This window comes from Littorina saxatilis, linkage group LG16, assembly GCF_037325665.1.
Source record: "Littorina saxatilis isolate snail1 linkage group LG16, US_GU_Lsax_2.0, whole genome shotgun sequence".
Taxonomy (NCBI): Eukaryota; Metazoa; Mollusca; class Gastropoda; order Littorinimorpha; family Littorinidae; genus Littorina; species Littorina saxatilis.
In genome coordinates, this window is record NC_090260.1 from 9,356,411 (window position 1) to 9,428,117 (window position 71,707).

The window sequence follows — 71,707 nt, forward strand, 5'->3', positions numbered from 1 at the left end:
CTCTGGTGTTCTATCGTCTGCTACAAAGTTGCATTCACTGTCTGGAACTGAGAACTCAGTGTGGCATGGAGGAGATGGACGTAAACGGCCAAGGTAAGAACCACTGGTTTTTCGTTGTCTGTAACACACTCACCTGCAGTTTGAAACACTCTTATTTTCACTAAATAACAACTTACTTCCTTTTTTTTTCATCTGAAAGTTAGAAGTGTTATTATGATTTGCTTTGATGAAATTGCATTTTTTAGGACAAAGATTTTTCTTTATTTTGATTTTCAAAGACATCTGTTTGAGACGATTCAACCAATTTCCCAAGTTATTCAGCTTTCATGTCATTGCATGTGTTTTTCCTGGTCTTTTCTATTGTCTTTCCTTGCAGTTCACCTTGTGCTTTGTTTTCATGCCATTTTAATGAAATGAATGACAGGAAAAAGAAAGATATAGTTTTATACGTTGTGTGTGTTACTCACAGTCACACCACTCGCACATCGTGAGAGGTAACACACTCAAATAGTTTGTACAGTTATCTTGAAAATTATTCAAATCTTGCTGGAACAAAGTTAGGAATAAGTCAAGTAAACAGAAAATGATATCTGCGTTTATTGTTTTGAATTGGAGGTGGGTTTTTTTAGGAACAGTGTTGAGTGCGTTACACACACTAAAACATCACAGGCACAATTGTGTTAAGTAACCTACTCCCAATACCTTGTCTCAGGATAAACAATATGGTTTTTTTTTATTACCCCTTCAATTTACTAGAGAAATATAAACGTTGAAGTGAAAACTTTTGAATATTCTCATTAGCATTTTTGTAATTAATGGCTGTTAGTGTATAAGTGTGTTACTTACACCAATATGTTAGCTGCAAAGTTAGTGTTAGTAACTCACTCAGTTCTGAAAGTAGGAAAAACGTGTACTAGAGTACCATATCAATTAATCATCACTGAAGTGTGTGTTGTTAAATGCATATTAACCTGACTGACATTTTTTCATGATGTGTTCAAGTTTTACTTTTGTTACGGTGAGTTTTTGTTGGTGCTTGTAACACACTCAGATAATATTATATTGAATTCTTTTCAAAACAGAATATAATTGCAACAAAAATCAAACTTACTATGACAAGAAAGTCTTCATTTACCCAGGACAGAACTGAAACAGTGCCCCAACAATTTTTCTTTTTTTGTGTGAGTGTGTTACATTAACCATACCAGCTACCTAGATATGGTAATAATATTGTTAAAGTTTTGTGTGTGAGTGTGTTACATTAACCATACCAGCTACCTAGATATGGTCATAATATTGTTAAAGTTTTGTGTGTGAGTGTGTTACATTAACCATACCAGCTACCTAGATATGGTCATAATATTGTTAAAGTTTTGTGTGTGAGTGTGTTACATTAACCATACCAGCTACCTAGATATGGTCATAATATTGTTAAAGTTTTGTGTGTGAGTGTGTTACATTAACCATACCAGCTACCTAGATATGGTCATAATATTGTTAAAGTTTTGTGTGTGAGTGTGTTACATTAACCATACCAGCTACCTAGATATGGTCATAATATTGTTAAAGTTTTGTGTGTGAGTGTGTTACATTAACCATACCAGCTACCTAGATATGGTCATAATATTGTTAAAGTTTTGTGTGTGAGTGTGTTACATTAACCATACCAGCTACCTAGATATGGTCATAATATTGTTAAAGTTTTGTGTGTGAGTGTGTTACATTAACCATACCAGCTACCTAGATATGGTCATAATATTGTTAAAGTTTTGTGTGTGAGTGTGTTACATTAACCATACCAGCTACCTAGATATGGTCATAATATTGTTAAAGTTTTGTGTGTGAGTGTGTTACATTAACCATACCAGCTACCTAGATATGGTCATAATATTGTTAAAGTTTTGTGTGTGAGTGTGTTACATTAACCATACCAGCTACCTAGATATGGTCATAATATTGTTAAAGTTTTGTGTGTGAGTGTGTTACATTAACCATACCAGCTACCTAGATATGGTCATAATATTGTTAAAGTTTTGTGTGTGAGTGTGTTACATTAACCATACCAGCTACCTAGATATGGTCATAATATTGTTAAAGTTTTGTGTGTGAGTGTGTTACATTAACCATACCAGCTACCTAGATATGGTCATAATATTGTTAAAGTTTTGTGTGTGAGTGTGTTACATTAACCATACCAGCTACCTAGATATGGTCATAATATTGTTAAAGTTTTGTGTGTGAGTGTGTTACATTAACCATACCAGCTACCTAGATATGGTCATAATATTGTTAAAGTTTTGTGTGTGAGTGTGTTACATTAACCATACCAGCTACCTAGATGTGGTCAAAATATTGTTAAAGTTTTGTGCTCCTATATTGAAGGTTCCCCAGCAGCATGATGGGCAGACTTTTGTCCGATACCTCAAACCATGGGAATCTGCCTGGAAGTTCTGTGATACTCTGACATGTGTGGAGGAGTACCAGATCCCTCCCCAGGACATCCTCATGAAAATGCAGGATGTCTTCCTCCATGATGATGGGAGGAACGTTTTGTACACATGTTAGTTGTAGCAGAATGTAAATGTAATACAGTAAGCTCCACTCTTAAAAATATTTACAAACAGGTCTATCACCATAAGATTTTGTCGCAGAAATGCACACATTAAATGACGATGGGTTGTTTTACGGGGGTATACAACACCCCATCCAAATCGCAAATGATGTTTGCGATACCCCTGCGCGTGCGTTTGTTAAACCTATAAAGGCACATTCAGGCTACTGTGGATGCGACAGATGCACACAACAAGGGGTTTATGTCGAAAAATAGGATGACATTCCCTGAAATATCGGCAAACGATCGTACAGATATTTCTTTCGACGAAATGTCGGATTATGATCATCATCACGGTCTCTGGCCGAAATTAAAATAGGAATGATCACGAGATTCCCTCTTGACTTCATGCACTTGGTTTGTCTTGGCGTTTTGAAGAAACTTCTCCTTTTGTGGTTAAAACGGCCCTTACCAATTCGCCTTGGGAGAAATGCGAAGACTGCGATTAGCAAAACTTCCGTTGATTTGCAAAGTTTGCAAAGCTACATTCCAAAACAATGTCCCCGTTTGCCTCGATCACAAGATGACATTGATATGTGGAAAGCCACTGAATATCGTTTGTTTCTGCTGTACACTGGGCATGTTGTTCTGTTTGGACGTTTGAACATCTGGCCGATGAAGCATACGACAACTTCATGCTCCTCGACACTGGCATTCACATCCTCATTACCCCAGGCATAAAAAGTTATCAAAAGGACGAAAAAGCAAAGCAGTACCTTATTTTGTTGACTCACATGCGAAGCAAAAGTGAGTCTATGTACTCACCCGAGTCGTCCGTCCGTCCGTCCGGAAAACTTTAACGTTGGATATTTCTTGGACACTATTCAGTCTATCAGTACCAAATTTGGCAAGATGGTGTATGATGACAAGGCCCCAAAAAACATACATAGCATCTTGACCTTGCTTCAAGGTCAAGGTCGCAGGGGCCATAAATGTTGTCTAAAAAACAGCTATTTTTCACATTTTCCCCATTTTCTCTGAAGTTTTTGAGATTTAATACCTCACCTATATATGATATATAGGGCAAAGTAAGCCCCATCTTTTGATACCAATTTGGTTTACCTTGCTTCAAGGTCAAGGTCACAGGAGCTCTTCAAAGTTGGATTGTATACATATTTTGAAGTGACCTTGACCCTGAACTATGGAAGATAACTGTTTCAAACTGAAAAATTATGTGGGGCACATGTTATGCTTTCATCATGAGACACATTTGGTCACATATGATCAAGGTCAAGGTCACTTTGACCCTTATGAAATGTGACCAAAGTAAGGTAGTGAACCACTAAAAGTGACCATATCTCATGGTAGAAAGAGCCAATAAGCACCATTGTACTTCCTATGTCTTGAATTAACAGCTTTGTGTTGCATGACCTTGGATGACCTTGACCTTGGGTCAAGGTCACATGTATTTTGGTAGGAAAAATGTGTAAAGCAGTTCTTAGTGTATGATGTCATTGCTAGGTTTAGCTGAAGGTCAAGGTCATGTAAAGGTCAAGGTCAAGCATGTGAGTCGTATGGGCTTTGCCCTTCTTGTTTGTCTAGCATTTTGCTAAGTTGTTTAGAGCAAAGAATTTGGTTTACACTGTTTGATTCACCTGGCAGATGACGTGAAAAGATTTTGTTGTCTTGACAATTGTTCCTCATGAGTCATTCCCTTTCGAATTTGTTTTCGGAAAAATTAAGACTGATCAGAAAGAAAAGCTTTCCACTGCCTGCCTCAAATTATAAGCAGAATTCGAGAACAGACAGCTGGTTTTACAGACCGTCCCAACGGAAATGGTGCCCGTACAAACACACACGAAGACCCCTCGTTCGAGGTCCAATGTACAATCCGAGTGAACATTTTAATGAATTAATTATGAAAGACTTCCGCAATTGCAGAGACGCTGCAAACAACTGTGTGAACATAGCTGAACATATTGGCTTGGTTCCAAATAGTATTGCTTCTGAATCAGACACATATTTTATCTACAAGGTATTTTCCACTCTTGAAAGTTAACTTTCTTCACATACCCGTTTCATTCTAGGAGATTAGGGGTACACAGGGTATCAGGCCTGAAAGAGTAGTTGGAAATTGCAAGGGCAGATGAAATGCGTTCTGTTGCCAATCGATCAGCGGTCACCATGTGGCAATTCCTCCAAGACACACCAACATGATTCAATAATATTGTATTGTGAAGTTGCTTCTGTGTCACCAGCGGGCAACATTTTGTAATCTTTCCTCTGTTGGGAGTTTTACCTCTAAGGCTCATGTTTTACACGTTCTCAGAGGTACAGTGCAGTGCCAAATACACACACATATTTGGACATCTGGCCAATGAAGCATAATTATAAAAACTTCACGCTCCTCTACACCGTCACTGGCACATACTGGGTGAATTGTGGTAATTTGCCCTGGTCTCCGGTACTTGTTTTCTTTCGAACATTTTGTTACGCTAAACCAATGACGGTTTCTTTATGAATCTATTGATGATATCAGACCGGTCATAATTTAAATACACCAAGTTTTATGTTTTGCTTTGATAAAAGTGATATGGTTGTGGCACTATTTCTTGTACAGAGGCGCGTGCCTTTGACAATTGTCTAAATAAGGCGTGGGGCTATGTCAGGGTTATAGCAGTTTCAATATTATTAATGCAGAAAAACAAAAACAGAAAATGTTAAGCAGTGCAGTAGTTAGTCGAGGGCTGATCAACAATAACAAGTGAAGCAGTGACAAGTTCATAACGTAATTTTGTATCCTTTTTTTTTTAATTCAACGAATTTTGATAAGGCCAACCCGACCGACCCTATTTTTTTCGTGCGACCCAAGACTTTTTTTTGGCATTTGGTGAAAAAAATGAAAAAAAAAAACCGTAAAAATATGGTTTTTGGGAGAAAAAAAAAATCGACCTACCGACCCTATTTTTTGGGCCTATGTTACCGTAAACAGACCTATTTTTTTGTGTGGCCTAAATCATTAAATGACATTGATTTTGACTGATGAGGGAATAGCCATTCTACACCCTGAGACAATCATCAATGATTGGCTGGTTATCATTCTTTGTATCGTCTCTTCAGCTGATATTGCTATTCGAGACCATCGCACGTTTGTTTCACAAAAAAAAACTAACTGTAAAATTGAAGTAATCTGGCTTCACTAATTTGCCTATCGCATGCTGCCACTGTAATTGGAAGAGAGACCTCAGCACATGATGGTGATGTTGCCCGTCAATATAACCTGACACCACAGGTCCATGAAGACGATGAGCTGACAGACATGTCAAACAGCATTCTCTAGCTTTAAGACACGCTATCCAGCATCTCAACGTGTTCCCTGCATGCTGTATCTGAGTACAAGGAAGCAGCTGTAGCATACATTGCGGGATACTGCAAAATGACGAAGAAGAGAATGTCCTGCGATTAATGTAAACGGAAGAACTGTGCAGAAGAAATGGAATTGCGCATTGCTTCGTCCTACAGAAAACCTTCGCCTGATGTCACTGCAATCTGCTCTGACACAGAAAAACATTTTACAAGATACAAGATACAAGATACAAGATATTTATTCACCAATTTTGCAAAAGGATTTCATCTTGGCACGGCACGGTAAAAATAAAATAAAAACCAACCAGACACATATGCAGACACACATCACCATGCATGCATACATACATTTTGAGAGAATGTTGAAAACTTCCCATGGAAAAACTCTCACAGAAATCTGTTCTGACACAGAAAAGTATTGGCAGAGAATGTTAAAAACTTCCAATGGAAACACTCTCACAATATGTACTATGTAGTCTGCTCTGACACAGAAACGTATTTTCAGTGAATGTTAAAAACTCCCAATGGAAAAACTCTCACAATATGTACTATGTAGTCTGCTCTGACACAGAAACGTATTTTCAGTGAATGTTAAAAAGTCCCAATGGAAACACTCTCACAATATGTACTATGTAGTCTGCTCTGACACAGAAACGTATTTTCAGTGAATGTTAAAAAGTCCCAATGGAAACACTCTCACAATATGTACTATGTAGTCTGCTCTGACACAGAAACGTATTTTCAGTGAATGTTAACAACTCTCAATGGAAACACTCTCACAATATGTACTATGTAGTCTGCTCTGACACAGAAACGTATTTTCAGTGAATGTTAAAAACTCCCAATGGAAAAACTCTCACGGCATGTAGTCTGCCCTGACACAGAAAAGTATTTAGATCTTCCAGCATTTGCATCCAGTCATGGATCTGACTTAGTGAGGGAGTTGAAAAGCCGTATCATTTCATCTCATGAACACAGAAAAATATTTTCAGAGATAGTTAAAAACTCCCCATGGAAACACAAGGTTGATTGCTTATTATCTTGTATCGTCTTTACAGCTGATTTGCTACTCGAGACCGATGCAAGTGTGTACCCTAGCCTTTCCCAGTTCACATGGCAAGCTCCATGCTTACTCAAACATAAGAATTAGAATAAATATTTCAGAATCCAGCAAAAAGGTCAGCATTCTAGCGAATGGCAGCAGCAACATTGTTATTCAAATCATGTGCTCAGTTAACGTGGATTTAATTAAGTTAGTTTTTTTGTTTTAATATTCACTTGTTAAAGCATACTGATTGAAATGGATTTTGCTCACGTGTTACTGTATTTACAGCTGCGTGCATTTGTTTTTCTCTTTTATGTGCAAGAGTTGGACAGACATTGAATTTGTTTTTAACTGGTACGTACATTTGAAAATTCAGTATTGCATAACGACAGACTCAGTAAGGACTTTATTAATGTTTGAGTGATGTTTACTTGATCTCACCATGTCATAGATCGTTGGTGGGTTATTTTCCGATATTGTCTCTCCAGCAGATATTGCTATCCCAAACTGTTAATCTTAATCACCTTTAAAAAGTCAATGTCCGGGAGGGGGTGAGCGGCGGCGCCATCCCGGAATAAACCTTCAGAGTTTCTGCATTGAAGTGTGTGTCACGAATCTCTTGAACGTCCACACACTTGGTGAGGCTATGTTCAATGGCTTTACATATTAATTTCTGCCGTGTGAGATGGATTTTTTTACACAATATATCACGCATTCACATCGGCCAGCAAACCTCAAGCCTATTAGGGCGAGCATTCACCTTTAACGGCCTTTATTCCAAGTCACACGGGTATTTGGTGGACATTTTTATCTATGCCTATACAATTTTGCCAGGAAAGACCCTTTTGTCAATCGTGGGATCTTTAACGTGCACACCCCAATGTAGTGTAACCATTAACACGTACAATATTTTCAAGTTCTTACAATCAAGATAATGTGTATTTTGAATACCATCCAGTCTCGGCCATCAAGTGACATTTATGTATGGTACAACATAGTGTCCGTTATTCATTTTAATCAAAGAAATCTGTGATCGAGATGAACCCAGGGAGATCACTCAACTCCGCTTTCCCACTGTCTTGACCGAACTGCCCAGATCTATTTTGGCATGCACTCACCAGAGAAATACGTCCCACACTAGTGCCGAACGCACCTGAGTTTTTTTGTCAGGTTTGTTTTGTGCTGTTTCTCGTCAGATTACACCGATCTCGAGAAATAAGCGTCGTGCAAGATCAGCGCCCTTTCATTAACACTTCGTCTCTGCCTCCGAGGAAGAAGATTTCACGTTGTTCGGTTTCCAGGCGGCAGAAAAAGAAAAAGATTATAGCAGAGGGAGAATCCATGGAGTAAGTTTGATCTGAACAGCGTTTTTACAATGTCAGCGCGAGGAAGCACTATCGAAAGTGCAGTGTCAATTTGGCAGTTGTGTCTGATGAGAACTCTTGCGCTCTGATTTCGTTGTTAACAGATTAACGATAAATATGAACCAGAAGACGATATGCTCCCCCCCCCCCCCCCTCCCCAACCAAAACGCTGGACTGCCAACAAGCCACCAAACATCTTTTATTGTCGCCGACCGTCACTGGCTGCCGGTGGAGGGTTAAAGCGACGCCCTTCCCCTGCAAAACCTGTGTCAGGGCAAGTCGTAACTCGCACATCCCGAGGGTCGGCGACGCAACCATTGCTCGTGGTCTACACCTCCCGAGAGCCGTTACTGGTGGGCTGCATATCCTGGAGGTCGTCACATAATGACCGGCCAGCAGGTTCAATGAGACTGTTGGTAGCCCTCGGTGTCAATCAAATCCGCTCCTGCAGTTTTATTTCTTGTGATTGGTTGGTTGGTTGTTGGTTTTACACATCCCTTAAGCCTATTAGGCAATGCGGGAGCGATTCAAATTTGTTTCCTTTCTTCATCTCTTTGAGCTGTCTTTTGCCATAAAACAGAACGACGATATCTATAACTATAGTCTTTGCCGATGCTCTCAACAGCGTTCGAGAGGGAACGCACAGTTGCAGATAGATCAGCACAACAAACGTTCTCTTGCTTAGCTGCAGTCTCCAGAAATCTGCATTGAAGGCAGTAGCTGAGTTACATGGAAGGCAAAAAAGCTCTCTGAAAACGTATTTGTTTCCAAGGCAAAGTTTTTTGATTTTTTTAATTTTAGTTTTATAGGTTACGTTCTCTCTCTCTCTCTCTCTCTCTCTCTCTCTCTCTCTCTCTCTCTCTCTCTCTCTCTCTCTCTCTCTCCATACTTTTCATTTGACTTTATTGTTTATTGCTGACGAAGACGCATTGTCGAAACCGGTTCTTTTAATTTATTTTATTTTATTGTTCTTGTTGCTGTTTACTTTCTGTGAGTACATTTTCCCAATGCAAAAACCACGAAACCAGCTCAATAATATTCAGCACTACGTTTCCCTCCAACTGACATGACTCAACAAGCCAGATCGTAAGGAGATTCAATTTTTTAAATTGCAAATTCCCTAAGACTTAGGCCTACTTGATGTTGGACTCACAGGGATGGCTAGATCACCCGCTAGATCGCCAGGCACGGGTAGAAATTGTCTGGCAGCTCGCCCTGGCTGGCTAGTTAGCATTCTGGTCAAATGCACATCAGTTTTGAATAGTAAGCTTAGCCTACTATCATTAATCAAGTTTCAAAGCCATGTACACACTGTAAAATGCATTTGTACTTGGAACGACATTTCTCAGGTTAAAAAATATCAAGTCGCACAAAAACAGTTGGTTCAAATTTTGCAACTTGTGTCAGTGAAAAATGGTGCACACACAAAAAATCCAGAGGAGATGAAAGCTGGCACAGCCTTTTTATTGCTGACCGCGGCCTAGTTTTCGATCGTATTACCACTCTTTTTTTGTGAGAAAATAAATCTGAAATTATCGATTAAATATGGGATTTCCCTTCTTTGACTCATGTGATGTCAGAAATAGACTAGACTACCACTATTTAGGCGGTTGGCCTGGTAAACCAGATCAAAACTCAAGTCTATTTATCTGAAGAGGAAATCGAAGCAAAAAGACGAGTTTTAACTCCTATCACAACTGAAAAAGCAACAACTTTAGCTTTCCACGCCTATCGTGAAGAAAAAGAAAAAACGGTCAACTTTGAACTGCATGAAAAGAACGAAGAATCCCGCTCTGGCGTCTTTCTACCTTTCAGCAAAACAGGCGAGTTGTACAAGAAAACGAGTCTGGGAGCAGTTCGGTATCAACCGTCATTTGAAAAGTCCCACATAACATTTGAACTCAAACTGAACACAAACACACGAAGTCAGTAGATCTACATGTACACTTACCCAGAAATATCAAGATGACAGCATATCAGGACGGCTACTGGAACGCGAGACTCCAGTACCACTTTTCTCAACTAAGCTCTTAAAGCTTACATCGATAAAGATAAAAATGTTGTGGTGTTATCCGCGTGGATCCTTTCGCGTGTTAGATAGATCTATAAACCGGTTGGAATTCATAGTCTATGACATTCTGATTCTTGGCAAGGCTGAGAAAGCAGCGCGGTCTCTCCCAAATATACAGGAATCATTCGAGTGCTACTACAGCTATCCACCGAGCTAGCCACGCTCCTGCTGCCATTCAGTCCGTTACAGACCACAAGTCACTACCGTCCCTACACATTTCACTTTCAGATGAAAATGGGAGACACCTTCCATCATAGCATATTGCAGACGACACACAACTGAACTACAAGTTTTGCCGCGGCAACTTTCAAACCCACTAAAGTAACGCACGGTTACCGGGTGAGTCCAATTGCGCGGGGAGAGCAGTTTCAAGATGACAATAGACGGAATGAATGTCTTCCTCAGGGAAGAAAATGAGCCTGATTTGTCGCCAACCACATCAATGCCAATTCGGCCAACACTCAACAGCTTTACCATAAACAACTTCAACATCCCTATTACAAAATGAGATCAAAGCTACTTACCCCAGAAGCCAACTCTAATGAACTCGTCCAGTCCGGACTGCGGTTCAAGCTTATAACGGGGTACAATTGTTGCTAACACGATGCACAGAAACGTCGAAACAAACCGCATTTTGAAGGACATGACTACTAACCTGTTCGACGTGTTTGATGTCCTTGAATTTTGGAAGTTTGTGGTTCTGCCACGGAAATTGTTGTTATCACTGACTGACAGTTTTAAACTATGACGAAATTGAACGGCTTCAACACTGCGATGCGCACACACCCTCCCTTTCCTTCCATCTCACTTCCCTTAGTCCCAGAACAATTGTCTCTTTGTTCTGCCATATTTCGCCTAATCTAATGTGAATCTGCACAAGAAAATAACCACAAGAAGTATACAAAATGGCACAAGAACAAGCCCGGGGCCCAGTTCGTAGTAACGCCGGTTTCGTCACTCTTTTAATGACGTCATGGTCTACACGGGTCATTTAGAATTCGAATGCTGATTCCCTAATAGTCTAACTCCTCTGTCGCAACTCATAACTGGAATTGATCAGATTGCTTAACATTTATGAAACTTGGCATAATTAATAATAAAGTAGTTGTTATTGATTTCTGATACAGAGCCATTGCAAACATTCGATATGTTTGAAGAAAATAATACTTTAAAACCAACACTTGAGCAGACCAACTAGGATCAACAGCATCAGCAGCAAATGGTTTGCAAAAATAAAAGAAAGGGAAAAAATTATTTATCTGCTTTGAAACATTAGCAGCAAATGTACATATATCGTCAAAATATTTATTTGGCATGTTTACCGCTTCGTTTCTTTTATAATTACTCCAAAGCATGATCAATACCGCAGTTAAGCAAATTTCAAAATGGCCGCCTTCGCACGAAGCAAAGCAACTTGAAATCGCCCAAATGAGTTTGAAAGTGTTTATCGTTGTTTAAGTAGGTGACATGTCGTTTCACTCCGAGTGTGCCAGCACCGGCCCTCTACCCGCCAAACCCCCACTAGGCAGGGAAAGTGGTTCGACCTTGCATGAATGCAGGGCAAGTTCGAGTTTGCTAGCTAAAATTGCTGCTAGTGCTGCCTTGTCTAGATCTGGAACTTTTTCAATTGGATTTTTTCTCTCTATTATACTGGAATAAGTGGGTGCTTTTCTAGATCTAAGCATCGACCGAATTAGATAATGATGTTCCTTGCATTGCATTCTCCTAAATCTGTTATTCTAACCAGTTTGTTTAAGAATATAATTGTTCGTTTTTTGTTGATAAGCTTACAAGATTTTTTCTTTTTTAAGTAAGTGGTTTCACACGTACAACATGAGACCCACATGCACTAGACAATGGAAGTTGAGGTCCTCGTTCAATACCACAAATGCCAGTATTATACTTCAGACTCCTTTTGGAGGAATGTGTGGGGTTTGGGTGTTGAACTTGAAGTGGCAGATTGTTTGCACAGGTATGAATGTTCGTACGTTCGTACGTGCACGCATGTATGCAGGCATTTGTCAAGCAGGAACATGCAACATTTTGTTGACCGTATGTGAGTGCGTGTGTAATAAAACCAACGACAAACAATACAAAAAGCTCCAGCTCTGCTTCTTCACCAGTCACAGACGCATTGCGTTGTTCAGCTTTCCAGAAATATATTAACTCAGTCAGAACCGGCTTCATGAATATTTTATTTCAGGTAAAAGTCAATCGAATCTACACAAAAAAAGGTTATTGCGTTGTTCTGTCTTTGAGATATGGTACACAATAATGATCACTATTAGTGTGTCCCTCATTTCTCTGCGAGGTGTGACTGAAGATTGAAACTGAGAGTGAAGAGAGAGAGAGACATAGAGAGAGAGAGAGAGAGAGAGAGAGAGAGAGAGAGAGAGAGAGAGAGAGAGAGAGAGAGAGAGAGAGAGAGAGAGAAATGGATGGTTGGTGGTCCTGAAATTTCACGTATCATCCAAGAGTTTGAGGCATCGCTTGACGACAAAAAGATACACCCAGAGGAACATCACCACGAACAAAGCAAGTATTTCCAAGAAAACTTCAAGAGTGATGTGTCAAAACTGACAACTGTGGTTCAAGCAGCAGGCAATCCCTTTATGGAGAGAAGCACAGATTTTGTCACTATCCACAGCAAAAACATCGTCGATCCTGCTGCTCATGATGCAATGAAAAAGCTTCGTAATATCGGCGAAGAACAGTATGAAGCATTTGTCAATGATAGATTTTCTAATCAAACGAAGAAGCTGTCAGATCCCATCAAACGCAACAATATGATGATGATTTCTGGAACAAAACGGAAGAGAAAATCAGGACAATCGCAGCAGATTTCAAGACTGAAAAGTGACTGTTATCTCTTCTCCCGGCTCTACATTGCTTGCCAGACTCGCAGCGGTGGGCTTGATGATTTCTTCAAGTACGAGAATCACCCCTTTCCTCCATCACTGGCCTGTAATTGAAAAATGAGATCAACAACAAAAGCAAGCCTTCTGGAGTGCCTCGAGCCACTTTTGCAGACTACTGATATGGTACCTGACATTCCAGTCATGATCCTGGATGGAGCAGTGGTAGTAAACATGCTCACACCTGGAACAGCAAGAACCTTTGGATCATATTCAGAGGATGTCTTCCTTCCATTTATCGCACGTTCACTTCAAGCTGTTTCTCGTCTTGATGTTGTATGGGATATCTACAAACCAGATAGCTTGAAAAGCAGCACAAGAGAAAGTAGGGGATTTGGAAAAAGGAAAAGAGTTACTCCTGTCACAGCGATCCCGCAAAACTGGAGCAGTTTCCTTCGTGTTGATGCCAACAAAACAGAGCTGTTCAACTATCTTGCTCAATGCGTCATGACAGTGGAGACAGAAAAAAGTATCATCACCACTCAAGGTCCCATCGCTCTCTCCAACCAACCGATGGATTTGACTGGCATATCGCCATGCAGTCATGAAGAAGCGGACACGCGGATGATGGTCCACCTTGCCCATGCAGCACAGGTTAGCAATCGTGTGTTGCTTCGTACTGTGGACACAGATGTGGTCGTCCTTGCTGTAGCAGCTGTGACAGAACATCCTGTACTGGAAGTGTGGATTGCCATGGGAGTTGGCAAACATTTCCGGTACATCGCTGCTCATGACATCGCAAAGGCAGTTGGGATAGACAAAGCACGTTGTCTGCCTTTCTTTCACAGCATGACCGGCTGCGACACCGTTTCCTCGTTCAACAATGTTGGGAAGAAGAAGGCATGGGATACATGGCACAACTTCAAAGATATAACAGAAACTTTCTGCCGTCTCTGCACATACCCATTCAGCCTCACTGCAGTCGACATGGTGGCTCTTGAACGATTTGTTGTGCTCCTGTATGACAAAACAAGCAATTGTGTGGATGTGAACAATGCCAGAAAGCATCTCTTCACCAAGACTGGGCGTCAGATTGACCACATCCCACCATCCAAGGAGGCTTTAATACAACATTGCAAACGTGCAGTCTACCAAGGAGCACATATCTGGAGCCAAGCATCCAATCCAACCCCACCCCTTCCTGATCCATCTGACTGGGGGTGGCAGTTTGTGAAAGGAAACTGGCATCCATTGTGGACAACCCTTCCACAGGCTTCAGAAACCTGCCAGGAACTCTTGAAATGTGGTTGCAAGACGGGCTGCAGCAGCAAACGTTGCAAATGCTTCAAGACTGGACTAAAGTGCACCGCTCTCTGCATATGCAATGGTTGCTCCTCGACTTGTCAGAATTAAGGTTGGAAACCTTGCTATTTGTTGAAACCGTTGCTGCTGATGTTTGTTTTTAGTTTTGTTGTTGTTATTTCATTTGACTCTCCACCCCCCCCCCTCTCTCTCTCTCTCTCTCTCTCTCTCTCTCTCTCTCTCTCTCTCTCTCTCTCTCTCTCTCTCTCTTATGCGGTCTGCTGCACCGCCTCCCTTCCAAAAAAGCACTTTCCGCGGTGTTCGTCATTGTTGCCATTTCCAACATTGCAAATGAATTGTTGCCATGGCAACCATGACATCCAGTCATAACACACCCCATGCCTCAAACTGTCTACACATCAAATTTGGAGCAAAATAATGCCTTCGGTGTTGCCAAAGGCACTCTTTGCCAGTGTTGCCATGGCAACTGGGGTAAATGTAATCCGGCCCCATGTCTCAAACTACCTCAACCAAAAATGTGGTGCAATTTGGAGCATAAATGTGGATTTTAATTCTGTACATAGAGGCAGACACCTGAGGGAACCATAGCCAATATGTGACGTTATGGCTGGGGGGGGGGGGGGGGGGGGGGTGGGGGGGTAGGGTTAAATAATAATATTTCACAATGGCTCTGTATCAGGATTTGTTCAGAACACAAAACTCTCTTACTGTGCCAAATTTGGTATTTGTTAAAAGAAATGATCAATTTTGCGACAGAGGAGTTAGACTATAAATTAGAACGGCCTTGATATCCGATCATGCGCCGATCGAGCTGTGGAAATTCGCATTGAGGTGGATTAAAAATAGTGAAAGGCCATTTATCTCGCAAGTCTCAGTTTTTCCGTCTCCTTCTTTGTCACGTGTCTCAGCCTTCCGCTCCTCCTCCACCCCCCCCCCCCCCCCCCCCCCCGGCGGCCTTCCACCTCTCTCTCCGGTTATTACACAGTGAGTAAATGGGCCGCGCGGCGTGTGTGTGTGAGTGTGTCTGTCTGTCTGTCTGTGTCTGAATGAGAGTAATGCGAATACTGAATCTTGTCAGTGAAATTGATTAACGCGAGCCCCAAAATGAAGCATAATTAATGAATTTGGTCCTTCAAGGAATAGTTCACATCGCAGACGTAAGATCGACCCGGGGGCGGATTTAGGGGGGGGGGGGGGGGGGGGTGTTACAGGGGTACCGGACACCCCCCCCCCCCCCGGCTGTAAAAAAAAAAAATCTGTCTGTAAAAAAAACAAAAACATTTTCTATCTGTGATTTTTTGTTTCTGTCTGTAAAGCCGGGGAAAGAGTTAACTGGTTAATTGTCACAGTTATAGCACGAACCCTGAAATGCCCCTTCGCAAAATTCATCTAGACTGGAAAGCATTATTTTCTGCATGTAAGAGATTTAATTCATCATTCATTTGTAAACAAATAATGTGTTGACATTACTCATGTACTTTCAATAGAATCCTTCTCAGTATCATGTCTATCATTTTTGCACAGTTTTAACTGCCATACCTACGCGACATGTCTTCCTTCTAACCATACATGTACTATAATGATGCCGGGAGCAGATAGGGCCTATCAGTGTCACTTTTGAAGATACATTATTTAATACTAACTTAAAATTAAGTTGAAATAATGAGTGGCTGCTGACACCAGTTGATCCATGCTTAACATGAAGGATAAGCCACAAATTGTTTATACAATAGTTAAAATTCTTCTGCTTCAGGGGGGCTTTGCCCCCCAGACCCCCCAAATTAGGGACGTTGCCCCTGTACCCTGGACCCCAGGTCAGTTGTACCCCCCCCCCCCCCTCACTCTCTGGCTTAACTGCTCCGCCCCTGCGTCCACTGAGCTCATACGTATCCATGGATCGCCATAGATGTTTTGCTTCCTTTGTCAAAATCATTGAAAATGGCACTGATCTAAACATAATACTTCTCAGTTAGATCAGTGTAAAATGGTTGCACAGCGGCAGTTCGATTCACTGATTCCCCAACTCGAAGAGTAGCGCAAATAACCTAACAAGTCGCGTAAGGCGAAAATACAATATTTAGTCAAGTAGCTGTCGAACTCACAGAATGAAACTGAACGCAATGCCATTTTTCAGCAAGACCGTAGACTCGTAGCATCGTCAGTCCACCGCTCATGGCAAAGGCAGTGAAATTGACAAGAAGAGCGGGGTAGCAGTTGCGCTAAGAAGGATAGCACGCTTTTCTGTACCTCTCTTTGTTTTAACTTTCTGAGCGTGTTTTTAATCCAAACATATCATATCTATATGTTTTTGGAATCAGGAACCGACAAGGAATAAGATGAAAGTGTTTTTAAATTGATTTGGACAATTTAATTTTGATAATAATTTTTATATATTTAATTTTCAGAGCTTGTTTTTAATTCGAATATAACATATTTATATGTTTTTGGAATCAGCAAATGATGGAGAATAAGATAAACGTAAATTTGGATCGTTTTGAAAATTTTTATTTTTTTTTACAATTTTCAGATTTTTAATGACCAAAGTCATTAATTAATTTTTAAGCCACCAAGCTGAAATGCAATACCGAACCCCGGGCTTCGTCGAAGATTACTTGACCAAAATTTCAACCAATTTGGTTGAAAAATGAGGGCGTGACAGTGCCGCCTCAACTTTCACGAAAAGCCGGATATGACGTCATCAAAGACATTTATCAAAAAAATGAAAAAAACGTTCGGGGATTTCATACCCAGGAACTCTCATGTCAAATTTCATAAAGATCGGTCCAGTAGTTTAGTCTGAATCGCTCTACACACACACACAGACAGACAGACAGACAGACGCACATACACCACGACCCTCGTTTCGATTCCCCCTCGATGTTAAAATATTTAGTCAAAACTTGACTAAATATAAAAAGGTTCCAAGCGGCGTAAAATTCCTGATGATGATTACACGACCAAGTTCTGCAAAATTAGAGGCTTTGATTGTTGTAAAGAAAACAAAAACGTCCCTGAATTTACAACGCTAAAGTTCAACATAACAGCTCAGGAAACACACTTTTTATTTTTCCCCCTCTCTAGCTCTGATAAATTCGTATATGTTCCGTTCCAATTTTTAACAACCAATACCTAAACGGGGATTCCGTCTTTGGAATGTTGGGAAAATGGCCACCTTCGATAAACTCTTTGTCATAATTTTCTACACTCCACAGCAGTTTGCAGTCCAGGTATCAATGGCAGCAAACTGATTGCACGAGGTTTGTCTGACAGGCGAAGATGCAAGTGTCTAAAGCAAGCTTGATTGGTAAAAGAAGTGGTTCTCTTTGTGACTAAACATGAAATAGCTTGTTCTGTTGTTTTGTTGTTTCACTTTCTCAGGGTACTTCTTTTACCCGTTGTTGTACAATATAATGCACGGGACCTTTCCATTTTGTCTCACGATCAGTTGTATGAAGGGTGGCGATATTTGAAGGTCTTCGACACCTGCTACCTGGTCGGCAAAATTAGCTTTATGGGATGTAGATGGTTCTTCCAGTTTCTTGGCACGGCATCTACAGTTATAAACCTGTTTTCTGTTGCGAAGACTGTGGCCATCATCTGTCTGTGTATGCTCAAAGTACACTTGCCTTGGTGTCTTGCTGGTGTCTTTTCTAACTTTGGTCATTAGATCTGGGTCAAGTCTGATATAGTTCCCTGGATTTCCAGACCCCGTGTGGTCATGAGTCATTGTACCCTTGTACTCATGAACCGCAATGGCTGCAACGGTGAGGTCACTGGACAGAGAGAGAGAGAAGCACCTAAACACAAAGGCCGTAAACCTGGCAACAACAAAAAAAGAACACGCACAGACAAAACATGCACCCCACAGCCAAAACGGATCAGGACCCGTGCACCTTCATCCACTGACGAAGATTTTGTTTGAATATCGACTGTGACTGAGAGATTATACCAGAGAGATGTATCACATCTCTGATTAGGCCTAAAAAAAAAATAGGTGTGGTTACGGTAACCCGACCTACCCTATTTTTAGGGGCCGATCCTATAACTTTTTATTACATTTGTCAAAAAACAAAAAAACAAAAACAAAAAACGAGTGCAAAAAACGCTATGAAAGCGAAAGCGCCCGAGTCGCACACTTATTTCCCTGCCAAGTAGGTTTAATTTGTACACATTAGAAAAAAAAGTTAAAAAAAAAAAAAGTGATTGCCTACCTACCTACCCTATTTGTTTTGGCGATGTTACCGTAACCACACCTATTTTGGTTTTTTTGGCCTTATACCATTTTTATTAGCAGTGTATGTCGATTTCGGTCGATTTCGGTCGATTCCGGGTAAAAGAAGTACCGCTTTCTCAGGCTCGAGTGGACTGCTTTAGATGCTATTGCTATGATCGTTATCTGGCCACTCGGTGTGGAGAGAGAAGTGGGTGTGGAGAGAGAAGTGGGTGTGGAGAGAGAAGTGGGTGTGGAGAGAGAAGTGGGTGTGGAGAGAGACGTGGGTGTGGAGAGAGACGTGGGTGTGGAGAGAGAAGTGGGTGTGGAGAGAGAAGTGGGTGTGGAGAGAGACGTGGGTGTGGAGAGAGAAGTGGGTGTGGAGAGAGACGTGGGTGTGGAGAGAGAAGTGGGTGTGGAGAGAGAAGTGGGTGTGGAGAGAGAAGTGGGTGTGGAGAGAGACGTGGGTGTGGAGAGAGACGTGGGTGTGGAGAGAGAAGTGGGTGTGGAGAGAGAAGTGGGTGTGGAGAGAGACGTGGGTGTGGAGAGAGACGTGGGTGTGGAGAGAGACGTGGGTGTGGAGAGAGACGTGGGTGTGGAGAGAGAAGTGGGTGTGGAGAGAGAAGTGGGTGTGGAGAGAGAAGTGGGTGTGGAGAGAGAAGTGGGTGTGGAGAGAGACGTGGGTGTGGAGAGAGACGTGGGTGTGGAGAGAGACGTGGGTGTGGAGAGAGAAGTGGGTGTGGAGAGAGAAGTGGGTGTGGAGAGAGAAGTGGGTGTGGAGAGAGAAGTGGGTGTGGAGAGAGACGTGGGTGTGGAGAGAGACGTGGGTGTGGAGAGAGAAGTGGGTGTGGAGAGAGAAGTGGGTGTGGAGAGAGACGTGGGTGTGGAGAGAGACGTGGGTGTGGAGAGAGAAGTGGGTGTGGAGAGAGAAGTGGGTGTGGAGAGAGAAGTGGGTGTGGAGAGAGACGTGGGTGTGGAGAGAGAAGTGGGTGTGGAGAGAGACGTGGGTGTGGAGAGAGACGTGGGTGTGGAGAGAGACGTGAGTGTGGAGAGAGAAGTGGGTGTGGAGAGAGACGTGGGTGTGGAGAGAGACGTGGGTGTGGAGAGAGACGTGGGTGTGGAGAGAGAAGTGGGTGTGGAGAGAGAAGTGGGTGTGGAGAGAGACGTGGGTGTGGAGAGAGAAGTGGGTGTGGAGAGAGACGTGGGTGTGGAGAGAGACGTGGGTGTGGAGAGAGACGTGGGTGTGGAGAGAGACGTGGGTGTGGAGAGAGAAGTGGGTGTGGAGAGAGAAGTGGGTGTGGAGAGAGACGTGGGTGTGGAGAGAGAAGTGGGTGTGGAGAGAGACGTGGGTGTGGAGAGAGACGTGGGTGTGGAGAGAGAAGTGGGTGTGGAGAGAGACGTGGGTGTGGAGAGAGAAGTGGGTGTGGAGAGAGACGTGGGTGTGGAGAGAGACGTGGGTGTGGAGAGAGACGTGGGTGTGGAGAGAGAAGTGGGTGTGGAGAGAGAAGTGGGTGTGGAGAGAGACGTGGGTGTGGAGAGAGAAGTGGGTGTGGAGAGAGACGTGGGTGTGGAGAGAGACGTGGGTGTGGAGAGAGACGTGGGTGTGGAGAGAGACGTGGGTGTGGAGAGAGACGTGGGTGTGGAGAGAGACGTGGGTGTGGAGAGAGAAGTGGGTGTGGAGAGAGACGTGGGTGTGGAGAGAGAGAAGTGGGTGTGGAGAGAGACGTGGGTGTGGAGAGAGACGTGGGTGTGGAGAGAGACGTGGGTGTGGAGAGAGACGTGGGTGTGGAGAGAGAAGTGGGTGTGGAGAGAGAAGTGGGTGTGGAGAGAGAAGTGGGTGTGGAGAGAGACGTGGGTGTGGAGAGAGACGTGGGTGTGGAGAGAGACGTGGGTGTGGAGAGAGACGTGGGTGTGGAGAGAGAAGTGGGTGTGGAGAGAGACGTGGGTGTGGAGAGAGACGTGGGTGTGGAGAGAGACGTGGGTGTGGAGAGAGACGTGGGTGTGGAGAGAGACGTGGGTGTGGAGAGAGACGTGGGTGTGGAGAGAGAAGTGGGTGTGGAGAGAGAAGTGGTTGTGGAGAGAGACGTGGGTGTGGAGAGAGACGTGGGTGTGGAGAGAGACGTGGGTGTGGAGAGAGACGTGGGTGTGGAGAGAGAGAAGTGGGTGTGGAGAGAGACGTGGGTGTGGAGAGAGAAGTGGGTGTGGAGAGAGACTTGGGTGTGGAGAGAGAAGTGGGTGTGGAGAGAGAAGTGGGTGTGGAGAGAGACGTGGGTGCAAGAAGGGACAAGAAGGAGGGTGTTAAACGGTTAGTCTTTAAACTGAAATACTTTTTTTCTACACAGTGCGTGTGTCAGGCTGAAGAAGCCGCCTCCTTCCAGTTTCCACCCTCGGAATCGTCATCTAGTGTTTCATCTTTACCATGACTGACGGTGACATCCCACGGGTGATGCTTCGACAGCCGGAACTACACAACTTGTATAGGCCAGGTATGGATAAAAATGTATATTATATGTATGTGTATACACAGACCTGGGAACCCATATGATTTCGCCGTATTTTGTACTCTTGATTGTCTAGAATACGATCAGTGGGTAAAAACAAAAAATACGACAAATAATTCCTAGACTAGACTCTACTTTTCTTCACAAGCGCATCCAGAAGCCGATCCAACACATCATTACAGTTTTTGTCAGGAAACATTGAAATCTTCTTGAAGCATTTGTTTGAAATGTATTGGTAACAGTGTTTGAATCATGGATACGTTCAAATGCTATGTGGAGTTAATACGTTCATTTTTCCTGAAAATACACCAAGATTGTTTGCGAATACTCCAAGAACAAAATAGGGGTTCTCAGATCTGTATACGGTTATGTTGAACCCTTGCGGCTATTTAGGAATGCCATGGTACTGATGTAGGAAGTCAGCTGGGCTGCGGCTAAAGTAAAACAAGTCGCGTAAGGCGAAAATACAATATTTAGTCAAGTAGCTGTCGAACTCACAGAATGAAACTGAACGCAACGCAACGCAGCAAGACCGTATACTCGTAGCATCGTCACTCCACCGCCCGTGGCAAAGGCAGTGCACGTGGAATTGACAAGAAGAGCGGGGTATTCGTTGCGCTGAGAAGGATAGCACGCTTTTCTGTACCTCTCTTTGTTTTAACTTTCTGAGCGTGTTTTTAATCCAAACATATCATATCTATATATTTTTGGAATCAGGAACCGACAAGGAATAAGATGAAAGTGTTTTTAAATTGATTTCGAAAAAAAAATTTTGATAATAATTTTTATATATTTAATTTTCAGAGCTCGTTTTTAATCCGAATATAACATATTTATATGTTTTTGGAATCAGCAAATGATGGAGAATAAGATAAACGTAAATTTGGATCGTTTTATAAATTTTTATTTTTTTTTACAATTTTCAGATTTTTAATGACCAAAGTCATTAATTAATTTTTAAGCCACCAAGCTGAAATGCAATACCGAACCCCGGGCTTCGTCGAAGAGTACTTGACCAAAATTTCAACCAATTTGGTTGAAAAATGAGGGCGTGACAGTGCCGCCTCAACTTTCACAAAAAGCCGGATGTGACGTCATCAAAGACATTTATCAAAAAAATGAAAAAAACGTTCGGGGATTTCATACCCAGGAACTCTCATGTCAAATTTCATAAAGATCGGTCCAGTAGTTTAGTCTGAATCGCTCTACACACACACACACACACACAGACACACACACACACGCACACACACACGCACATACACCACGACCCTCGTTTCGATTCCCCCTCGATGTTAAAATATTTAGTCAAAACTTGACTAAATATAATGAACTCCCAGCTTCCACATCAATTTCAAGAGGTACAATTATCTAGAGAAATCTAAACAAAGAAGTCACTGTGGTGAGGTGAGCAAAGTTAAAAAAATAACAGAATTCTTTTCTTGCTCTGGAAGAAAATTTGTGATGGAATTTGATAGATTTTACCTCAACATTTTATTTATTTTAAAATGCACAGAGTGGTTCCCCCCCTTCATTGGCTTCAATTACAAAAGAATGATTTTCTGATGAAGTAAGTTTCTCTTTAACTCATTGTCTCCCAGGTACGGATCCGTACCCACTCATATGGCTCTATGAGTCTATTTGACCTGGTACGGATATATCCGTACACACAGTCACTTCAGTCGCTTCCTGTAACGATAAACGTCGATCTAACGCCTGCATTCCAGCGTGTTGATACACAGTTTCTACACAGTTACTACAATTCTGAGTGACCTGCTGCAGCACAGATGGTCTCAGCTAAAAAAAACTTGTCAACATAGCTGGGGTAGAAAGTGTTAAGTTACAATATAATTTTTCATTGCAAATTAGACCCCATAACTGGAATATTATGTCCATAGTTTGATCAGCAGTTGCGTGAGTTCGTCCCCACGTTCGGCGAGAGATTTATTTCTCAGAGTCAACTTTGTGTGCAGACTCTCCTCGGTGTCCGAACACCCCCGTGTGTACACACGAGCACAAGACCAAGTGCACACGAAAAAGATCCTGTAATCCATGTCAGAGTTCGGTGGGTTATAGAAACACGAAAATACCCAGCATGCTTCCTCCGATAACGGCGTATGGCTGCCTAAATGGCGGGGTAAAAAACGGTCATACACGTAAAAGTCCACTCGTGCAAAAAACCCACGAGTGTACGTGGGAGTTTCAGCCCACGAACGCAGAAGAAGAAGAAGATCAGCAGGACCCAAGGGAGGAGGGATAGTCAGTGTGGAGTTTACATGTGATAAGCGAGGCTACCTGAAGACAAGTAATTACTCAGACCTATTGCCTCATGTATACATAATCTATAATTCAGCGAGGGTTTTCTGCTGCAATATAAGCCTCTGAATTTGTATAACCTGCTCTTTTAAGTAGAAAGAGTCATTTGAATTACCGTTTGAATGATGGAATGAACATTTTATTTAACTGGGGTTTAGAAGAAAAACATAAGCGCCACCATTTTGAGAACAAAAGTGACAGCCAAAGGGAGATAAATATGGTGGCCGAAAGTATGATTTTTCTTCAACCCAAATGACCAAACTAAGCAGCTTTGGACTTGGACCTCGTTCTGTCAATGAATTTCACATGAATCATTCTTTTCGTTTCAGAGATCAAATAACCAAAGGGAAGTAAGGGCTCTAATCGCATACAACATGTGTAATGGAGCAAGCCAGAGTTATACGGAACCAATCTCCTGTCGTATTACACTTGTCGTATTACACTTGTCGTATTACACTTGTCGTATGCATTTACAGCGCTTACTTCCCTTTGGTTATTTGATCTCTAAATCAGTAAATAGCGCTCTGCCTCATGTGTTCACAATATTCATTCTTTGCGTTGATAAAAGTGACTTTTATCAACTTGAACTCAACAATGGCGGTGGATTGTGAGCTTTGAATTCACGTCACAATGCTAAAGTTCAACATTGCCATGTATACTTGTACTGGTACTAGGCTATAGGTTATATCTTCTGGTACATCACTGCTAATGGCTTCAAGTATCAGGGGCGGAGCAGTTAAGCCAGAGGGGGGGGGGGGGGGGGGGGGGGAGGGTTACAACCTGGGGTCCAGGGGTAGACCCCTTGTGGGGTACAGGGGCTATTTTATGAACAATTTATGCATGGCTTATCCTTGATTTTAAACATGATCAACTGGTGTCAGCAGCTACTCATTATTTCTTTTAAAGTTAGTATTAATTTTTTTAATTTCTTTTGACAGCCGGGGGGGGAAGGAGTTTCGGAACCCCTGTAACCCCCCCCCCCCCCCCCCCCTAATCCGCCCCTGAGTATGCAATACTATGTGTTAGGTAGTTGGAACCGACAAATCGGTTATGGAGCCACTAGGCTGGAGAACCTAATTTGCGTTTTGGGCTAATAATGGAGGTAATCATCATAGCGCGGTCAAAAAAGCTACAGACCATTACGCGGTAAGTCTTAAGTGTGACTTGCACGCACACTTGAAACATAGTGGTAAAATACTGGACATTTTCAGTCACATGTTTCCTAATATGCTTTATTTCTTTTCCAGATGGCAACTACACGTTTGAAATTCCACTGCCGCAGACGTTTATGGCAGTTGCATCTGCAGGTACTGATGTTACGTACAAGTTGATATGTATCTAAATATGTTGCTCAACTGAAAATATTTTTGTTTTAACTGGAAAAGAAGTCGGAAGTGAGAGCAAATTTATCTGTAGCTTTTTAAAAAAAATTGTTTAACAAAATACTGTCTTCACAACATTTTGAGTAAGAGTTGTGTTTTTTGGTGTGCTTATGTCTTGTTGAACTGGTATTTTGTCATAACCTCCACAACTAATTTTTTTTAATTCTAATTACATGTACTTCATGAAAAAGACTTTGATTTCAAATTCTTTTGCTCATTGATAATAATTGAAGGCATTTTTCATACATGTGTGTGTGTGCATGCACATTCTAAGAGAGGGGATTTTAATTGTATTTGTCGGTTTGATGCAGTGATATATAAAGAGTAATACCTAATATACTGGACTCGCAACGAAATATACAAACAAATGACAATGAACAACGTTTCGACCTAAAGGTCTTCAACAGGTTACAAAAATGAAAACAACAATACAAACATGAAAACGACTTATCAGAGAAGATGGCGATGATTTTCCAGTGATATATGATTCCCTATCTTTGCAGCAGACAGTTTTTCATTGTCAGATCTAATATCAGTGCAGATAGTGTTTGCTGCTTTTTTTTCAGGTCAAGTGCAGGTACTGCAGAATCCTGGAACTGTTACGTTCCTGCCACATGCACCTGTGTCCTTAACAGAAATTGGTGAGAACATACAGGCCTGTTCTTTTTTTTGGTTTGGTGGTATCTTTCGTTCGAAACTTGGCGAACAAATTATTGCAACAAATTTCGCACCCAAATTTAAGCATTAATTCCGGTGTCATTTCATTGAAATTTTATATGCCAGTTAAGGCCGTTCACTTAACTATCAGGATCACCTTTAGGATTAAATATATCTTTTACAGGGATCACATGACCGCCGCTCAATAAATTAAGAGACTTTATGGAGAGAAAATCTGGGTGAAACCAAGGCAGTAAAACAAATGGGGTCAAAACATAGAGGTTACAGTGTAACAGTGTTTCTAAATAAAATCAGAAAGCACAAAAGGTTCGTTGATGGACTGTTGATGGACTGTTGATGGACTGTTGATGGACTGTTGATGGACTGTTGATGGACTGTTGATGGACTGTTGATGGACTGTTGATGGACTGTTGATGGACTGTTGATGGACTGTTGATGGACTGTTGATGGACTGTTGAGTCATGGACAGAAGTAAACATTACAAAATACCTTTCGTTTTGTAAATAATTAAATATTCCATAAACTATTCGGTACTTAACTTTTTGTTTTATTTCTGATTTTGGAACTTTTTAATCCAGTCTTTTGGATTTTGATGTTGACAGGTGTATGTTGTACTGTTACAGGTGTATGTTGTTGTACTGTTACAGGTGTATGTTGTTGTACTGTTACAGGTGTATGTTGTTGTACTGTTACAGGTGTATGTTGTTGTACTGTTACAGGTGTATGTTGTTGTACTGTTACAGGTGTATGTTGTTGTACTGTTACAGGTGTATGTTGTTGTACTGTTACAGGTCACTTCGTTCCCCCCCTCCCTGTGTCAGACAGCACAGAGCTGACTAACGTCCACGACTTTTTCTGTACTCAGCCTTCAGTGTCTGCCATGGTCAGTCTGTCATTGTGTCTGCAGGCTTGTGTGTGTAGGTGTGTGTGTGTGGGTGTGTGTGTGTGTGTCACTGTGCGTGTGTGAGAGAGACAGGGAGAAACAGTGCTTGTTTGTGTGTGTGCATGCATGTGTGTGTGTGTGAGAGAGAGAGAGGGGGGGGGGAGAGAAACAGTGTGTGTGTGTGTGAGAGATATGCCGATGGAAGTTTTCAGACCAAATTTTAGTGAAACTCACACGAGTAATATTCACCGACATTCTGACGGAGATGTAGCTTCCGGTGGTTCGCGTTTTTTTGTATGGGAAAGATGTAAGGCTTTCTCTGATTGGTTGCAAAATATCACAGCCCTCCAATGAAAATTACGGTATTCCGAGCAGTTTGAAATGAACTGGTCGTCTGCTAAGAGTGACGCGAAAATGGCCGCGAGAGACAGTGAAGACGAACACGCACTTTCACACTCAAAATATTCCAAAACCCATCTTTTATTAATTTCATACAGTAAACTTTGTTTTTGAATCATTTCTTTATTCATTCCTTTTTTATTTGATACTTAATATGTGACTCACAAACATCAATTATGCCAATTATTTTTCACTCAAAGTGAAAAAAAAGTGCCTTTTCACTGTGTCCTCAGTTGATGCTGGGCGATGTGGCAATGCTAGTGATAGTGTTCATGAGAGAAAGAGATAACGTCTATGCATTCTGTGAAACTTTCAGTTATGTGTCCGTGCGTGTGTGTGTACTATATTAACAAGAGGCGAAGCCATCAAGGCTCACGTAAGAAATCGACGAACAGTAACACAAACTCAATCACTCCGTCACACATACACACACACACACACACACACACACACACACACACACACACACACACACACACACACACACACACACACACAGAGAAAAAAGCATACGTGAAACTGTGCAAGAAAGCGAGACACTAGATCTAGATCTGTCTGTCTGCATGTAGCCTACTTACAGGGACACGACTGCCAACTAGTCTCGGCCCGTTCAAAATAATAATGACCGAGACTTTCAGTACTTCCTTCGCGTGACGTCTAACCCTCTTATGTCAATGTAATGTGACGTCTTCAAATGTTAGAGTTTCTACCACAGACATACACACGCACATACGCACGCACATACGCACGCACGCACGCACAGACAGACAAAGTTACGATCGCATAGGCTACACTTACGTGAGCCAAAAACTATTATACTGTATTGTATCGTGCATGCATCTCTTACTTTTCACAGGGTCTGGACGACAAGGTGGTGACAATTTGTGTCGAGCCTCCTCCACAGCTGAACGTTTCTCCTCTCGCCTGCCACCCCCAGGACAACCTCACATACACAACATCCCAACTCACACCACCACCACTACCCAGAACACCTCACAACAGATCATCCAACAAGGGAGACAACGAGGACAGCAAGGGAGAGAAGCCTGTCTTCTTGTGTGACCAGTGCCCGGCGACCTTCAAACGCTCGAGCAACTTCAAGATCCACGAGCAGCGCCACCTGGGGAACAAGCCGTTTGCCTGCTCGCAATGTTCGGCCGCGTTCGTGGAGGAGAAGAACTTGAAACGCCACATGGTGGCGCACAGGACAGACCGTCCGCACGTGTGTCAGGAGTGCGGGGTGGCGTTCGTGGAGAGCGGCAACCTGACGCGCCACATGCTGACCCACGCGGGGAGCAAGGACTTTGTGTGCCACGCCTGTGGCGCTGGCTTCTCCAAGTCTCACCACCTCAGGGATCATCTCGCTTCTCATCAGGGCGTCAGCAGGTACGTTGTGGTTACCAGTTCAAGACCTAGGAACCCTTTCGATTTTGCCGTATTTTGTACGATCGGTGGGAAAAAAATACGATGAAAACAATTCCTAGACTACTTTTCTTCACAAGCCTATCCCGAACCTGATCCAGTATTTTGAGTAAAAATAAAGTAAAAGAGTAAAGCGATGCCACTTTACTCGCCTTGTGGTAACCTGGGACTGCACTCTATGAACTTTAAGAAGAAAATTGCATATGGAGAAAAGACAAAAATATTCCTGTAGTCGCTTTTCTCCACACATTATTATTAAAATTTTTGATTAAATTACATATTCCTACTCCGAATCACATGTAGCATTGACACAATCGGAGATGCTAGGTTCTGTACAGGCTAACCGTCTAAGGGAAGCAACCCCAACCACAAAAGTGTAAACGTAGCCATGGTAATGCCCATACACCCGGGGAGTTACCTCCCCTCGTGCATGCCACGTCACCACTGCTACTGAACACGTGGTTCCTATCATTCGACCTTACAGCTTTCGAGGGAGCAGGTTGTTGTATTTTTTTGGGCTCCCCTGTGGCTGCGCTGTTGGTGTTGTTTTGACACCCACCGGCCACTTTACCGTCTATCTTGCCTCCTGCTTCGTAGTTGGTGAGCTCTTTCCATTTTGGTCATTATTTTGACAGGAAATTTGTTGTAGTTGCTGATTTTCGTCCGTGTTTGGACCTGTGATATTTCAGTGACTACTGTTGGCCGCCATTTTTGTTGTCAGCATGAGTTGACAGATTTTTGTGGCTAGGCCATGTATTTTGGAGGTAAACGTAATTTTACCTTCTTACTTGCTTTCTGCTTTGTTTAGCTGGTAAGCTTGTTCCTTCTTGTCTTTAGTTTGACAGGAATTTACCTATAGTTGCTGACTTTTTTGTCCGTTTGGACTCCTAAATGCGTTTCAGTAACTTATCTTGTGGCCGCCACGTTCGGTTGCTCAGCTTTCCTGACAGCTTATTTATGTGGCTAGGCCTATGTTATGGTGAGGTTCTCCTTACTTTACCTGCGTTTTTGCCTTCTGCTTTGTTAGTTGGTAAGCCATTTCATATTTCGTCATTTCTTTGACAGGAATTTTTGTTATTGCTTAATTTTCGTCCGTTTTGGACTTCTAAATTTTGCCCAGTAACTTATCGCTTGGCCGCCATTTTGTGTATCAGCGTCGCTGACAGTGGTTTACTTGGCTAGGCTTTAGCAGGTATCTACCAGTCCGTAGGACTTGTCGTGGTTTCGGATTTAACATGTTTTTTATGTTTTGTTCGTTACTCTTTCTGCCTCGAACAAACACTTTGTGGGGCAGTCATATACTGTTGTACGTCCTGTTTCTTCTCCTCGCCTTCTCTGCCGTTAGCAGATCAGGTGTTGCAGGTGTCTGCGTTATCTTTGTGAAGAAATTGTCGCGTGCCAAGCCTGCGTCTTCCGTTGGTCCCGCTGTCTGTGGGCGACGTCACCTTGTTGGCTTCTTTGACGCTTCCGGCCGAGACGTTGTCTAGGGCGGATGTTTTGCTTCTTCGTCTTCTACCGCTGTGGTTGGCGATTCAAGTAAGTCGAGCTGGTCCACAGGCCCTCGTGAGGCCGTCGGACAGTCCCTGCTGGGACACAGCTCTTTTCGGCGGGTTCACGACCCGCAAACCCCTGTTCAGTCGCACCCTGGCTTCACTGAAGACCATTGTGTGGCTGAGCAATGGCGGCAGTTGGTTCCGGCTACTTCTCCGACGTACGTACCCGCTGGGGTCGTTTCCGGAGTTGTCTAGCCGTTTCCGACTGCTGCGCTTCCGGCACTCGCCGGAAGCATAGGTCCCCCGATGTACGCACCCGCTGTGGTCGTTTCCGGGGTTGACCAGGTCCCCCGATGTGCGCACCCGCTGTGGTCGTTTCCGGGGTTGACCGGACGTTGCCCCCCGGGCATTCGTCCTCTGTTCAGTCGCACCCTGGCTTCCTCGAAGACCATTGTGTGGCGGAGCAGTGGCGGTAGCCGTTTCCGGCGCTGCGCTTCCGGCACTCGCTGGAAGCATAGGTCCTCTGACGTACGCACCCGCTGTGGTCGTTTCCGGGGTTGACCGGACGTTGCCCCCCGGGCATTCGTCCTCTGTTCAGTCACACCCTGGCTTCCTCGAAGACCATTGTGTGGCGGAGCAATGGCGGTAGCCGTTTCTGGCGCTGCGCTTCCGGCACTCGCTGGAAGCATAGGTCCTCTGACGTACGCACCCGCTGTGGTCGTTTCCGGGGTTGACCGGACGTTGCCTTTAGGGCATTCGGGCTTCCGGCCTCCGTCCTCGCATTCGGCGCTTCCGCTTTTCGCGGTCTCGTCTGGTGCTTTCCGGCTCCGCCCGGATGTACTGCTCCTTTCGCTTCCACTTCCTTCAGGATGTCGGTAGCTGAGGAGCAACGCCAGCCCTTCGGGCAGGTGTTGTCTTAGCCCTGGCCGATGTAGTCAGCGTTTCAACCTTCGGTTGTCGCGTCGACTGCCGTTCCGGTGCCGGCGGCTGCAGACTTGCCGTCTTCTCTCTCTTAGCCTGGTCAAGGCATGAGTTAGGACGACGTCGGGGGGGGGACGGATTTCCGGTTTTCCGGTTATGCCGTTTCACCGGCCTTCCACCAGTACGTGGACTTCGGTTTTTTCGCTGGTTGTGTCGGACATTCAGTCTGTCGTCAGCGATTCCACACGTGCTGGTTATCGGGAAAAAGGCTTAACGCTGTCCTCTTAGCTGCGGCAGAGGTCACGTCGAAGTTTTTTCCCGGACGGGGCTTCGGCCTCCTACACTTCCTGTCTGGAAGCATAGGTCCTCCATCACAAGCGCACGTTGTGGCTTGTCTGGGGTTGATCGAGGACTGGCCTACGGGCGTTCGGGTTCCGGCCCCAGTCCTCTTCTGTTCTGTCTCACTCTTGTTCCGTCGTGGGCATTTGTGTTTCACAGGGCGGCAGCCGTTGTCGGCGTGGCGTTTCCGGTTTTACTGGAAGCATAAGTCCTCCATTTCAAGTACACTTTGCGGTTTTGACTGGAGTTGACAGAGGACTGGCCTACGGGCGTTTGGGCTTCCGGCCTCAGTCTACTCTATGCAACTTTCGCTTCCGTTTTTTGCGGTTTTGTCTGCTGCATTTCCGGCTCTGTTCGGATACACTTCTCCTCTTCCTGACACTCCTTCGGAGGTCGGGGGGTGAGGAACAGCGGCTGGCCTACGGGCATTTAGGCTTTCAGCCTCAGCCGGGGCAGTCTTCACTTTACCTGTTGGGTGTTGAGTTTACTGCCTATTCAGTTCGGGTGGCCCTGGACGTTTCCCCTATTCACGTCCGTCATTAGGGGGATGAGTCAGGTCTTTTTCCGGTTGGATGGTTTTCCGGTTTCCGGTCATCTCATTCATCAGTTTACCACCAGCAACTGTGACTTCGGTTGCGTTCGTAGCTGAGCTATTCTGGTTTTCAGTCTTTCGTCAGCAATCGAACACGTTCTGGATTTCCGTCGAAGCTCGGAGCTTCGGCTCAGGATTTCCCGTTGGGTGCATCGACATTGGTGGCTTCCTTGTTGGTTGACTTTGTTGTCGATGTCGGACTTCCGTTCCGTGAAGATAGGATGTTTTCCTACTTCCGGTTCCTTAGTCACCCTTTGTAGGTACCACGGTTTGCAGGTTTTGGCTAGGCCATCTCCTCCCGAAAGTGGTATCTCTAGTGTTTTGGTTCTGCCGCTGTTTCTACTATGGTTCAGTTCCGGAACATGCTCAGCCTTGACTGGCCTCGGCTACACGGGCTTCACCTTCTGTTCCTTCTTGCTTATTCAGCCTTTGGAACTTGCCTCCTTTCTCTACTCTGTTGGCCAGCCCTTGCTAGGGTGAGCATGGAGCAGATGAGGCTGCCCTTCCTTCACTACGCTCGTACGGCGGGTGTCGGAGGGACTCGTTTCTTTCGCATTCTCAGTTCCCTGAACAGTCAAAGAGAGTCGCTTAAACTTTGCCTGCAGTAGAGATTCAGTCGAGTAGAGATCAGCAGGTCTCTGACTGCTTTACAAGGGTTGAAGGAAGGTAAGGCTAGCATACTCAGAAACATGCTTAGCAGAAGCATGCTCATTCCTCTGGTTAAGCTAAGCTGGCAGCCTATAGGCAGCCTTGGCTGGGCAACAGCCATTCCACGTTGCGGCGATGGTGGTTGTTGCCTTCCCGTTTCTTGTGGCTTCGGACTTCGTCTTTTCTTTCCTTTGTTCTCTCTTTTTAAGAGATTGGATAGGACGATTTTCGTTGGGTGGGGTTCTCTGGATTCAGGTTACCCCTGTTTGGCCACAAACGTTTGGACTTTGGTCCTTGTTGTCTTTCATCGAGTCGGACTCTGTCTTTCTCTAGTGATCAGACGCGTTCTGGTGTTTCGTCCAAACTTAAGGTACGCTTGAGTTGGCCTCGGAGGTAACATTCAGATTTTCCTGAGGGGGCATTGTCTTGGACAATGGATGTTTGAGGAGTAGTTCTTTGTGGCTTTCCTCCTCTCTCTCAGGTTTTGGCTACTCTTCTCCTTCGGGCAGAGGTTTAGCTAAGGTTTGGTCCTGTGACTTCAGTCTTGGGCCTTTCCTCTCTTCTTCCTCATCTTAGTATGAGGCGAGTCCGGATGACGTCCGTTGGGTCGGGTTTCCTTACAGTCGCCCGGCTACAAAAGGCAACTTTGTCTAGGGCGGTTGTCCGTTTTTCTCCGCGTTGGACTCTGTCTTCAGACAGGGACAGACGCGCTCTGGGTTTCTGGCCAAACTCAGGTAGGCTCTTGATTTGGCTAGGAAGTTAACTGCCTGTTTTTTCCCTGAGAACTCTGGTTTCGGGAGTCTTATGGCTGGCTGGCTTCACGGTTTACGTTTACCAGTCTTGGTTTTCTGCTTTAGGTTTTTGATTCACTCTCGATTACCTTCAAGCAGACTGTTTTGGGAACATTCTGGCTTTTAGCCATTTTGTTATGGTTGCCAGTCACATCGGTTTTTGACCACCGTGGGTCCTCACTTCCGGTAGCTTACGCACAGTCGTAAGTGGCTGCTGTCGGGTGCTACCTCTCTCCCTGCGTTCGCAGGGACTGGTAGGGGACGACTGGCGACCTTCTATTGCGAGTTTTCTCTTCGAGGTGGACTCTGGTACGTAGTGCTTGGATGTCTCTCTCTCGCTCTTTCGTGGGGATTGGTCACTCTTATTTTGAGCTGACTTCTTTCTCACAAGCCTTTTGGGCTTTACTTCATCCCAAGGTTTGCAGACTTTGGCATGGTTGTCTTAAGGTCACCGCGGGGGTTCGTCCTTCTCAGTTGAGGGGACAACCTTACGCACGGATCTTCTCAGGACATTAGCATTTCCTTCCAATAAAAGGGGGGGGGGGAAGCTTGTCTTTCCCTTGGCTCGCCAGGGTTATTAATCCAAGGCTTGGGTCTATTCCTGTGCTGTTTTTTACGGCTAGGAGATTGGAAGAAGTGCTGAGCACAGCTTTCTGGATCTCTGAGGTTGTCTCTTACGCTTTTGCCTGAGATACTTCTCGGCTGTCAATCAGGACTTTCCTCGGTTCCCTCACTGCCTGTTGGCAGTGGGCCAGCCCTGCCAAGGGCTTTTTGAGTGGGTTAGATTTTCTTTCCCACTGGGACCGCCCTGATTCTTTGGCAGCGGTCCAGGTTTTCGGCAAGGTTTTTTGAGTGAGTTGGATTTTTCTTTCCCACCGCCTTGTTGTTGCAATCTGCTACATGTGATTCGGAGTAGGAATATGTAATTTAATCGAAAATTTTATTGTAAATTTTCATTTAATAAATATACCTACCCGAATCACATAGTATATTCCCTCCCGCCAACCCCGCTTTTGATTTGGAGAATTTATTCTTTAGGTCGAATGATAGGAACCACGTGTTCAGTAGCAGTGGTGACGTGGCATGCACGAGGGGAGGTAACTCCCCGGGTGTATGGGCATTACCATGGCTACGTTTACACTTTTGTGGTTGGGGTTGCTTCCCTTAGACGGTTAGCCTGTACAGAACCTAGCATCTCCGATTGTGTCAATGCTACATGTGATTCGGGTAGGTATATTTATTAAATGAAAATTTACAATAAAATTTTCGATTTAGAACTGTTCACACCCTCCCCTTAGTTTCAAGACCCCTCCTACCCCAACATTTAGAACTGTTCACACCCTCCCCTTAGTTTTAAGACCCCTCCTACCCCAACATTTAGAACTGTTCACACCCTCCCCTATTTTTGAGACTTCCCCTTTTCAGACCCTGCTATATATATCAGACTGTCTTTGACATCCTCTGCAAATGTACCCCTATTTTTAACACTTGGAACCCCCTTTTAACTCATTGTCTCCCAGGTACGGATATATCCGTACCCACTCATAATGAGTCATATGGCTCTATCTGACCAGTTACTGATATATCTGCTCAGACTGTTAGCTTCCTGTTACGCCGATCTAACGCCTGCATTCCAGCGTGTTGCTACACAGTTTCTACACAGTTACTACAATTCTGAGTGCCCTGCTGCAGCATAGCTGGTCATGGCTAAAAAAAACTTGGTCAACATAGGTGGGGTACAAAGTGTTAAGACCGTGCTGTAGCAGACATCTGTTGACATCGTCTGCAAATGTACCCCTGTCTGTAACACTTCCTCCTTATAATACCTGGTTTTCTATGTGACCCTCCACCACGGAATGAGTCGCATGTCACCTTTTCATGATTTTTACATTTTCTTAAAGAGTTTTTTATTCTCTATCCAGTGGTGAAAACCGTTTTAGAAAAGAGTGTTCAAACACTTTTTGAGTTATAAGCCTGTGACTATGGTGACCCTCACACCGTTACTAGACACCCCCCGGACTTATTATGCCTAGCACAGAACCGCGTGAGGTGACATGCGACTCATTTCGTGGTGGAGGGTCACATATGTTGGAGGTGTTAGAAGAGGGTTTAGGACTGTACTTCTATTCATGCATTGGCAAAGGTGCAGTTTTTCTGCTGCTGATTTTGATGCCAGTGACTTCTCATCTGATGTTTGATGTTGTTTTTTGTATGTGTGATTTTCAAGTGTATAAGGATGATGCAGGGGAAACCAATAGATTTTTAGACCCCCAGGTTTAATACTTGCTCTTTTTGTATTAAAAACGTCTTGACTGAGTTCGTGTTTATTTTGTGTGCAGGTGTGGCAGCCGGGAGCTGACGTGCGAGGAATGCCACAACGTCTTCAACAACCCCTTCCAGCTTCGCAAGCACTTCAAGAACGCTCACTCCGGGGGCACCGGGCGACCGTACATTTGTAGCGAGTGCGGGGCCGTGTTCGGCTGGTGGAACATCTACCGGCGCCATCTGCTCACCCACAAGGGAGAGAAGCCTTTTGTCTGTGAAAAGTGCGACGAAGGCTTCACGGACAACCTTGCCCTTCGCCAGCACAAGCGAACCCACGCCAGGGACAAGACCAACGCCTGTGGTATCTGTGACGCCGCGTTCGACCGTCCCAGCCACCTGGTGCGTCACATGCGCATGCACACTGGGGAGAAACCCAACGTCTGTGCGGAGTGCGGGGCTGCCTTCCTGGAGCGGAACAAACTGATGCGGCATATGCGTATCCATGATGGTGCGGGGTGCGTTGTGTGCGAGCAGTGCGGGGCCAAGTTTAGCCAGGTGAGACATCTCACGCACCACATGCGATCTCACGGAGATGTGCCGGCGTCTGCGATCAAAGAGGAAAAGAGAGACAGAGACGATGAGATCTGTTCCAAGCAAGAGGCTGAAGAAAACTCTGAACCGGCAGACGTTCCTACAGTACACTCTTGGGGTCACAAGCGGAAAGCCAGAAGAACGAAAACAGCAGACGACAGCTTTTCAGAGAAAAAGTCGACAAGGTCAGGAAGAAGAAGTAGCGTTGAGAATACCGGCAACATTCCTCTGCTGAAGAAGTCAGGGAAAAAGTCTGCCAAAAGAGAAACGGAAAACGATTATGCGCACTCGAAAGCAAAATCCAAAATGCACACTAGAAAGATAGTCGCTGAGCAAGAACAGAAGAGTAGAAAGAGACGCAGGGAAAAACATGAACCTTGTCAAGATTCTTACAACAGTGAAAGTCCACCTGAAAGACGGAGGGAAAAACATGAACCTTGTCAAGATTCTTACAACAGTGAAAGTCCACCTGAAAGACGCAGGGAAAAACATGAACCTTGTCAAGATTCTTACAACAGTGAAAGTCCACCTGAAAGACGCAGGGAAAAACATGAACCTTGTCAAGATTCTTACAACAGTGAAAGTCCACCTGAAAGACGGAGGGAAAAACATGAACCTTGTCAAGATTCTTACAACAGTGAAAGTCCACCTGAAAGACGGAGGAGCAAAAGGTCCACAGTGAAACAAGCTCAATCTGAGCACAAACACAAAACAACGGACAGCGGTCAAAATAAAGACGACAGAAAGCCAAGTTCTGCACAAACAGCTGTCCATGGAAGCCAGGAACACAGGAGAAAGGGGTCGAAGAAGACCAGGCAGGGTAGAAAACACAGGCGCAAAGAAACACACACGTCAGATAATGAAGATGATACAGACGATCATGCTGCAGTGAAGTGTGAACTGAATGACAGCGTGACAGAAAGAGGCCAACCTCTGCCAGGAGGAGGAACAATGAATGCTAATGAAGATGATACAGACGATCATGCTGCAGTGAAGTGTGAACTGAATGACAGCGTGACAGAAAGAGGCCAACCCCTGCCAGGAGGAGGAACAATGAATGCTAATCAAGGAGAAAATAGAGACAAAACGGGGGGAGAGGGAGGCGCATTTCAATTTTATGCTAACCACGGTGACGACAAAGCTTTGGATCAACGGAAACCAGGAAGTGGGGCTTCTCATGAATATTCAGTGGAAGAGGATGCAAAACCAATCAGTTATTCAGGTGATGCAGAACCAATGGGTGACCATGAAGGACACCAATGTAAAGACAACAACACCACAGCCCAGGGAAAATCAGACACACAGTCTCTGGTGCCTCCACGACTGCTTGGTTTGTGTGACCCCCAAACAAAACTTTTGGAATATCAGACAAAACATTTGCAATCAGAGGTGCAGATATTTGGAGAAGGGAAGACGGAACTGTTGGGAAGGGACACAACTGGGACCACAGCAAGGGAGACGACTGAGTGGATGGTGGTGGCAGAGGTGTCGGGAGCCCGGGTGGCAGGGGACAGAGAAGTGAACTACACAACAGCCTGCGCTGGTGATAATGATGGGGCAAGACACGCCGGAGATGTCGCTGACAACTTGGTATGTTTGTGTGTAACATTTTTATACATGTATGTGTCCGACTCGCACTGTACTGCTACTCCCTCATAATTCTGCGCTGACTTTTGTTGTCTTTTTCTCTCTTTGTTGCTTTGCCCCTTCCTCTGCTACTGATGTCATGTCTTTCTGTCAACGTTGCCCCTTCCTTTGTTACTGATGTCATGTCTTGCTGTCAACGTTGCCCCTTCCTCTGTTACTGATGTCATGTCTTTCTGTCAACGTTGTCCCTTCCTCTGCTACTGATGTCACGTCTTTCTGTCAACGTTGCCCCTTCCTCTGCTACCGATGTCATGTCTTTCTGTCAACGTTGCCCCTTCCTCTGCTACTGATGTCACGTCTTTCTGTCAACGTTGCCCCTTCCTCTGCTACTGATGTCATGTCTTTCTGTCAACGTTGCCCCTTCCTCTGTTACCGATGTCATGTCTTTATGTCAACGTTGCCCCTTCCTCTGCTACTGATGTCATGTCTTGCTGTCAACGTTGCCCCTTCCTCTGTTACTGATGTCATGTCTTTCTGTCAACGTTGCCCCTTCCTCTGCTACCGATGTCATGTCTATCTGTCAACGTTGCCCCTTCCTCTGCTACCGATGTCATGTCTATCTGTCAACGTTGCCCCTTCTTCTGCTACCGATGTCATGTCTATCTGTCAACGTTGCCCCTTCCTCTGCTACTGATGTCATGTCTTTCTGTCTACGTTGCCCCTTCCTCTGTTACTGATGTCATGTCTTTATGTCAACGTTGCCCCTTCCTCTGCTACCGATGTCATGTCTTTCTGTCAACGTTGCCCCTTCCTCTGCTACTGATGTCATGTCTTTCTGTCAACGTTGCCCCTTCCTCTGTTACTGATGTCATGTCTTTCTGTCAACGTTGCTCCTTCCTCTGCTACTGATGTCATGTCTTTCTGTCAACGTGCGACACCCTCTGCTACTGATGTCATGTCTTGCTGTCAACGTTGCCCCTTCCTCTGCTACTGATGTCATGTCTTTCTGTCAACGTTGCCCCTTCCTCTGCTACTGATGTCATGTCTTTCTGTCAACGTGCGACACCCTCTGCTACTGATGTCATGTCTTGCTGTCAACGTTGCCCCTTCCTCTGTTACTGATGTCATGTCTTTCTGTCAACGTTGCCCCTTCCTCTGCTACTGATGTCATGTCTTGCTGTCAACGTTGCCCATTCCTCTGTTACTGATGTCATGTCTATCTGTCAACGTTGCCCCTTCCTCTGTTACTGATGTCATGTCTTGCTGTCAACGTTGCCCCTTCCTCTGTTACTGATGTCATGTCTATCTGTCAACGTTGCCCCTTCCTCTGTTACTGATGTCATGTCTTGCTGTCAACGTTGCCCCTTCCTCTGCTACTGATGTCGTGTCTTGCTGTCAACGTTGCCCCTTCCTCTGCTACTGATGTCATGTCTTTCTGTCAACGTGCGACACCCTCTGCTACTGATGTCATGTCTTGCTGTCAACGTTGCCCCTTCCTCTGTTACTGATGTCATGTCTTGCTGTCAACGTTGCCCCTTCCTCTGTTATTGATGTCATGTCTATCTGTCAACGTTGCCCCTTCCTCTGTTACTGATGTCATGTCTTGCTGTCAACGTTGCCCCTTCCTCTGCTACTGATGTCATGTCTTGCTGTCAACGTGCGACACCCTCTGCTACTGATGTCATGTCTTGCTGTCAACGTTGCCCCTTCCTCTGTTACTGATGTCATGTCTTTCTGTCAACGTTGCCCCTTCCTCTGTTACTGATGTCATGTCTTGCTGCCAACGTTGCCCCTTCCTCTGTTACTGATCATTGATGTCATGTCTTGCTGTCAACGTTGCCCCTTCCTCTGTTACTGATGTCATGTCTTGCTGTCAACGTTGCCCCTTCCTCTGCTACTGATGTCATGTCTTGCTGTCAACGTTGCCCCTTCCTCTGTTACTGATGTCATGTCTTTCTGTCAACGTTGCCCCTTCCTCTGCTACTGATGTCATGTCTATCTGTCAACATTGCCCCTTCCTCTGTTACTGATGTCATGTCTATCTGTCAACGTTGCCCCTTCCTCTGTTACTGATGTCATGTCTATCTGTCAACGTTGCCCCTTCCTCTGCTACTGATGTCATGTCTTGCTGTCAACGTTGCCCCTTCCTCTGTTACTGATGTCATGTCTTTCTGTCAACGTTGCCCCTTCCTCTGTTACTGATGTCATGTCTTGCTGTCAACGTTGCCCCTTCCTCTGCTACTGATGTCATGTCTATCTGTCAACGTTGCCCCTTCCTCTGCTACTGATGTCATGTCTTGCTGTCAACGTTGCCCCTTCCTCTGCTACTGATGTCATGTCTTTCTGTCAACGTTGCCCCTTCCTCTGCTACTGATGTCATGTCTTGCTGTCAACGTTGCCCCTTCCTCTGCTACTGATGTCATGTCTTTCTGTCAACGTTGCCCCTTCCTCTGCTACTGATGTCACGTCTTGCTGTCAACGTTGCCCCTTCCTCTGCTACTGATGTCACGTCTTGCTGTCAACGTTGCCCCTTCCTCTGTTACTGATGTCATGTCTATCTGTTAGCCGTTGCCCCTTCCTCTGCTACTGATGTCATGTCTTGCTGTCAACGTTGTCCCTTCCTCTGTTACTGATGTCATGTCTTGCTGTCTACGTTGCCCCTTCCTCTGTTACTGATGTCATGTCTTGCTGTCTACGTTGCCCCTTCCTCTGCTACTGATGTCATGTCTGTCTGTCAACGTTGCCCCTTGCGAATTGCGTCAGAGCTGGAACAAACTAAGCTCCGCCCATTTCGCTCTTGCTCAGAGCTGGATCATCGATTGAACGAATTAATTAATGTTGAGAGAAATCTAGGAGCAATCTGTAACTTTATTTTTAGCCAAAACATTGCTTCAGCTCCCCATTAGAGTGTCGATGGTATGTGTTAATCTGTATCGAGCGTAACCACGAAAATGCACACAAATCTCAATTTGTTGACATACATGATCAATTATTGCCATATCTATTCATTGGAGCATCCAATTGCCTACTTGTGGTAATACCCAATGCATTTATGAACGTTACAAACCAAAAAGTATGGTGGAACACTGCCTTCGACACCTACCGTGGCGAGAGATCTGAGCCGACTGCGAAAAAGTGGCCCCTCAGAGCTGGAGCACTTCCGCCTCAGAGCTTTTTACGCATGGAACGTCTCCCACACCGTAGTAATGTCCCATCAGAATTTGGTTGAGGGGGACAAATGTCCCATTGTCTTTTTCTTGCAGGCTAAAAACCCTGAGGATATAATATGAGAAACAAAGGTCGGGGATATAGCTCAGTTGGTAGCGCGCTGGATTTGTATTCAGTTGGCCGCTGTAAGAGTGAGTTCGATCCCAGGTTCGGCGGAAATTTATTTTCACAGAGTCAACTTTGTGTGCAGACTCTCTTCGGTGTCCGAACCTCCCCCCGTGTACACTACATTGGGTGTGCACGTTAAAGATCCCACGATTGACAAAAGGGTCTTTCCTGGCAAAATTGCTTAGGCACAGTTAATAATTGTCTACCTATACCCGTGTGACTTGGAATAATAGGCCGTGATAGGTAAATATGCGCCGAAATGGCTGCAATCTACTGGCCGTATAAAATTTCATCTCACACGGCATCACTGCAGAGCGCCTAGAACTGTACCCACGGAATATGCGCGATATAAGACTCATTGATTGATTGATTAAGAGCTCGAAATGCATGCGACAGGCAACAAGAGTAAGCGAGAGTCGTGCGGAACCATGTCATGGCAACTGAGACTGAGACTGAGACTGAGACTGAGAGAATAACATCAATGTAGAGAGGATGAAAGTCTCTTGTTCATTTCAATGCTTGTTAATGTTTTTCTCCCAGGTGCCAGGAGATGACAGCTTATGTGTCATTTTCAGAGTGCTGGTGTCATCTGGCTTGGTTGATATATTTATTTATCTATCCTGGGATTTCTTGACACATGTCTACCTCACAAGAACAATCGATGTCATCTCGGAATTTTGGCGTAACTCAATTTTTGACAATTTTGATATTTTTGAGCTTTAGAGAGAGTACCGTATTTGACGGATTACAAGACACACCGTTTTATAAGCCGCACCCCCGACTTTTAACAAAACAATTGTGACGAGCCACGTATAGGCCGCGTCACTATATTAGCCGCCGTCGAAAAAAATATAATCAGATCGTGTCAATCAATCAAAACAACCAGGCAAACGAAAGTACGGTATTTGGCGAAATCGGCTCCGAGAATAAACAAGTGAAACAAAGAAGAAAAGTGAAAAAGTTTGAAGAAAAATATCACACACACACAATTTGTAACCAACACACACATGTAGTCCCGCCCGGAATAAGCTTTTTTGGGATGATTTACGACTTTTGCGCACATTTCGAGCAGACGAAAACACAACATGGCGGCTCTCGCTCCTCCAACTATCGCGAGACACAAAAAAACGAAATCTCGCACACGCGAGATCCTGATACATCCGGTGTTTCTCTGTACGCTATCTTGTCACGACGACTTGTTGACAAACGAAGATTCGCGAAAGAAAGAGAAAAGCGCCGAGTCTTGAGTAGAGAGCTAATAAAGTACCGGTAATCGCTAATCGAGCGAAATGAAAATCCGCGGCGACTTCCATTAGGTGAATGCTATTCAAGTTTAGGTAACATTTTAGCCGCATCTTTTTATAAGCCGCAATGCGATTTAAAAAAAAAAAAAGTCGCGGCTTGTAGTCCGTCAAATACGGTAAACACTATTTCATGATAAAAATAATAAGTTTTGTCCTTCTCCTGAATAGCTGTTGTAAACGACTTACACCAAAATTCCATTACGACTTCGATATGAGATTTTCTGAAACTGTGTTTTTATTATGCAACGTACCTTCTCTTGTTTTGTAGAAAGAAGAATCGGTACAGGGTCTCACATGGTGTTCGCGCGACAACGACAGCCTGCCCAGCAGCCAAGCGGCCGACACCAGCACATCTGAGTCCTGTCCCATCCCTCCGCTCTACCAGCACAGCCACACAGTATCGCCTGCCGTGCAGCTAGTCAACGGCACCATGCTCCAGGCTCCCGGTGTTGCGCCGCATTCAGAACGGCTGCAGTACGGCGGGAAGGTTGAGGAGACGGACGACGCTGGCTTTGTGCTGTACGGATGTCCGCAGTGCAGCGCCGTCTTCAACTCCGCCTTCTCCCTCAAGCTTCACAAGCGTGTGCACACAACCAGAACCGCTGTGTGTCTGCGCTGTGGTGACATCTTCCCCAGCTCCTTGGGTCTGGCTCAACACCGTCAAGTCTGTGTGGGATTTCTTCCCCAGCAAGCTTCCACAGACTTTGCTGGGAGAAGTGGCGGCGGCAGGCCTCATGGCTGCAATTTGTGCGGCACGTCCTTCGTCCATCTCAACAAGCTCAAGCTCCACATGCAGTTGCACAGCAACAGTCGCAAGTTTGCGTGCAACGAGTGCGGCGCGTCCTTTGATAAATCCACAGATCTGGGGGCTCACGTGAGAACTCACACGGGGGATCGGCCGTTTGTGTGCAACGTGTGTGGAGCGTCCTACACCCAGTCCAGCACTCTCTCCGTCCACATGCGAACTCACAGCGGCCACAAGCCCCACGTGTGTAAAGTGTGCAGCGCCGCTTTCCCACGTTACGGCCGACTCAAAGTGCACATGCGGTGCCACTCTGGAGAGAAGCCGTGTGTGTGTAAGCTGTGCGGGGCAGCCTTCAAGTGGTCACAGAGCCTCCTCCGTCACATGACCGTGCAGCACGGCAGCGCCCCCTACCGCTGCAAACAGTGCGGGGAAACTTTCCACCGCGAGAAGCTGTACAAAGCACACCTGCAGGTGCACAGCGGAGAGAGACCGCACACGTGTCCCCACTGCAACAAGGCGTTCAAAAAGCAGGTGCAGCTACGCAGGCATTGCAGAGTGCACACAGGGGACTGGCCGTTTCTGTGCGAAGAGTGCGGGGCCGGCTTTGGATCGGCGGCCAGCTTGAAGATTCACACTCGCTGCCACACGGGAGAGAAACCCTTTGTGTGTGAGGAGTGTGGGAGAGCGTTCAGGATCTCCAGCCATCTGACCAGACACATGAAGAGTCACACAGACCACCCCATCTTTGTCAAGAGAGACTCTGCTGCTGTTGGAGTTAACGCAATGTGAAGAGAGACTCTGCTGCTGTTGGAGTTAACGCAATGTGAAGAGAGACTCTGCTGCTGTTGGTGTGTAATGTGTTTGTGCTTGTGTGTATGTGTGTAATGTGTGTGTGTTTGCTGTTGTTAATGCAGTGTGAAGAGCTTTCAGGTTGTAGGATCCATGCTAGACAAGGTTGGACCTGGAGTATGAAACAGAGGGATTCCAAAGTGAAGTAGGGGTACATAGGGCTGGCCTGACAGCCTCAGATGCAGTTTAAATTTAGAATTTTAACGTGTCATTTTGAGAGAAAAAAAAAGGTACATTTGTCTGGGAACCCAGGAAAGCTTCCTAGATCCATCCATGCCCAATTTGAATTTCAGTTTGCCGTCGAGTATTTTGCATACATGTTAATTTATGCATTAATTCATTCAGATGCATGATGGAGTAAGCTAGCTTGAATGAAATCTGCGCTGCAACAAGCAGAGAATTTGGTGTGGAACATACAGTGGAACCCCCCTTTTAAGACCCCCCCAATTTAAGACTTCCTCCCGTTTGAGACCCTGTTTTCTCAGAAGAGGGAGGTGAAGACAGAGTGGTGAAGGACTGTGATGGTGATGATGGTGATAAGAGAGGTGAAGACAGAGGTGGTGTTGAGAGAGGTGAAGATAGAGGGAATGACTGTGGTGGTGATGGTGGTGATGAGAGGGGTGAAGACAGAGTGAATGACTGTGGTGGTGATGGTGGGGATGAGAGAGGTGAAGATAGAGGGAATGACTGTGGTGGTGACGGTGGTGAAGACAGAGTGAATGACTGTGGTGGTGATGGTGGAGTTGAGAGAGGAGAAGATAGAGGGAATGACTGTGGTGATGATGGTGGTGATGAGAGAGGTGAAGATAGAGTGAATGACTGTGGTGGTGATGGTGGTGTTGAGAGAGGTGAAGATAGAGGGAATGACTGTGGTGGTGACGGTGGTGAAGACAGAGTGAATGACTGTGGTGGTGATGGTGGTGATGAGAGGGGTGAAGACAGTGTGAATGACTGTGGTGATGAAGATATAGTGAATGTCTGGGGTGATGATGGTGGTGAAGAGGGAGGTGAAGACAGAGTGGTGAAAGACTGTGGTGATACTGATGATGTTGATGTTGTTGATGTGTATGCAAATGTTTCTGATGTTGATATTCTGCATGACTCTCTGGATGTTGGCAATGCGCATGAAATGGATAATGTTGTTGTAATGTCAGATGTTGATGTTCATTTTGACTCGTTAGATGTTGAGAATGTACGTAACAAATCTACTGTTAAAAAAGATGTATACAATGTTGATAGTGAGATTGGAGATTCCTTTGGTACTGAATATAGTATTGAGGATAATCCTGATATACTCTCCTGCTTAGCGCTTAATATTTGTGGAATCACTTCAAAGCTAAAATTTCCTGAATTTGTGAAATTTATTGCCAAATATGACATTATTTGTTTTAGCGAGAGCAAACTTGATGATATTGATGAGATTAACATTCCAGGTTATATAGCATTCTATAAGAATAGAGGAACATTTCGCAGAAAATCAGGTGGTGTATTAGTTTTATTACGGGAAGTGTTTGCTAATAATATAACTATTTTTGAAGAAAAAAAGCTGTCACATAAGATAAAAGAAGAGATGAAAATATGGTATAGATTTTTGGATGTAGAAATGTGTGAGAATGCGTTATTTTTTAAGTTAGATAAGAAAATACTTGGACGTGACACCCTTTTCTGTGCTTTATATATTCCCCTGAAGGGTCACCTTACCATAACAAAGATGTTTATGCTGAATTAGAAGAGGTGTATATGCAGTTTGGGTTAGATAATGATTATGTTTGTCTGTTAGGAGACTTAAATTCCCGCACTGGTCATCTGAGTGAAATGTTGCATGAAGATGATCAGCATTCAGAAGGTTTTGTTGATAATCATCATAATGACTTGTTTGACTCTGATGAGGTTGGTACTCTAATAGGTGAGCGGGCCTCACAGGATAATAATACTAATAACCTTGGTTTTAAATTGATTGATTTTTGTAAAATGACTGGCTTAGTTATTGCTAATGGTAGAGTTGGCGATGATACAGGGGTTGGTAAATGCACATGTAAGGATAAGAGCGTTGTTGATTATTGCATCCTGTCAAAAGATTTGTTCTCGAAAGTTAAATATTTTTCTGTGATGGAATTTTGTGAAATGTATTCTGATGTACACTGTCCTGTTGTTTTGCATTTATTAAAACATAATGAAGTACGCGCTAATGATTGCCTAGCAGACGTTGTGAAAAAAAACAAAAATGAAGATTTGCTGTCTAAAGGTAGAGAAAAGGATAACAAGTACACAAAACCAAAATGGGACAATAACAATGGGACCAAGTTAGCTTTTGTAGTTAATCTGAATGAGGATGATATTTATACTGTTGAAACTAAATTACAAAATATGCTAGCTACAAGTGAGAGTACGACAACAGATGACGTTGATAGTGTTACTAATAAGATTTGTGATATTTTAAATTGTTCTGCTGAGAAAATCGGTGTAATTAAAGAACAAACATTTATGAAAAAGCCACGTTCAAAGAAATTCAAACTACAACAACCATGGTTTAGTGCAATTTGCAAAGAGAAAAGAAAAATATTTTTACATGCGAAAAACAAAGCAAGACGGTTTAAAAATGTGTTACTTCAATGAAGATGAAAACAAGAGTGCTTTTAAAGAATACAAAAAGACAATAAAAAAAGGAATGCAAGTCGTATTATCATAATGAGTTTGTTTTAAAACTTTGAGAAAGTTAAGAAGTACTGACCCGAAAGCATACTAGAATCTTCTAAATAAAAATAAAAAGAATAATTCCAAAACTAACTATCCAACTTGTTCTGAGTTTTTCGAACATTTCACTAAACTACAAGAGTGTGATGAAAATGAAATGGATGATAGTAATGAACATTTAAATGAAGCAAGTAATGAATTTCTTAATGCGCCTTTTACAAAGGAGGAAGTTATCAAATGTATAGACAAGCTAAAAAACAATAAGGCATGCGGTCAGGATAAAATAATTAATGAGTATTTAAAAGCGTCACATGATCGAATTCCCGCAGTGGGGCACTGCGGTTATGAAATTAAAGGCCCCTCCTGTTTTTGGAACCGCAGGAGCTTTCTAGTTTGCTGTTAGGTAGATTTTTGGTTCCTCTTTCCTGTCATGCTCTCTTTTTCTTCATGAATTCTTTTCTTTTTTCTGCCTTCTTGCTCATTCACCTGTATTTTTTCTTGCCGCTTGTCTCGCGATTCATGTATAGTTTAATCTGTTAGTGTTCTGATGTAAGTCCAGCAGTAGATAGGTTAAGCCTATTTTAACATACTGGAAACTGGTAATCTTCCAGTAGGTATTAATTTAGTTTTACTAAAGCCTGCTGGGACACAAGTACAGTCGAACTCGCTTAAGACGAATCACTGGGGATCGAAAAAAAAGTTCGTCTTAACCAAAATTCGTATTAAGAAAATTGATCGATTTTTTTTTTTTTTTTTTTTTTTTTAAGTCTTGTACATTTTATGGTGTTTCAATTTGTTTCTTTCGCAACTTTCATGCTGCTTCACGTTTAGACAATAAAGTGACATATTCAGGTACATGTTCATGTGTGTCTCATGTTGAGTGATAATTGTTGAGTTTGAGTGAGAGTGAGCACACAGATGTTTCATCCAGTTGTTACGTTTTTGGTCACACACACGCGCACACACTGACACTGTCCACATTCGCGGTGTTCCTATCATTTGTCCGGAATCACTTACCTTGGCGACGGGTAGCAAACCTTGGCCAATTTAGTTTTTGTTTTGTTTTGTTGCAACATGATGTTCAAATCCAAATCGAAAGCACTGACTGACTGATAAACTATCGCGAACCGGCGAACGCAAACGTTGAGAGTGTGGTTTCCCTTGTCCAAGGGAAACCACTCTGGCATCTATATTTTTTGGAAATGGCTTCCGTTCGATGTTTCGTTTTTGGTATTCGCGAAGGAAATAAACGTCAGTCAGTCATTCATGTTCAGTGTCTGAGCTATCAATCACTTTGATTCTAAATTTGAAATTGTTTTGTGAGTACAGTGTAATCAGTTTAACTTTATTCAGTGATCGGTTGAGCAATGGTTCAAGCAGTCGACGCAAGGGAAGACTTTGACACACGTGTATTCAAACTTCTCAAATTCCCATGATATGTCGATCTCGGGACGAGTTTAAAGATTTCGTCATAAGCGTGAGTAAATTACAGACATTATGCATGCTTGGGAATCCAAAAAGTGCTCGTTATAAGCGTAAATTCGTTATAAAGAATTCGTTTTAAGCATTTTTTTTAAGCATGAAGAAAGAGGTATTCAGTTGGGAACTTAAAACTAATTCGTTATAAGTCAAAATTCGTAACTAGCGTGTTCGTTTTAAGTGGGTTCGACTGTAATGGGTTAGTGCATTTGTAAACAGGAATCGCTTGACAAGTGGCCCCCTTCATCCCCCCCTTCCTCGTCCTGATATGGCTCTGCGTAGTCGGCTGGACGTTAAGCAACAAATAAACAAACAAACTATTTTAACATACTGGAAACTGGTAATCTTCCAGTAGGTATTAATTTAGTTTTATTAAAGCCTGCTGGGACACAAGTAATGGGTTAGTGCATTTGTAAACAGGAATCGCTTGACAAGTGGCCCCCTTCATCCCCCCCTTCCTCGTCCTGATATGGCTCTGCGTAGTCGGCTGGACGTTGAGCAACAAATAAACAAACAAACATGATCGAATGATTGATATTTATGTATTGTTGTTTAATGTTGTTTTGCAGTCAGGAAAGGTTCCAACACAATGGGCCGTAGGTGAAATTATTCCATTGTACAAAAATAAAGGCTCTCAAGCTGACCCCACAAATTATAGTGGAATTACTATACTCAGATGCTTCGGAAAACTTTTCAGTGCAATTTTAAATGATAGGTTATCAAACTTTTTGGAGAGTAATAACAAATTAGGTCAAGAACAAACAGGTTTCCGCACAGGTTTTTCAACACTAGACCATGTTTTTAATTTGCATTGTATATTAAATTTTTTTTTCAACAAAAAGAAGCGACTGTTTTGTGCATTTGTAGACTATGAAAAAGCGTTTGATAAAGTTCGCCGTGCATTTTTATGGGAGAAATTAGTTAGTTCTGATGTTAATGGGAAGTTTTTAAAAACTGTAAGAAATTTGTATGAAAATGCCAAGTCTTGCGTTAAAGTTAATAGTGAGTGTTCTGGATATTTTCCCAGTTTGTGTGGAGTTAGACAAGGGGAAAACTTGTCACCGTTGTTTTTTGCTCTATTTTTAAATGATCTAAAGCCTTTTCTGTTGGAAAACAGTAATGGTTTACAATCTATGTCAAGAGAGGCTATTGTGGCTGGAATGGATGATACTGATGTAAATGCTTTGTTTCAAATGTTTTTATTACTGTATGCGGATGATACTGTGATCTGCTCAGAGTCTGAAAAAAACCTGCAAGAATGTTTAAACATTAAATGCACGAATACTGTTTAAAATGGCGTCTAAATATTAATGTAAACAAAACGAAAGTTATGTAGAGGTTACATGCCGAGTCTCAGTGATTATTAAAAATAATGGTCGAAGTTGGCGGATCATGAAAAATGCGAGCTTCAGCGAGCTTTTTCATGACCGCGAACTGAGACCATTATTTTTAATAATCACTGAGACAAGGTGTGTAACCTCTTTATTCCTCCTTTCTTCAGTTATTCAAAGAAAACAGGAGTTTTTGTGCGAAAGTTTGATCGAATCCGAATCACTCAACCAGTCAACCTGCGCAGGCGATCGATTAATGCGCGGTTGTATAGTTCCGTGCAAATCATTCCATTCTGTTAACACTTCTTGTCAGTTTCCCTGTTTTAGACTAAATTCAAATACACAGATATGCTGTTATTCTGCTGTGGCGGTAAAGGCAGATATTGTGTGTTCTGTTTATGTTTTAGTATCGTTTAGGATAATGTTCTTTCGTCAAATGGGACTAGCAGACGAACTTTTGCACCCGTGTTCCAACGTTAATTACTGTATGAAGTTCAGTTTTCTGGGGAAAATAGTGTATGAAACCACTTTATGTTGTTTAAATTGATGAGATGTGTGCATTTGGTTGCGTGTGATCTGTTTATAAAATGAAATATTGTTGAAAACTGACCGTCGGATTGCAGTCAGTGTTGTCGAAGAAACTGCGTTAAAAGAAGGGGAACTACTCTTGTCGGCAAGAGTATGAGTTACTTGCCTTGGGAATTTGCTTGTGATGAACGGTGTGTGCACGGCAGATCTAGATTCAGAAAACAACCTAACTCATGGATTTTATATGGAGATTCATGTGTTCAGGCCTGTAGTTGTTAATTTAAATGCGGTATGTTTGTATTGTTTGCTCCAGAGATGTATATTTCGTACGTATAGAGCGTTCGGAACTTTTCAGTCGCAAAAGTAGTACCAAAACAGAACAGCTTCTCAACCCATTGCACTATCGAGGATTCAGGCTGTTGCTGGCTCGTTATTTGTTTGGTTGCTGGGTCATTATCGAAAAATAACTAGCTCTACAAGTTTACAGAGGTAAAGAAGCAGAGGGGGGAATAAAGTTTTTTCCAGAGGTAAAATTAGAAATAAACCACTGTTTACGTACAATGGCAATTTAATCGAAGTAGTGTTTGATGTAATGTACTTGGGCCTTAAGATTAATTATAATAATACATTTTCAGTCGCACAGAAGAATCTATATGATCGTGCCTCAAGGGCAATGTTTGTTCTTTTGCGCACTTGTAGACAATTGTCACTGCCTGTGGACATACAAGTTGACCTGTTCGATAAAATGATTGCTCCAATTTTATTGTATGGATGTGAAGTATGGGGTTTTGGTTCCTGTGAACTTGCTACTAAACTTCAATTGCGTTTTTATAAAATTGTTTTCAAACTAAAAAAATCAACTCCAAATGCTATGATATTTGGTGAACTTGGAAGATATCCACTAGATGTTAATATGAAATGTAGAATGCTTTGCTATTGGTATAAACTGATTAGTCCTATTCATAAAAATAAATTTTCAAGTATTGTGTATTGCTTTACTTATAAATTGTATATCAACAAGATGATTGAATCCAAGTACTTATGTTTCATTGAAAAAACCTTAAATGAAATTGGTCTCTCTGGCCTTTGGACTTCTCAAGAAAATATTCAATACTCAAGCACATGGTTTAAAAAGAAAGTAAAAAGAAGCTTATATGACCAGTATATCCATAAATGGTTTACAGAAATTGGAACAAAAAATATGTTTTGGAATTATCGAATGTTCAAAGATATTTTTGCATGTGAAGACTACGTCACAACCCTGCCATATCAGCAATGTGTTTCAATGATGAAGTTTAGAACATTAAACAACAATTTGCCTGTACAGAAAGAACGTTATCTTAACATCCCGAGGTCAGAAAGAACTTGCACCAAATGTGTATCGCATGACATAGGTGATGAATTCCATTATTTATTTGTCTGTGATTTTTTCAAAGAAGAAAGAGCTGAGTTGTTACCATCTTACTATTGGAAAAAACCTAATGCACTTAAATTTAAAAAGTTGTTTGCTACTAAGAAAAAGAAATTGCTAAAGAATATTTTGGACTTTATTAATAGAATTTGTAACAGTTTTTCATAATTTTTTAATTTTTTATTTTTTTAATTTATTTATTATATTAGCATATATCATGATTGTATTGATTGTATTTATTGTTCAAAATGCCCCCATGGGTTATGGACTAATAAACTTGAACTTGAACTTGAACTTGTTCACAACCTCTGTAAATTTACCCCCATTTTAAGACTCCCTCCTTTTTCAGACCAAATGTGACCCTCCACCACGGAATGAGTCGCATGTCACCTTTGCATGATTTTCATATTTTTACATTTTCCTAAAGAGTTTTTTATGCTCTATCCAGTGGTGAAAATCGTTTTAGAAAAGAGCAAAAACTATTTGTGTTATAAGCCTGTGACTAAGGTGACCCTCACACTGTTACCAGACACGCCCCGGACTTATATTAAGCCTAGCGCAGAACCGCGCGAGGTGACATGCGACTCATTTCGTGGTGGAGGGTCACAAATTGTCGTTTGAGTACAAGACATGCTTAGTCACTATGTACAACTGACAGCCGAACGATTCCCTATACGACTATTCGACTCAAGTAGTCTGCACCCACATTTTCCTTTCCAGGAATTGACTCGACAAGAATGTCGTAGGGTTGCAGGGCCAGCGCCCATCGCATCAGGCGCTTGTTGGTGGCCTTCAGTCCATCCAGATGTTCCAAAGGTTGATGATCAGACTGCACCGTGAACGATTGTCCATAGAGGTATGGACTGTACTTCTTCACTGCCCACACTATCGCAAGACATTCTCTCTCGATTGTGGAATAGTTCCGTTCAGCTGGAAGCAGCTTCTTGCTGGCACATGACACAATCTGCAGTCCTTCTCCTTGGTCTTGAAGTAAGACAGCCCCCAAACCCTCGTCAGAAGCATCAGTCCTCAAGACAAATGGTATCGAGAAGTTGGGCAAGACGCACACTGGCTCAGACGAGATCCGTCCCTTGAGTGCGTCAAAAGCTTCCTGCATCTCAGGTGTTTAAATTTTTTTGTGTGTGAAAGAAACTTCTTGAGGTGTGACTCTAAACACATGCCCCCCTAAAAAAAAACAAGGTTTTTGTATAAAAAAAAAACATTTTAAAATGAATAAAAATTGATTTGTGACTGACACTGGGCGATTATCCCCCCCTTATGTTGCAATTTTCCAGAGAATGTGCAATACTAAATGTGAGAACATTTTTGTTTCTGACTACACATACCATGTCATGAGACAATTTGATGTCAAATCATTGTACCCTTTTCGAGACAACGGAACTCATTTTCTAGGCTTCTTATGGAGCCAGACCCTGTGGTCTATTATTCTTGCAAAGCATCTGCACACCTCCTATGTACTGTGTTTGTGTGGCTGCTTTGGTATGTCAGTGCATGGTGAGTGTGTTCACTGCCTTGCGGATTTATTTTATCTCTTCTTTTCAACACTTTTAATACAAATCATTTTTACAGAACGTTTAAAGAAGTATTAGGAGTTTATTGTTATTGTTTAGTAGCCACAAGAAGTGATTAGCATAGACTCAATCCTGTTGTTTGTGTGTCTCTGTGTGAGTGTATGGGGGAGGGGGTGGTGTGGTCACCCCTCCCGTGACCGGACACCTGCAATGTACGGACAGTTTTGCTATGGCCCAAGGGTGTCCGTTCATGAGAGGGACTGCTGTATTAGTAATCGGCCAAATATCCAGTCTGTGAAATTCTGTCTGCAGTGTAAGTTGGACACTTTCACGTCAACTCTTTATGTCAGTGTAACCGGAGCCCTAGAGAGGGTCCGTATCCTCATTGTTTGTTCTCAGGGGGAGGCTGAAGATTGCCGAGGAGAGCAACTATTTATCTTCCTTTACTCTAGCCCTATGTAATGTAGTTGCACAATCAGTTTAGTCTATGCCTCCCGTTGTGTTCAATACATGTGCCTACAATACTAGCCGACCTCGGTATTCAGAGGAAACCCTGTGTGTTTCTTAGTAATCTAGACTGTGCGTTACTTAAATATTGTGATGTGTGTTTTGGATGTTAGAGTTTGCCACGTACAGTACAGTTTTAACAACACATGTTTACAGGACAACAGTCAAGGAGAGGCAGAAGTTACAATACATGACACGAAAGCAAGCTCACACACTTACGTTCGTTCACCGACACACGCATGTTCACGCTCACCTCTCGTACGTACAGTGATGTTCACCATAACTCATAGGAAACAGTTACAAGGTTTTATTTTACACTATATTACATGAAAAGCAAGTAAACAAACCCATCAAACAAAGCACCAAACAATCCTTAACTTTACCTAGCGATTACCCTAACTCCGATTAATAACTAACACCTACGGCTCCTTTCTTATGTATGCCTATCTCGTTCCTGCTGGCTCTGTTTCACACACAAGACAGACACGGCAACAATACGTATACTCAACACTGAAAGACGGAACGAACATGCAAACGTTCAGCATTTAAATGCAACGCTGAAAGACAACGATCAAGCAGAACACGCAGCATTTATTCAACGCTGAGAGACAACGATCAAGCAAATCACACAGCATTTGTTCAACGCTGAGAGACAACGATCAAGCAAAACACACAGCATTTATTCAACGCTGAGAGACAACGATCAAGCAAAACACACAGCATTTGTTCAACGCTGAGAGACAACGATCAAGCAAAACACACAGCATTTGTTCAACGCTGAAAGACAACGATCAAGCAAAACACACAGCATTTATTCAACGCTGAGAGACAACAAACAAGCAAAACACACAGCATTTGTTCAACGCTGAGAGACAACGATCAAGCAAAACACACAGCATTTGTTCAACGCTGAGAGACAACGATCAAGCAAAACACACAGCATTTGTTCAACGCTGAGAGACAACGATCAAGCAAAACACACAGCATTTGTTCAACGCTGAGAGACAACGATCAAGCAAAACACACAGCATTTGTTCAACGCTGAGAGACAACGATCAAGCAAAACACACAGCATTTGTTCAACGCTGAGAGACAACAAACAACGAAACAGAGACAGAGTACACACTTGTGCAGCGTGTACGAAAGAGAGAGAAAAAGACGAGGGAAAGAGAGCAAGCACTTATTCAGTAAAAAAAAAAGTAAATTTTAAGGGGCTTATTGTCCGTCAGGTCTTAATTGCCTATATTGGACATGAATTGGTTTATACGATTCGAGTTTTTACGCCCTCACGGCTTTTGATGTTTGCGTGTTTAGGTGGTATCAGCCATCTGCACTTATGGTAGAATGACCAAGATCTTTAACGTGCCATTGTGGTGACACGGGGGTGGGAGATGGATACCGTCTCTGGGTCTGCACATAAAGTTGACCCGTGTCCGTCCCGGCCCGGATTCGAACCAGCGACCTCTCGATCACAAGTCCAGTGCTCTACCACCTGGGCTACCCAGGCCCCCCGCTTATTCAGCGTGAAATGAAAGTTTTACGCCCTCACGGCAAAGCCATTAGGGGCATGTTACACGGGAAAACCCGGCTTTGTATGAAAATAAAAAATAAAAATGCGGGGGAGGGGGGGGGGGGGATGTAGACAGCTGGCTGCCGGCTGCTAGAGGAGACCTGAAATGGGCTTGGGACCTGGTTGGGTCGTCTTGGGTCAGTGCTGAAATGGTTACTTTTTTGGCTGTTGGCCGAACGGACACCCGGGCTTCATATTTTTGCATGCATGTATTCGTGTTTCCAAGGCCTGAGGCTTTCGCTGTGACCCTGGGATCTTTATCGTGCGCATGCGCGCACACGGGGGTGTTCGGACACCGAGGAGAGTCTGCACAAAGTTGACTCTGGGACACACATCCCGCGCCGAACTTGGGGGTTGAACCCACGCGGATAGTAACAACCGGTTTTAAAGCCAGCGCCTCTACCGACTGGGCAAACTCCCCCCCCCCCCCCCCAATTTGTTGGGGTCAAGAAGTTCCATGGAGGGCGGGGGGTATGGAGTAACACATAGTGTTTTGCTCAGAACATTCCCACCCATGCAGAGCCGCGCTATGGGTACGCATTACCGTGAAGCTGGCAGTCAGTGCTACCAAATGTCGTCTGTGTCTACCACTCGGTGGTGACTTAATGTGGGTCTATGTAAGCAGATGCCAGCGCAAGCAATCTGATGCAGAGTCAGGAGGCGGTTTGGTACAAGAGAACCTTAGAGGCCACAGCCTCGGCCGTCTAAGGGATCTGTGTGTCTGGAGGCACATTTGGTTTCTGAGGTTCAAGCGGAGCTGTTGCCTCTGCTCCCAAGTTCCCGTGTCTGGAGGCGTTTTTGGTATGGTAGCAAACCTGTAGGTTGGGGCCTCTACCTTTCAGGATGCCAGGACTACAAAATGTGTGTCTTGGGACACATTTAGCTTAGGATTCCAGAAGTGGATCTGTGCTGTGCTGGGTCTGCTGCAAGCACACTAGAACCAGCTCGCAACAGTTGAGGTGAACAAATTGGTGACCAAGACCATCATCGGTTTCTCTCCGAGTGATGGGTGTGGGCGGAGAAAGTCTCCCAGACTGAGAGCATTCTCCCTTCTGTAGCGGATGAGACTAGACATCTCTTCCTTGAGAGTGTCACAACCTTCAAACACGTGTGTGAGGTGTCCAGTCTTGCCACACTGACAGACTACCTTGTCCCAGTAGATGCGGCTGCAGACCGTGCGCAAGCGACGCAACAGGCTCATGGGTCTCGGGGGGAGTGGGAGGTGGTGCCCTTTCCTATTGTAGGGGAGGTGTATCCATCCTCTCTCTTCACATGTTTGTGACAGTGTCTGCTCTCTTTCCTCTCTTTTTAGCTTGGCTAGCAGCAGTTTGGCTTCCTGGCAGGAGAGCCGAATGTCTGTCACTGGCATGGTTGACATAGCCGCTGCTTTTGCTGCTCTGTCCGCCATTTCATTTCCCCGGATTCCCGTGTGGGATGGCAGCCACATGAGGGAAAAGTCTGTTCCTTTTGTCATAATTTGGTGGGCTAAGAAATGAATTTCAGTTTGCATCTCTCCTCTGTTCTTGGTGCCATGTGCAAGTGCTTGCAACGAGGATTTTGAGTCCGTAAGGATGACCTCAGCTCGTACAAAAGGCAGTGAAATTAACGATCCTGTTTAGTGCAGTAGTGGTTGCGCTGTGCTGCATAGCACGCTTTTCTGTACCTCTCTTCGTTTTAACTTTCTGAGCGTGTTATTAATCCAAACATATCATATCTATATGTTTTTGGAATCAGGAACCGACAAGGAATTAGATGAAATTGTTTTTAAATCGATTTGGGAAATTTTATTTTAATCATAATGTTTATATATTTAATTTTCAGAGCTTGTTTTTAATCCGAATATAACATTATTATATGTTTTTGGAATCAGAAAATGATGAAGAATAAAATAAACGTAATTTTGGATCAACTCCAGTCACACCTTCGGCCTCTGCTCGAAGCTTTGGAGGGTCGTTGTTGTCGGTGCTGAGGTGGTCGTGGTGGTGGTGGTGCTTGCACTGGACGTCTCGACGTTAGAGACGCGCGGGAGGCGGTGTGGTGGTGGTGGTTGTAGTGGAGGTGGTTGTGGTGCGCCGAGTGACGCAGGGCCGGACTACCGGGGGGGGGGGGGGGGATTATGGGGGTTGCACAACCCCCCCCTCCAGCCTATACATGTACCTCACTTATTTAAAACATTTTTTATTATTGTTTATTTTATGCCGTTTCATGCAAGGAGCGACCATTTTCCTATTTCAGAATATGACCTACCCATCAGCTTTTGCCCCTTGACCCCGCCAGGGGGTACATCCCCCTGGACCACCATTTGCACCCCCCCCCCCTCCTCTTAGCCTAGTCCGGCCCTGTGACGGTGATGTAGGCGTTGAGTTGGGTCTTGCTCGGCACGTGCAGAGCGTAGCAGCGAAATCGCGTGGTGTTGGCCAGCAAGCGAGTGTCCGCCAGGGTGGCGTCCACCTCAACCTCGTGCACGTACAGGGGGGCGTACTGGCCTTGACCTTTGTTGACTGACCTGTGGATGTACAGCACGTGACTCCCCAGGCTGAACACTCTCTCCCAGTCCAGTGTCAGGTCTCTGTCGCGCTCACCATACACCAAAGTTGACTGGTCGAAGCATGCAAACAAAGAGGTGGAGTGTGTTATTCATAAAGAATACTACATGGCTTGCTGTGTCGTACCAGATTTACACGAGTTGCTTTTTTAAATATTGAACTGCGAGCGAAAGCGAGCTGTTCACTATTTGAAAAAGCAACGAATGTAAATCCTGTACGACACAGCAAGCCATGTAGTATTCTGTTTATCCTACATACTTTACTTACGTGTATTTTACTAAAAATGTCCTGCAGTCGAGGTAGCTAACTTGAAGACGCTTGTTTTAGAACATCGATCTCTTCTAAAGCCTCGTGCAATCTATTACGTCAAAGTAAAGAAACGTCACTCTGAAAGTGTGGCGTGACGTGTTAGTTCTAAAAACTCATCCAGGGTAATTAGCGAGCGCAATTTTTTTCTATGATGACGTTTGTCTCGGTGACTTTGGCATCATAAGTAGTGGAAAAACAAGTCCCTGAGCTGCCAGACTTGCTTGACATGACCTCATTTACATGATATACACACGTGTGATTTGAACGATTATTATCTCACGAGTGTCTCTCTCACGTATGTAGGATGAAGTCATTTATTTAATGTACGTGTCTGCTTATTGATGTATCCAGTTAGTTCATTAGTTAGTTGCCGATGTATTTACTTATCAATGTATATAATTAATCATTTGGTCTGTCAGTCAATCCTTTATTATTGCCCGTTTGGTCTGTCAGTCAGTCCTTTATTATTGCCCGTTTGGTCTGTCAGTCAGTCCTTTATTATTGACCGTTTGGTCTGTCAGTCAGTCCTTTATTATTGACCGTTTGGTCTGTCATTCAGTCCTTTATTATTGACCGTTTGGTCTGTCATTCAGTCCTTTATTATTGACCGTTTGGTCTGTCAGTCAGTCCTTTATTATTGACCGTTTGGTCTGTCATTCAGTCCTTTATTATTGCCCGTTTGGTCTGTCATTCAGTTCTTTATTATTGACCGTTTGGTCTGTCATTCAGTTCTTTATTATTGACCGTTTGGTCTGTCATTCAGTTCTTTATTATTGACCGTTTGGTCTGTCAGTCAGTCCTTTATTATTGACCGTTTGGTCTGTCAGTCAGTCCTTTATTATTGACCGTTTGGTCTGTCAGTCAGTCCTTTATTATTGACCGTTTGGTCTGTCAGTCAGTCCTTTATTATTGACCGTTTGGTCTGTCAGTCAGTTCTTTATTATTGACCGTTTGGTCTGTCAGTCAGTCCTTTATTATTGACCGTTTGGTCTGTCAGTCAGTTCTTTATTATTGACCGTTTGGTCTGTCAGTCAGTTCTTTATTATTGACCGTTTGGTCTGTCATTCAGTCCTTTATTATTGACCGTTTGGTCTGTCAGTCAGTCCTTTATTATTGACCGTTTGGTCTGTCAGTCAGTCCTTTATTATTGACCGTTTGGTCTTCGTGTTCAGCAAAATATACATATATTCATGATTGCTTGATTCAGTAGGTCAGTGAGTGAGTGGGTGAGTGAGTAAGTGAGTGAGTGAGTGGGTGAGTGAGAGAGTGAGTGAGTGGGTGAGTGAGTGAGTGAGTTAGTGAGTGAGTAAGTTAGTTAGTAAGTGAGTTAGTGCGTGAGTGAGTGAGTGAGTGAGTGAGCGAGTGAGGGAGTGCGTAAAGACGTAGAAAGGAGTGGACCGAGATGAAAGGCCTAAAATAACACAGGACTGCAAAGAAAAGTGCTTGAGAGAGAGAAAATGTCGTCACATTTATTGTTATGACGGGTCAAAAAACAAAGAGGACTGCTGTTGACACACACACACACACACACACACACACACACACACACACACACACACGCACCCACGCACACACACACACACACACACACACACACACACACACACGCACGTACGTACGCACGCACTCACACACAAACACACACACACACGCAAACACCCACACGTACACAAGACCCCTTTTAACCAGCTCAACTCAAACCGTATTCAAGAGTTGACCGAAGAAGATGAAGAAGAAGAAGAAGAAGAAGAAGAAGAAGAAGAAGAAGAAGAAGAAGAAGAAGAAGAAGAAGAAGAAGAAAGAGAGAAAGAGAGAGAGAGAGAGAGAGAGAGAGAGAGAGAGAGAGAGAGAGAGAGAGAGAGAGACAGGGACAGACACAGAGACAGAGAGAGAGAGAGACAGCCAGACAGACACACAGACAGACAGACAGACAGGCAGACAGCCAGACATACAGACAGACAGAGACAGAGACAGAGAGAGAAGGCCGAAACCAGCATCCCAAGAAATCCCGATCTAGATATATATAAGTCCTGCTTACCTTGCACTTCCACTGCGCACGACCATAGCCCACGTCTGTCGGACCGGTGATGACAGGCTGGTCCATCTTGAACACCTTGAGGACCACGGGGTGCTCGGCGTACAACGTGTCTCTGGCTCCAGTGTAGAAGTCGTAGCGGGCAGAACACTCCACCTTGGAATAAAAAACCAAGAAAGGTAAGTTTTTGGAACGTTTGTTATTGACAAAACAAAACGTTACAGTCAAAGATATTTCCCAGCGGTCTTTTAAGTGCACAGACAACCAATATATTAATTAAACAAAACAGATTTATTTCGTAAAAGGCGCAACCGCAAAGGGAGAAAACACAAGCGAGGCAAGATCAAAACTCTCTCTCTCTCTCTCTCTCTCTCTCTCTCTCTCTCTCTCTCTCTCTCTCTCTCTCTCTCTCTCTCTCTCTCTCTCTCTCTCTCTCTCTCTTCTTCTTCTTCTTCTTCTTCTCCTTCCCAGACAAAGATAGACACCATATTTAAGGCTCCCCAAGCAGCAAGCAACAAAAATGACTCTCCCCTTGTGGACAGAACAAATAGCTATGACTCGGGGGATATAAACCAAGAGGGTGAAAACCCTTTTGCTGACGCGAATAGTACAGAGGACTAGGAATGTGGCCGGCCCCTAAGCTCACAGTATATAAGTTTTGTGTCATACAATATTGGAGGGTTAGTAAACAAGCTTTCCGATAATAACCTGATTAGTTATCTTGAACGTTTTGATTTTGTAGCACTTACAGAAACCTTTATTGATAATGACTTTGATTTGACTAACACTTTTCTTGATTATTTGAAATTTATCTATCCAGCGGTGAAACTCTCTTCTCATGGAAGACGATCTGGTGGAATTTTGGTTTTAGTAAAGGAGTTTCTGTGTAATTTTGTAGACCAGGTTTCCGTTGACTGCAGTAACGTTATTGTATTGAAACTGTCAAAGTGTTTGTTTGGTAGTGATAAGGACGTATTATATATAGTGACCTATATTCCTCCGTATGGAAGTCCGTTTTATAACCAGACTGAATGCGACTGCCAGATAACAGAATTGGAAAGGTGTATTGGTGACTTGTTGGAAACCCAGAGTGACGTATATGTAATTTGCACTGGTGATTTTAATGCGAGAACTGGTGACTATCAGGTTAATAGAGCTTTTAGTCAAAGTATTGGCGAAACTGATATAAGTGATAGTCCCTCCTTATGGGAAACCAGTCGCGTATCTCAAGATAAGGAAATTAACGGTTTTGGTAAAAAGTTGTTGGATTTGTGTGTATGTTATGATTTTGAGTTGATGAATGGAAGTGCTCGAGGAGATGAGCAGGGTAAATTTACATATTTGTCTGTGCACGGTTTTAGTGTTATAGATTATTTTCTCGCCAGTTTTGATTTTTCAGATTTTGTTCACAGAATGATTGTAGCCGATCGAATCGAGTCTGACCATATGCCACTCGAAATGGTGTGTAAATGCCAGGTTGCAGAAGAAAGGTTGAAAAAAAAAACAAAATTGTGTGAAATTTGAAAAGTTTTTTTGGAGTAAAGAAAAGGTTCTGCAATTTACAAATTGTGTTTTATCTGAAGAGTTTATTGAAAATGTGAATGACGCACAGGCAATGATTGATGAATGTCCAGAAAGATCTCTTGATATGTTTACTGATGCTGTTTTGATTGCGGCAGATTGCATGAAAAGGGTCATTATTCAAGGGGGGCAATCCAAAACACAAACAGCAGTATGGTTCGACAAAGAATGCCATATCAAACGAAAAGAAGTGAGAAAATGTTTAAGACACTTTCGACACACTAATTTTAAGGAAGATTATGGTCTGTATGAAGAACAGCGTAAAGAGTACAATGGTTTGAAGAATGTAAAGAGGAATCAAGAAAAGAAAGCATCCTTAGATGCTTTGCTTGATTCAATGCAAAGCCCAAAAAACTTTTGGGCTGAAATTCGCAGGCATAGAACGAAGAGAAGGATAATGAATTGTATTGAGAAGGAAGATTGGTTGAAGCATTTTGAAGGAGTATTCAATGAAGGAGTTGACAGAAATGTGGAGGAGGATGTATGTGCTACCGCAGACGGTGTTTTTAATGACATGTTGGATGCAGAAATTACTGGAGCCGAAATACGAAAAGCGATTAAACATTTGAAAACAGGAAAAGCAGCAGGCCCAGACAGTATTTTGGCAGAAATGATAAAAACAGTTGAAAATGAGATGTTGCCATTTTTGAAAAAATATTTTAATTATTTGTTTTCTAAAGGACACTTCCCGCTTCAATGGACGAAGGCGACTATTATTCCCTTATATAAGAAAGGAGACAGAAATAATCCGGATAATTACCGAGGCATATCACTTCTGAGCATTTTGAGCAAAGTATTTACCCAAGTTATTAATAACAGACTGGTTCTGTGGTCGGAAGAAAACTCCGTTTTGAACGATGTACAAGCTGGTTTCAGAAAGGGACGTTCCACCACAGATCATATTTTCACTCTGCATGCCGCCATTGAGAAACATCTGTTAAAACGATCTAAGTTGTATGTTGGTTTTATAGATTTTAGAAAGGCTTACGATACTGTTAACCGCTCTGTGTTGTGGTCCGTGTTGATGAGATCAGGTGTCAGCGGAAGAATGTTAAGAATGATAAGAGCTATGTATGCCACAGTTGAAGCACGTGTCCTTTCCAGTGAGGGTTATACGGACTATTTCGAATGTCTACAAGGGCTGAAACAAGGTTGTGTTATGAGCCCGATGCTGTTTTCTTTGTTAATCAATGAGTTGGCGAACGAAATTATTGAAAAGGGCAAACATGGTGTGTCCCTCGGTCCGACGGAACTTGAACTTTTTTTGTTATTGTTTGCTGACGATCTCACTTTGATAGCATCCACTGTTATTGGATTACAGAACCAGTTAAACGTTTTATGTACTGCAATGCAACGTCTGTGTCTTAGAGTAAATCTAGATAAATCAAAAATAATAGTTTTCAGAAAAGGCGGATTTCTAAGTGCAAGAGAAAAATGGATTTTTGATGGGAATCAGTTGGAAGTTGTAAATTCGTATAAATATCTTGGCCTTACCTTTTCAACAAGACATAGTTATGGCGTCGCAATTGAAGACGCAGCAACAAGAGCAAAGCGAAGCACGATCGAAATTTTGAATACTTTAAAGAACATGGGTTGTAACTCATTTGATGTATTTTTTAAGTTATTTGATGCGCAAGTATTGCCAGTATTAACATATGGAGCCGAAATTTGGGGTTATGAGAAGTATGACCAATTGGAACGTGTTCATTTATTTGCATGTAAACGGTTTTTGCACGTAGTAGATAAAACTCCCAATGATGTTGTGTATGGTGAATTGGGTAGGTATCCTCTTTGGGTGACAACAGTCACAAGGTTGATTAAATATTGGTTACGGTTATTGAGACAGCCAGACAATTTTTATTCAAAGAAGGCATACAAAATGTTGTTCAACCTCCACGAAAAAGGTGGTATCACATGGGTAACGCATGTAAAGGCAGTTCTGTGTGAAAATGGATTTTACCAAGTTTGGATGTTTGGATGTGGAAACGAGAGGGTGTTTTTTGCAGAACTGAAGGAGAGGCTCTGCAGTTCCTTCTGCCATGATTGGCGTAATCATTTGGACTCGAGTGAGCGCCTATCACTGTATGGAAATTATAAAGCCTGTTTTGAAAAAGAACGTTATGTGGGCATTTTATGGAAAGATGTGTACAGAAATGTCATCGCTCAATTTAGAATGGGCGTTTCACAGATAAATATCCACAGATATCGCTTCCAAAATTCAACAGAAAACAAGTGTTGTCCCTTTTGTGAAGATAAATTAGAGACCGAAATCCATTTTTTGTTTGAATGCCAAACATATTGTGAGCTAAGAATAAAGTATTTAGCACAGTTTTTAAGTGTTGGTGATCAGTTGGGCAGTATGATTACAATGTTTAAAAAACAAGACACAGAAACAATTGTAGATTTAGCAAAGTTTTTGTTTTTTGCACTTCAGTTAAGATTGTCAATGTTAAATAGTAATGAGGATTAATTGTCGCTGAAGGTTTTGTTGTTGCTGTATTTATTGTTCGGTTGTATGTATATATTAGGCAGCATTGATGTGCAAGATTATAGATAGAGGAAAGCTTGGAACAAACCACTGTGTATTTTGCATACGTTTCAATATCATGTTTTCTATTTTTTCCTGTGATTCATGTGTACCCCCTCCCCCCCATTGAAAGGGGCTGTAGGCCCATATTCAATTAAACTGTGTCAGTGTCAGTGTCAGTGTCTCTCTCTCTCTCTCCTTCCCCCTCTCCCTCTCTCCCTTGCTCCCTCTCTCTCTATCTGTCTTTATCCTACGTACGTGAGAGAGACACCCGTGAGATATTAATCGTTCAAATCACACGTGTGTATATCATGTAAATGAGGTCATCATCGAGGTTCCAAAACAAGCGTCTTCAATTTAGCTGCCTCGACTGCAAGACATTTTCAGTAAAATACACGTAAGTACAGTATGTAGGATAAACAGAATACTACATGGCTTGCTGTGTCGTACCAGATTTAAACTCGTTGCTTTTTCAAATAGTGAACAGCTCGCTTTCGCTCGCAGTTCAATATTTAAAAAAAAAACTCGTGTAAATCTGGTACGACACAGCAAGCCATGTAGTATTCTCTATCTCTCTCTCGCTCTTTCCCCTCTCCCCCTCTCTCTCTCTCTCTTGCTCCCTCTCTCTATCTGTCTCTCTCTCTCGCTCTCCCCCTCTCCCTCTCACTCTCTCTCTCCCCCCCTCTCTCTCTCTCTCTCTCTCTCTCTCTCTCTCTCTCTCTCTCTGTAAAAACCGACATAAACAATTTTAGGCCAATTTCGCTATTGTCTGTTCTATCAAAACCATTAGAAAAACATGTACAAAAGTGCTTGCTTCTGCACATGGAAAGCCGTGGTCTTTTCGCTCCATCTCAATCAGGATTTCGCCCTAAACATTCGTGTCACACAGCTCTCGTTAAACTATGCGATACATGGCTCTCTGCCATTAACCATTCGGAAACAGTCGGCGCCGTCTTCCTTGATTTTAAGAAAGCGTTTGATATTGTTGATCACACAATTCTGTTAAAGAAATTATCTTGTTATTTAGGCGACGCATCCTACTTACCTTTTTTTCGTTCTTATTTAGCGATCAGAATGCAGTTTGTCTCCCTTAATGGTAACCGTTCTTCGATAGGACGGCTAATGCACGGCGTCCCACAAGGATCAGTTTTGGGCCCACTTTTATTTTGCATTTACATTAACGATCTACCACTCTATATATCAGACAAGACGGTTATTAATGACCTTTTTGCAGACGACTCGTCTCTTTACACGTCCGGTAAAAGTTTACAATTTATTGAAACCTCTCTTCAAACGAGTTTGAACATCATATTTGATTGGTGTAAACAAAACTCAATGATTATACACCCAGGCAAAACTAAATGCATGGTGATCACAACACGACAGCAACACCAACTCGCTCCTCTGAATCTTCATCTCAGTTTAAATGAGTCACCCATTGAGCAAGTAACCAGCCATCGTGTTCTCGGGGTCACAATAGACGCTGAATTAAAGTGGCAGTCCCACCTCAACCGTGTTACCAAAACCTTATCTAAAAACTTGTTCCTTCTCTCCAAATTAAAGCATTACGCAGATACCTCAGCACTCAAGTTGTTTTATTTTGGTCATATTTTACCTCATCTGAATTATGCATCTACACTTTGGGATGGTTGTAGCGATGTTCACTTAAAAAAAGTAAATTCTCTTCACCGTCGCGCAGCTAAACTTATCATGCCGGGTCCGCAAACATCAACAGATCAAAAGCTTAGCAGCCGTAATTTTTTTATCTCTTAAAGATCAGTTATTATTTAATAAGGCGCTTTCAATGTTTGAGGTTCAAATAAACGAGACCCCACAGTACATGCGATCATTATTTCAGAAAGCAACAGACAGATATGGCTCAAACAAATTAATTTCCCCGCTACCCCGTATTGATTTATATAAAACCAGTTTAGCGTTTTCGGGCTCAACAATTTGGAATTCGCTACCATGTGAGATAAAGGGAACAAGCACGATTAAACACTTTAAAGCGCAGCTTCGCAAATATCTGTTGTCACGAACAGTTACATTCTGAATCTGTTTCTAGCAAGAATGCATTGCTATAACTAACCTTTATATATTTTGTTGATGATGATAATGATGTCGACGATGATGATGAGGTTGTTGTTTGTGTGTGTGTGCGCATATGTGTATGTGTGTGTGTGTGTGTGTGAGTGTGTGTGTTGTATTGAGTGCGAACGTGATTGCAGGCAAGCGGCGCGCGTGTGTGTGCGAGTCGACTTTCTTTTCCTTTGTATTACATTGACATACATGTACATTTCAATGTTCTATCATGCATTATGTATTCGTATTGGTAATGTTGTAATTAGTAATACTGTATGATTGCGATTGACAATTGTCCTTTTATTGTCTTTATTTTTATGTCTTAGTTTAGCAGGGACAGATTGCAAGAGTAGACTAGGCGTGAGCCTAAAATCTCCATCCTTGAGTAATAAAGTTCGTTCGTTCGTTCGTTCGTTCTCTCTCTCTCTCTTCACCTTAGAGTTGTGGTGCCGGGCCACGATTCGGATCATGTAGCACTGCCGCTGTCCGTCCATCGTTTTATCCTGGCCTCGGACCACGGAGTCTGTGTTGGGCGTCACAGTCAACTCGAGCTGCGCGAACTCTCGTCTGATGTCTGGCGCCGAGCAGCACATTCTGACGATTTCGTCCAGTCTCGCCGGACCGTCCACGGTCAAGGTCACCGAGGGTTTCTTCTGGCTCCTCACCTGTCCGAGAAAACTGACCAGCAGCGACGCTACTGTGAACAGGAGGATCATCGTGGCTGGAGGATTGTGTGATGTTCCACGTTCCTTGCTCACTTTTCTTGCTTGACGTCAGACCTTGTTGGCGATGACGTCAAAAGTGTTCATGATGCAGAACACACTTCGAGCTCGTCATGTTCTTTTTGTGTCCTAGAATGAATGCGGGTGACGAACTGTGCCGATAGGCTGGGAAGCGTTTGGATGTGTGCGAAGTAATTGCTATAAAATTCATTTTAGGTGCAGTTGATTCATTTCAGTGTGCCTGCACACATCTAATCGAGTTGGCCGGGAAAAAACCATGCGATGAGTCCGAAATATCGTACATTTTATTTTAGTTTTCGGAGGGACAGTTTTTCACAAGCTACCCAAGGAAACTATTCAATAACATCACACATAGCTTAATCAGCATGGCGTAAGCAGTTTATTGGTCTCATCTATGTATAGATATATTTGTTTGTTTCCCAGGGGCGCATTTCACTGCTCGCATTATAATGATTGTTAGGCGATTGCAGATTCAGTCTTTGCCTATGTGCCTTGTGAAATTATGTCCATTGAGAACAACGTGGATCGTGCATGTGACTGTTAGGTAATAAGTTTTTTCCCATGTTCAGCTTCACCTACTTACGTTGCGTTTATTTATTAATCTGTGCATTTGTTAGTGGATACGTACATGTATTTCTTTCAAGGTTACCTAACATTATATCAGTGCAATAGGACAAGCAATCATTCAGCTCAGAAGGCCAAACACTGTTATTGCACCATTGCAGTTTGCACTTGGCGTGCAAATGCACCGATCATTCGGTTCACGGTTTCTGATCGATACCCTCAGCCACCTTGGCTGTAGCTGTTCTTACACAGAGGTACGGAAATTTGAACTGAATGCTGCGCAATCATATGGCATTGATCTCCCACCTACTAGTACTACTGTGTATGCCTGCCTGTGCAGAAATCCCCGACGCAATGCAGTCTGTCACAGACGTTGCATTCCATTCTAGCGAGCAACAAACGCAGCACAAAGAGTTGAGCGTGGCAAGGCAGAAGCGAGATCACACAGACATTCAGCTGATCTTGAGATATCTGCTTGATAGGAACCCTTTCACTGTGGATACAGCCCTCCGATCCATTTCAAGCGGAAAAGAAGCTGAAGCTACTGTGAATGCAGAACAAGCAAAAGGCGTAGGAAACAAGATTCTGAGCAGCATGATCGGAAATAATGTTGTGGATTTCACCTTTAAAAAGAAGGATCAAGCTGTAACCATGGCTCTGAAAGCCAAGTCGTCCAATCTGCACGATGATCTAGTACATGTTCACTCCATGCTGTTGTTCCAGAGACTAGTGACAACTGTGAAGAACACCAACGGATGTCTTGAGGACGCCTTTGCCTTTGAGATGTGCAGTGTCCCAGCATCGCTGTTTGATTCGGGTGGTCTGCCAAGACAAGGTACCAAGGCTGCACTGGCAACTTACATCTGGACTTCAACAAAGCAGGTAAATGGTGTTATTCCTGATGATGTAACATATGTCATCGATGGTGGCTTGCTGTTGCACCTTCTGTCCTGGTGCCGTGGTTCAACATACAACCAGCTTACTCCGAGTTACGCAGACTTTCTCATTCGTCATTTTGGCAAAGGAACTGTTGTTTTTGATGGATACAGCTGCGGACCTACCACCAAAGATGCAGCCCATTTGCGAAGAACAAGCAGAGCCAATACAGCATGTGCCATCACTTTTGAGGGTGACATGGTCCTGTGCGAACCAAAGGAGCGTTTCCTGACGAATCCAAACAACAAACAGCGGTTCATCAACCTCCTTAGTTCCCGTTTTTCACAGCACGGCTTTGACACTGTCCATACAACTGCTGATGCTGATAGGCTCGTCGTAAAGACTTCTCTGGAATTGGCAAGGAAGGGAAACGTGATTCTGGTTGGCGAGGACACCGATCTGCTCATCCTTCTGTTGTACCATCTTACGCCAGATCACTGCCCCGTCTTCTTCACATCAGTGAGATCATCGACAGCAAAATCAGCTGCAAAAGTGTGGGACATCAGAAAAGTCCAGACTGTTCTTGGATCTCAAGTTTGTGAGAACATCCTGTTTGCGCACGCCTTTGGTGGATGCGATACAATTAGCAGTCCATTAGGGATTGGAAAACCAATGTGTTTAACGAAATTGACCCAGTCAACAGTGTTCGTGCAGCAGGCCCATGTCTTCAGCGCCAGTCCTTGCAGAGACACTTGTGACAGGGGAGGCTACCGCTCCTTTCACAGCAGACTCTGCACCCGAGTTGTTGGCCTTTAAAAGTCAACACCGGTGTATTGTAGAATTCTGTTTGTGATGGGGTCTGGTGGTTTCCGATTGTCTGTATGTTCATGGAAACCTTCGGGTTTGCATAACAGTTTTTATAGGGCTAAGAAATTAGCCCTAACATTTTCAATCCTGTTTGATTGCACTTCGCCTCCCAAGGTGATCGTAGTGTTTCGGCACTCGGTTACATCTGGTGCTTGCGAGCAGGGATGGGACTCGGCATGATATGTTCAGGTAATGGCATAATATGACCACTGAACATTTTCGTGCTGTTCCCATTCTGCGAACTTGGGATGGACAGTGTTCCCCCGGTTCGGAACTTCGGGACGAAGTTCATTCAAACGGGGGCGATTGTGACAGGGGAGGCTTCCGCTCCTTTCACAGCAGACTCTGCACCCGAGTTGTTGGCCTTTAAAAGTCAACACCGGTGTATTGTAGAATTCTGTTTGTGATGGGATCTGGTGGTTTCCGATTGTCTGTATGTTCATGGAAACCTTCGGGTTTGCATAACAGTTTTTATAGGGCTAAGAAAATAATTAGCTCTAACATTTTCAATCCTGTTTGATTGCACTTCGCCTCCCGAGGTGATCGTAGTGTTTCGGCACTCGGTTACACACTGATGAGCTGATAGGAGCAGGAGAAAGGGCCTTTGTAGAACTCTATGGGGGGAAGGAAAGAGACACTTTGAACTTCCTCCGCTACATCAAGTACATGCAGAAAGTCTCTACATGTACCTCATCGTTTCAGCCCTGCAAACTCCCACCTACATCAGCAGCAGCTAAATTCCATTCCATGAGAACATACTTCCAGGTGCAAGAATAGATGCACTTGCATCAAGAACAGTTCCTCCTGGATCCGATGGACTGGGGATGGGAGATTGTTCAAGGCGCCATGCTTCCTATTCTCATTGACATTGCTGCTGCTCCTGGTGATCTACTCGATGTCATCCAATCCAATCCAATCAATCAATGAGTCTTATATCGCGCATATTCCGTGGGTACAGTTCTAGGCGCTCCGCAGTGATGCCGTGTGAGATGAAATTTTATACGGCCAGTAGATTGCAGCCATTTCGGCGCATATTTACCTTTCACGGCCTATTATTCCAAGTCACACGGGTATATATAGGTAGACAATTATTAACTGTGCCTAAGCAATTTTGCCAGGAAAGACCCTTTTGTCAATCGTGGGATCTTTAACGTGCACACCCAATGTAGTGTACACGGGGGGAGGTTCGGACACCGAAGAGAGTCTGCACACAAAGTTGACTCTGTGAAATAAATTTCCGCCGAACCTGGGATCGAACTCACGCTGACAGCGGCCAACTGAATACAAATCCAGCGCGCTACCAACTGAGCTATATCCCCGCCCATCCGATGCAATTGCAAGACAGAGTGTCGAACAGCAAGATGTTCATGCCGAAAACACGGCCTCGTGTGTACGTCTGGCTGTAGAGAGTGCAGAGGGGAGAGCTGTGCCAACACTGTGACCGAGGTTGCCTGTGTAGGTACATCAGACGATGAAGATGGGTTTTAGCGTAAGTACGAGGTCATGTTGAATAGAGTGTGCGTGTGCATGTTCACATGTGTAATGCAACAGTAACGGGTAAAGGAGGGAGAATATCAGCACAGTAATTGTCAACTCACATACCTGTCAAACGCGACCCGGGAGACGCGCCCTGTGAAACCACACCGAATGCGCTAGATTTGAGCTTCGGCTACGTTATTTCGCGTTAAATAAATGCAATTGAACCCAAGGGCGGATCAATTCACTTTGGAGGGGGGGGGGGGGGTTACTGACGGCGCCTTCGACGCCTAAGCCTCTAGGGGGGTCCGGGGGCATGCCCCCCCGGAATTTGTTTTTATCCAAAGAAGCAAAATAGAGCTATCTGGTGCATCCTGAGCCAATAAATTACCTCTGAAACCTCTTACCAAAATGCTTTTTTGGGTGGGGTGGGGGGTTACGTAACCCGTGTAACCCCCCCCCCCCCCCAGATCCGCCCTTGGAACCTATTTATCAACTGAATGTGCTTTTCTTACATACTATATGAGTGACATATGGCACATCCCTTAAAATAAGACATGTTATAGACGTGAGAGGTGAGGGACGGAGCATATTCGGAATACCGTTATTGCGCAGTTGTCATCATTCTTTAAAAGCTTCAAAAATATAGTTTGCATGGGAAAACGTTGGCCAACTCGGTTTTACCTGATCAATGGATGCATGTAGAGTACAAAAAAGGTGAAATAAATTTTATAGCAATTTGTTCACACAGGAGGTGAAATCTGATGAAATCTGCCTAGCCTACGAGGGGTATTCGAGGAAATAGAATTGTATTTGTTGTGCTTTTAATTTGTTTGCGTATGCCGCAAAAAATACCTATTATTTACTTCGAATGACTGATTGATTGAGAGTGTGGGTGGGTGGATGAGTGGGTGGGTGGATGAGTGGGTGGGTGGATGAGTGAGTGTGTTAGTGAGTGAGTGGGTCGGTGAATGGGTGAGTGAGTTAGTGGGTGAGTAAGTGAGTGGGTTAGTGAGTAGGTGAGTGAGTGGATGAGTAAGTGAGTGGGTAAGTGGGTTAGTGCGTGAGTGAGTGGGTGAGTGAGTGGATGAGTGAGTTAGTGAGTGAGTGGATGGGTGAGTGAGTGGATGAGTGAGTGAGTGAGTGAGTGGGTGGATGAGTGAGTTAGTGGGTTAGTGCGTGAGTGAGTGGGTGAGTTAGTGGATGAGTGAGTTAGTGGGTT

General features: G+C 43.6%; 2 protein-coding genes and 1 long non-coding RNA gene across 4 annotated transcripts; 2 read left to right on the forward strand and 1 right to left on the reverse strand.

Annotated features, from left to right (window-relative positions):
* The first annotated feature begins 17,657 nt into the window (after positions 1 to 17,657).
* Positions 17,658 to 44,576, forward strand: LOC138950327 (zinc finger protein 91-like). Of its 2 annotated transcripts, none has more exons than XM_070322073.1 (8): positions 17,658 to 17,879; positions 21,128 to 21,271; positions 24,850 to 24,909; positions 25,551 to 25,625; positions 26,454 to 26,545; positions 27,801 to 28,330; positions 35,490 to 37,596; positions 42,502 to 44,576. In XM_070322073.1, exons 2-8 carry the CDS (start codon positions 21,205 to 21,207, stop codon positions 43,765 to 43,767), a joined length of 4,197 nt encoding a protein of 1,398 aa, XP_070178174.1. In that variant the 5' UTR covers positions 17,658 to 17,879; positions 21,128 to 21,204; the 3' UTR covers positions 43,768 to 44,576. The 2 variants fall into 2 exon arrangements, with proteins under 2 accessions (XP_070178174.1, XP_070178175.1); XM_070322074.1 differs by having other exon boundaries at positions 17,658 to 17,832.
* Positions 44,577 to 46,519: 1,943 nt separating this feature from the next.
* LOC138950348 (uncharacterized) lies at positions 46,520 to 51,564 on the forward strand. Its single transcript, XR_011450617.1, has 2 exons — positions 46,520 to 47,135; positions 48,356 to 51,564. It is a non-coding gene; the product is annotated as an uncharacterized lncRNA (long non-coding RNA).
* Positions 51,565 to 57,028: 5,464 nt separating this feature from the next.
* On the reverse strand, positions 57,029 to 66,757 carry LOC138950114 (uncharacterized). The gene is made up of 3 exons (XM_070321870.1): positions 66,394 to 66,757; positions 59,773 to 59,925; positions 57,029 to 57,477 (listed from the first exon to the last, which is right to left on the reverse strand). The coding sequence occupies exons 1-3, from the start codon at positions 66,673 to 66,675 to the stop codon at positions 57,208 to 57,210; spliced, it is 705 nt and encodes a 234-aa protein (XP_070177971.1). The 5' UTR covers positions 66,676 to 66,757; the 3' UTR covers positions 57,029 to 57,207.
* Between the last annotated feature and the right edge of the window lie 4,950 nt (positions 66,758 to 71,707).

What these genes read in the sequence shown, in the direction of transcription:
- LOC138950327 (XM_070322073.1), top strand. Translation starts at nt 21,205, where the DNA reads ATGACTGACGGTGACATCCCACGGGTGATGCTTCGACAGCCGGAACTA. An exon ending in TGTGTCCTTAACAGAAATTG is followed by an intron (nt 25,626 to 26,453) that starts GTGAGAACATAC and finishes GTACTGTTACAG; the next exon opens with GTCACTTCGTTCCCCCCCTC. An exon ending in TCTCATCAGGGCGTCAGCAG is followed by an intron (nt 28,331 to 35,489) that starts GTACGTTGTGGT and finishes TTTTGTGTGCAG; the next exon opens with GTGTGGCAGCCGGGAGCTGA.
- LOC138950114 (XM_070321870.1), bottom strand. Translation starts at nt 66,675, where the DNA reads ATGATCCTCCTGTTCACAGTAGCGTCGCTGCTGGTCAGTTTTCTCGGA. An exon ending in CCCGGCACCACAACTCTAAG is followed by an intron (nt 59,926 to 66,393) that starts GTGAAGAGAGAG and finishes TTTTATTCCAAG; the next exon opens with GTGGAGTGTTCTGCCCGCTA. An exon ending in GTGCGCAGTGGAAGTGCAAG is followed by an intron (nt 57,478 to 59,772) that starts GTAAGCAGGACT and finishes TGCTTCGACCAG; the next exon opens with TCAACTTTGGTGTATGGTGA.